Here is a 72,089-nt window from a genome sequence, read left to right on the forward strand (position 1 = left end):
GAATCAAATCTCCGTGCACCTAGCATTCATGACACTTGCGCACAAACTGATACAATCTCGCTCCATAGTGAGCCAATAATAACCTGCTCGGAGGATCTTCTTCGCCAGAACATACCCACTCATATGCGGTCCACAGACTCCGGAATGCACTTCGGTCATGATAGTCGTGGCCTGTCTAGCATCTATGCATCTTAACAATCCAAGATCTGGAGTTCTTTTGTACAACACCCCTCCACTAAAGAAAAATCCACTTGCCACCCGTCGAATTGTTCTCTTTTGATCACTTGTGACTTGTACTGGATATACCCCCATCCTGATATACTCTTTGATATCGTGGAACCACGGTCCACCATCAAGTGCTTCTTCTACCACGTTACAGTAAGCATGTTGATCGCGGATCTGAATCTGCAAAGGGTCCACATAAGCATTATCTGGATGATGTAACATTGACGCCAGAGTAGCCAAAGCATTGGCAACCTCATTATGAATCCTCGGAATATGCCAGAACTCTATTGATTGAAATCGTTGACAAAGATCATGCAAACATTGTCGGTACGATATGAGCTTTAAATCCTGTGTCTCCCATTCTCCCTGAATCTGGTGCACTAGAAGGTCCAAGTCCTCCAAGACCAAGACTTCCTGGACACCCATTTCTGTAGCCAACCTCAAACCCAAGATACATGCCTCATACTCAGCCATGTTGTTAGTACAGTAGAAACGAAGCTGAGTCGTAATAGGGTAGTGATGCCCTATTTCAAAAATAAGTACTGCTCCTATCCCAACGCCTTTCATGTTAGCAGCCCCATCGAAGAAAAATTTCCATCCTGGCTTTTCGACATGTTCCACCTCACCAATGTGCATCACCTCTTCATCAGGGAAGTAAGTTTTCAAAGGTTCATATTCTTCATCCACCGGGTTCTTGGCCAAATGGTCAGCCAATGCTTGTGTTTTCATCGCAGTCCGAGTCACATAGACGATGTCAAATTCTGTCAGTAAGATCTGCCATTTTGCGAGCCTCCCTGTGGGCATAGCCTTCTGAAAGATATACTTCAACGGATCCAAGCGAGAGATGAGGTAAGTAGTGTAAGATGACAAATAATATTTCAACTTCTGTGCTACCCAAGTTAGGGTGCAACATGTCCTCTCAAGGTGAGTGTGCTTAACCTCATAAGATGTGAACTTCTTGCTGAGATAATATAGGGCATGCTCCTTCCTACCGGTGATGTCATATTGGCCTAATACGCAACCGAATGAATTGTCCAAAACCGTCAAATACAGAATCAAAGGTCTCCCCGGTTCTGGCGGGACCAACATAGGTGGGTTTGATAAGTACCCTTTTATCTTATCAAATATTTCTTGACACTCATCTGTCCATCTAACCACAGCATCCTTCTTCAACAGCTTGAAGATAAGCTCACAAGTCATCGTAAGCTGAGCAATAAACCTGTTGATGTAATTTAACTTCCCCAACAGACTCATCACCTCGGTCTTGTTCCTTGGGGGTGGCAACTCTTGGATAGCTTTGATCTTTGACGGGTCCAATTCAATACCTCGATGGCTGACTATGAATCTCAACAACTTTCCAGACGGAAAATCTAATGCGCAATTTGTAGGATTGAGCTTAAGATTGTACCTGCGGAGCCTTTGGAAGAACTTCCTCAGATCTCTGACGTGGTCAGACTGCTTTTTGGACTTTATGATCACATCGTCCACATGAACCTCGATCTCCCTATGTATCATGTCGTGAAATATGGTCGTCATCGCCCTTATGTAAGTTGCCCCAGCATTTTTCAAACCGAATGGCATGACCCGATAGCAGTATGTACCCCATGGTGTAATGAATGCCGTCTTTTCTGCATCTTCCTCATCAATTAAGATCTTATGATAGCCCGCATAGCAATCCACAAAAGACCCAATCTCATGTTTGGTGGAATTGTCAATCAGAATGTGGATATTTGGTAGTGGGAAGTTGTCCTTGGGACTCGCCTTGTTGAGATCACGGTAATCAACACACACCCTGGTCTTGTCATCCTTCTTTGGCACAGGTACTACATTGGCTAACCAAGTGGGATACCGAGTGACCCAAATGACTTTTGCATCGAACTGCTTGGTGACCTCTTCTTTGATCTTCACACTCATATCAGTTTTAAATTTCCTCAGTTTCTGCTTGACGGGAGGGAATGCCAGGTCAATGGGCAATTTGTTGACCACCAAGTCAGTGCTTAGACCCGGCATGTTGTCATATGACCATGCAAAAACATCTTCGTATTCAAACAGTGCTTTAACTATCTCCTCCCTGATTTGTGGTTCCAGATAGACACTTATCTTAGTTTCTCTGACATTATATTGGTCCCCTAAATTGATTGCTTCTGTATCATTTAGGTTAGGCTTGGGTTTTTCTTCAAAATGGCTTAATTCTTTACTAATCTTTTCAAAGGCCTCATCATCATCATATTCCAATTCATCATCACACTCTATTTCTTGTATTATTATTTCAGAATTAGATTGGCTTTTAAGACTGAGCCGAAGATTCCTCATGCATGTCATGTCATTGAAACCAGCATAAAAAGAACTGTACAAGGAAGAAAACAAAAATAAAACTATCAAGAATGAAGAAAAGGGAAATTGCATTTCATTGAAATTGAAAGATAACAAGGTTTATACATCCAAATGGACGGAACATAGAATCTGAATTACATCCCTGGAATAATCCGGATAAACAGGAAAGAAAATCAAAGCAAACTACCAAAACTCCTTCCTGGTAGGGAGAGGAGTAGCTTCCCAATTGTTAATCTTTGCGTTGGGCCTAACAAATTGCACATCCGCCTTGCTAGAACCCTCTCCAGCTTCTACCATGTTCACATCATCAAATAACTTCTCGAACCTTTCAATCCACTCTTTATCAAGACCAACCATAGAATCGGGAACTGTTGTTACTAGGCGTTTATTAGTGCCAGACCTGACAAATGATCTGGAGAGACGTGGGACAGGCTTTGGGAGGACCCATGCCCTCTGTTTCAACTTTCTAGCTCTTTTCACGTCTGCAACTATGGGCTTGAATCCCAAACCAGATGTATCCAAGTTTTTGGGGAGGGATACCGGCTGTACGATACCTTGCAGAGATGCACCCAAACCCTTGCCAAGTACAAAACCATTTTTCAACATTTCAACGGCTACCATGACTGATGCAGTAGCTACCCTCGGAGTTGGAACGCACTTCCCTTCTATAATTTTCTCTACCGATACCGTGTCGAAAATCTGATAAACCCATGTCCCTTTATTGTCTTCAACCTCAATGAACGGAACAATGGCATCACTGGGAACACACAAATTATCGTTGCCGTGCACAACAATTTCCTGTTCAAACTTGACCATTTGATGTAGAGTAGACGGGACTGCTTTGGCAGCATGAATCCAGGGTCGACCTAACAGCAGATTGTAAGAAACAGCTACATCGAGTACCTGGATCTCCATGGTAAATTCAACATGTCCTATTGTTAGCTCGATCACTGTGTCCCCGACTAAATCTTTCCCTCTACCGTCGAATCCTCGGACGCAGATACTGTTCTTGTGAATTCTTTCATCATCCACTTTCAACTTGTTTAAAGTAGAGAGAGGACAAATGTTCGCACTAAAACCATTGTCGACCAATACCCGAGTAACCACGGAATCTTCTAATTTCACTGTAAGATAAAGGGCTCTATTGTGCTCAGTACCTTCTACGGGCAATTCATCATCAGAAAAAGTGACTCTGTTTACCTCAAAAATCTTGTTGGCTATCTTTTCCAAATGATTTACTGAGATTTTGTCAAGAACGTGGGCCTCGTTCAGGATTTTCATCAAGGCCCGTCGGTGATCGTCTGAATGGATAACAACAAAATTTGAGCATGCGTCTTCCTCAACTGCTCCACATGGAATAGTCTTGCACTTTCATCTTTCTCAAAAACTCTTCTACCTCTTTCTCGGTCACAGCTTTCTTCACTAGCACTGGGTTATCTTTGGAGGTTTTAGCTTTTCTTAACTCCTCGGGGGCAAAGCATCTCCCTGAGCGAGTCAATCCATGGGTCTCATAGACTTCTTCTTTTACTTCTTTTCCCTTGTAAGTCACGGTCACCCATTCATAATTCCACGGTACAACCTTGCTGTTGACTATCAGTAGCTGGGTTACAGGTTTGATAATGACAGGATCTGTGCGAGCACCTTCCACAATTACGACAGGCTTGTTCGTCGCTCCTGGCACCACCACTTTTACTTTTTTTTGTTTCGCTGCAACATCACTTGAGGACCCCTTCTTAAATACCACAGATGGTTCACTATTTGCCCCGCTCAACCTGATCACTGACTTATCACTCGTTAACTTTTCAACCGGCCCGGCTTCACTAGACCAAATCATCATGATGGTTTGCGAAGGCTTCTTAGGCTCCCCTCCCTTATGCACTATCTCGATCATATTGGTCTTATGATGGGCCGGTAATTGGTTCTGGTTGATATTGGGCGCCTCTAGAGCTTGGACTTCAATCCGATTGGTATCAATAAGATCTTGAATAGCTGTTTTCAATTGCCAACATTTCTCTGTATCGTGCCCCGGGGCACCAGAACAATATTTGCAACTTACAGAATGATCAAGATTTCTCGGGGGAGTATTTGGCAGTTTTGGCTCGATTGGCCTCAACATATCCAATTGTCTTAGCCTGTGGAACAAACTAATATAGGACTCTCCCAATGGAGTGAAGGTTTTCCTCTTCTGCAACCTCTCGTTCTTAAATGCTTGATTGGGCCGGAAACCTGATCCAGGAGGGTTTTGGTAGGCTCGTGGGGGTGGATAGGCATTTTGTGGAGCTGGGTATGTATTTTGTGGGACTGACGCATGCCATTGTGCGTGGGTAAGAGATTGGTTGTATGTTTGGGCATGGTGGACAGAAAAATGGAGGTCTGGTGGTGGGTAGTAGTGTCGGGGTGGATTATATGGGGTGTGGGGGTAGGTTTGGTGGGGGGTCGAGGCTGGTTTTAGTAATGTGATGGGCCCCTGGGTCCAAACCAAGCTCCTGACTCAATCGTTGCGACATCCTCTTTCTTCTTCTTTCCAAGTACACCCCCCAGTACCGTTTTGAATGGCCTGGGTGGTTGCCTTAATAGCTGAGTAGCTCATGATTTTGTTGGACTTGAGCCATTCTTCTACCATGCCCCCCATTTTCACCACTTCATTGAAGGACTTGCCTATAGCTGATACCAGATGACTGAAGTAAGTGGGCTCTAAAGCCTGGAAGAAATAATCCACCATTTCACTTTCTTTCATCGGAGGGTCAACCCTCGCTGCTTGCTCTCTCCAACGGAAACCATACTCTCTAAAGCTTTCTTCGGGCTTTTTCTCAATCTTCGTCAAAGACAGACGATCCGGAACAATTTCAAGGTTATAATGAAAATGGCAAGCGAATGTTTGGGCTAGATCATCCCATGTGTACCACCTACTGTGATCTTGCCGGGTGTACCACTCTAGCGCCGAACCACTCAGACTTTGACTGAAATATGCCATTAGTAGCTCATCTCTTCCGCCCGCTCCTCTCATTTTGCTACAAAAACCTCTCAATTGCATCACCGGATCACCATGCCCATCATATAAATCAAACTTGGGCATCTTAAACCCTGCCGGCAATTGAACCTCTGGGAATAAACATAGATCTTTGTAAGCCATACTTACTTGACCACCCAACCCCTGCATGTTCCTGAATGATTGTTCCAAGCTCTTAACTTTCCTAAATATCTCCTCCTGCTCAGGATTCTTAGGTGGTTTCTCAGCTTCCATAGGGAGGTCAAAATGAGGAGTGTAGGAATATGGTTCTGAAGCTTTGAAAGTGGGCTCCGAGGGGTAATATTGGTTATCATGGGCTTGGAATAAGGGCTCGCTGGAGGATCTGTGGAGTGTAGCAGGAAGGGGTGCCACGAAGACAGGAGTAGTTGGTGGAGGAGGGTATGGAACTGGTTTGGGTGGTGGAGCTGGTGGTGTTTGGGAAGTGGTGCTCTGGTAGTGGTGGTAAATGAGAAAGCTTGAGGATGAATCGGTAGCAGGAGATTCCTAAGACTGAGCCAATGGTGGGATGAAGGCAGGGTTGGCGGGGTAAGCTGGTGGTGGTTGCCTTTTTGCCCATGCCTGGTACATTTCGATCATCTGCTATTTCAGCTTATACATCTCTTCTTTCATCAAATTAACCTCCGACTCTTCTAACTCTTTTGACGGATCGACAATACTTGCCTCAAGTTCCTGGTTGGCCATGTTCAGCTTGTTTTTGGACCGGGTATTGTAGGAGTGAGTTGCCAGAATGCCAATCAAACTAACCACCTGCCTGAACTAGAATTTCATCAATAACAAACGTGTTAGCGATTAGGGCTTAACAGATAGGCAACTGCACATTTGAGAAGTGAATGCACCTAAGCAGTTAACCGTTTCTATTATGCATTTGATCGGTTGCTTGCGTCATCCCGACTTTTCCTTATTTCCATTTGCAACTTCTCTTTTTCTCTCTTTTTTTTTCTCTTTTTCATTCTTGCCTTTCTTTGCTTGATCTCTCTTTGTTTTTATTCTCTCATGTCTCTTTCTTGTTTTGCCATTGTTTCCTTCTCACAGTTTCTTATTTTCTTTCTCTTTTCCTTTTCTTTTCTCTCTTATTTTTCCTCTCTTTTTCTTTTCCTTTTTTTTCATTTGGTTACGGTCAAATCCTATGGAGATTGCCTACATATCATGACCCCGCATGAATCAGACCAAGCGTAGTTCTAGGAGATAAATGTAAAAATAAACAAAAATATTTTGGGATTTTTAAATTTTTCCATAAAATAAAACAGTTTTGATTACAACGACTCATCCTACCAGATTATAAAACTAACAAACTCGAAAAGGGAAATTAACAAATTCCGACGGACTCAAAAAAGACTAATAGACCCTAGCAGAAAGATGAAAACCCAGACTGGAAAATAAACTAACAGACTCTAATAAAAGAAAATACAGACTCACAAACAGACTAACAGACTCCAATGAAAATCATGAATACATTAATGCCTCAAATGCTCCTGGGCCCGCGAGACATCATTTGGTCTCGCCACGGGCCTATATGCAAGATCCCTTTGAAGCCTCTCCAAGTCACTCATTATCTATCGGACAAACGTCATCACTGCCGTGAAGAAAGTGGTGCGAGTCATATCCTCACATGCTTGGCGTTTCACAACAATGTAGTCGGCAATAGCTATGAACCGGTCTCGGATTCTACCCTTTTCCTGAAGCAAACGCCCGACCTGCTGATTCCAGGCTTCTAACACCTGAGTGTCGTGAAGGTGTTGATTTTGCAACTGTTGTATTCCTTCCTCCATCTAAGCCATCAAATCATAACAGTGTTCCCTATCAGCTTTGAAATCTTTAGCCTACTTGGCTGCCTCATTCTTAAGAGTAGTTACTTTTCTTTTCAGGCTGGTGATTGTCCCTTCATACTTTCTCTTCATTTGTTACACAAACTGTGTCCGACCTTTTGCATTTTTCGCCAATTGAGCCCGGACTTTCGCCAGACTGGCCTTAGATTTTTCTAGGTCCTCTTGACACTCAAGGGCTTTCTTTTTCAGACTGCTTATAAGCCTTTCATCCGCTCGGCTTCTTTCCGGGTTTCTAGCAGTTATTTTCATCTTCCGGATTTGAGCTTTGAGGGCTTCATTTTCCTGAGTTAGTTTTTTCTTTTCCCCCTCATCTGCGGTGGCTTGCAAACTATTTTCAAACAGAAGATCCATGACTTGCCTTTCCAACTTGCTTATGGTAGCCCTGTACTCGTTTTCTTTGGTCAACCAGTCCCATTGCACCTGTGCTCCGTCAGTAAATTATTGGACATGGGGTCTCTTTGCGGGCCTTTCGGGCTCCTGATGAACTTGGGATCTTTTACCATACCACGCAGTGTAACTAGGCTGCACCTCGCCTCTGGATAGGTCTCGTACTTGAGTTCTAGGCTCTAAGAATCTGCTGATGCCAAATCCGATGTACTTTTTCTTCTAGAAAAGTGGATTTTGGTTCCAACTCAATAACTGACATAGAACTCGGTGCGGGCATAAGGCTGGATACTCTGAAGACCCATCAACAGCAGAAAACATACCACAGCCGACATATAAATTACTTCACTGATCGAGAGCCAACCAAACGTCCATTCGGTCTTGTTTGCAGTCAAGGATCTCAAGTGGGCATTCCATGCTTCTGTACCATCCGATAACTCATAACCTTCTACCCATTTTACATGTTTTTCAATGCACTCGAGGCCAGTCATACCACAATTCAAGTATCCGGTACGGTGGCAAGGTGTTCCTCCATCTATAATTGTAACAGCATATTGCACCCTTCAAAGAACTTTCCTCCTTCTCGGCAGAGGGTCAGAGGTTGGTAAATTTCTGCCAAGATCAGTGGCACTATGATCCCATTTGCCTTTTTCATCATAAAATCAACTATCCCCATGAGTCCCAACTCTATATTCCCGTCTTTTCTAGGCAAATCAAAATACCCAGGAACGCCACTATAAAAGCTAATCCTCTCCGAGATTCCCACTTATTTTGGTTTCTCGAGTGAGTAAGACCAATATCTGGCGTCTCGAAGCCACGGGGATTCCCGTAACATTGGTACAAAAAGTAGAAGGTACAGAATCCTTTGGCCAAATTTCCGTCTCGGATGTCCCAAGTGATGCTTAACAAATCCAAAAATTAGTGAGGGGTTACTGTTCTAGGTGCCACCGAGTATTGATTTCTATGATTCCCGTCGAAACCGGTGTAGCCTGCTATCTCTTCCAGTGTAAGAGTTAACTCGAAATCAACAAAGTGGAATACATTATGTGTTGGGTCCCAAAATGGTATCAAGGCCTCAATCACGTCCTTTCTTGGCTTAACCTTCAAGAGCCCGATAAGACCACCCCAACGCTTTTGTCACAAATTTCCTGCTATCGTCCCCCAAATCATGCCACCACATATGTAGCTCCAAAGGGATCTCTTCACGGATTGAGAAAGGTTCATTTTAAGTTGTGCTCATCCTGCACATTTATTAGGGTGATTTTCATTAAAAGAAAATTATGACTCATTTTGACTCAAGAAAATTATGACTCATTTTGACTCAAGAAAAATGACCATTTTTTTTCAAAATTTTCACAAAAATATCCGGCTTTGCCAATTGGCCTTTCAGCACTTCGAAAACGAAGATTTTAAGGTTGTGTCGGCTAACCAGCCAAAACCTTTAAAAATGACTAAAGGTGGTTGTTCTTGCAAAAATAGCCTTCTGGCTCCCTTTTGAGGGACATTCGGCTATTTTTTGACAAGAATGGCATCACCTTACTTATTTGCAATAAACATAAAAAAATTTATTCTTTTTGGGCTATTTTTGCAAAAAAGGAAGTTGGACCCGATGGGGGTTGCCTACGTATCTCACATCCAGTGAGAATCAAACTGGCGTAATTCAGGCAAATGAAACAAAACCAACTATTTTTGAAAACAAGACTCTTTTTTTTCATCTTTCTCAAAAATTCGGCAAAGTTTCAGTACCATTTGGATATTGATCTTTTAAAAACAGGTAATTAGCTCCCTTAACCCTCACACTGCTATTTTCTTTTCCCAACTTTCTTCTATTATTCAGAAGCCGGTCAACATGCAAATCTGAAACAAATAAATGCACAAGTAGCAAGTAAGATGCATCAGGATGGTCTTTTTCATTTTTGGTACACCTGTCCTAGACAGACCCAACCCCTGTGTTGAGTCTCCAAAGTCAAATGCACGTGATACAAACAAACGTTCCTACTAGGGATCGGCATGAGGTCTTGTTATACTAGGTTTGAAAACCTGGGTTTGTTGTTCTAGACCCAGCTTACCCGAGCGGACAGCTCGAGCCGAGGGGGGCAGCGTACCGAGAATACAAAATCTTCACCGGCTTTGCAGTTTGTCCGAACCTCGTTCTAAATTTGGGATATAACTCTAATAGAAGAGAAGTCACATGAAGTGCACACTTCTCCATGATTTAGAAGACACAGAGAGAGGAGGGGTTTCGTAGCAGTTTATATATAGTTCACATAATATCAAAGCGGTAAAAGCAACAATTAGCACATTAGGCCCAAACATGTAACAAAATCAGATAATGGATAAATCCAACTATAACAATTCATCTAAGCTCGAATTCTTGAACCCTGAACCAGAGATTCTGGGTAAAAGTCCCTAGCAGAGCTGTCACACCTCCTTTTTCCTACACCCCGAAAGGGTATAAAGGAGTTTTTCCAATTAAAGGACAATCGAAACGGGGTTATATTATTAAAAGATTCAGAGTCTCCACTTGGGAAATTTATAGTGTCCCAAGTCACCAGTTCAAATCCCGAATCGAGGAAAAGATTGACTCTGTATTACAGTCCGCGAACCAGAAATTCGGGTAAGGAATTCTGTTAACCCGGGAGAAGGTGTTAGGCATTCCCGAGTTCTGTGTAACTAGCACGGTTGCTCAACTGTTATTATTGGCCTATTATCTGATTTTAGAACATTTTGAACCTATGTGCATTTTAACTTTATAACTGCTTTTATTCATTTTTAAGAAAGATTTCAACGTCAGCCAAAACACATCTTTTGACCGTGCCACATGAAATGCACCTGCAGTCTAAGACATATTCTATTTGACATTGTTAAGATTTGGATTTGGGTCACATGAAATGTGCACCCGAGTTTAGGAAGGTGATATTATTAAAATAATGCACCTAAAGCAACTACGCGTTTTTAACTTTGCGAGAGCCATGGAAAATTTGCTAAATGGCACGCTTCAAATTCTAAGGATTTTAAAAGAAATAATTAAATGAGGGCCACGCATTTGAGATTTTATTTGGCGCGGCGCACCTCAATTCCGATTCTTAAAAGGGAATTCAAACTAAAGTTCGGAGGGCCATAAATTATTTGTCTTGAATGGCACACCTCAATTAACTACAAGGACCTGCTAATTAGAAAAATGAAAGGAGCCATAGTTTTAATTAAAAGGGAGTCTAGAATTAAGACTAAGTGAGGTCCATTCTATACCAATTCCAGAATTTGACTTGACCTGAAACGAGGCCCAATGGCTCAATGGAATCACCATGGCGCAGAGTGCTGGGCTCCGCAACAAATTTCATTTGAGCCCAAGCGGAGAGCCCAGCTCTCATGAGGCAAGCTCAAGTCGAATATCAAATGGGTCGCGTATCGAACCCATAGAATAACAAAAAGCAAACAGAATTCAAAATCTGATGACAACAGGATAACATTACTGATTAGAAGAATACAACGAAGAGGAAAACATTAACCGAAGAAGCAAACAAAATTGATGTAGGCATAAAACTGAGAATGCAAACAAAAGAGGAGGGGATTTCATATTTGCAAACCAAAAACTAATGCTGCCATATGGTTGATTAAAACCTCACAAACAAGATAGAAGGTTGAAGAAATTCATGAACCCCTCTTAACACTGACAGTATGCCCTACATAATTAGAATGACACTCCAGTCAAACCGTTTTAAGTAAAGCACATCCAAATGATAACCATTGCAACACTATAAATTTGTAGTCACCGAAACTCTAATCAAATAATCATGCTTGCTTTCAAACATTCATACTTAAATCAATTCTCTAAACATCCTACTTTCTGCACCACTTCCCAAATCGCACCAAACAATATCATTTTAGCATCGTTAAGAGCAATTTATACATGAAGCTATTGTCAAACACGGCTATATCATGCCATCAGACCCTCACTACAAAGTTGGAAATTCATTCCAATATACATAAAGCTACTAAAAAGATGAAAGTACAAACTTTATAGTTACAAGCTACTACTTGAGAATACCAAATTCAATTAAAATTGCAGACATCTAACAAGAATTCTAAGATCAGACTTTGGAAAGGGAGCTGAAATTGGACATTGAAACACCATCTTTCATTCAACATTTACATTTCCATTGCAAGGATTCGAGAATGTACCTGTTACAGCAAAGAGGAATAAATGACCTTGAGAATGATTTTAAAACCAAACCAATCTAGTAGATACAGCAGCAACAATCAGCAGTAAGACTCAATCAAGCAGCCTCCAAAAATTCAACCAACTTCACTCTTTAAACCATTTTTTCACCCAGGTAAAAGAGGAGTTCTTCAGAGATTGAAAATCTTCAAAATTGTAGAAGATAATAGAATAGTATTTTTCTTAGCCATTTGATTTCCAGAATTTTTATCTTCCCCAAACTCGAATTGAAACAAGACTCCAAACACCAAATTCAGCTCAAAATCAGTATTTGAAAAACCAAACTAAGCCATCTTTTACCCCAGGTGAATCATAGACAACTTCAGAAAAAGAAAAATTTCCAGAATGAGATCAAAGACCAATGGAACAGTAGATTTTATGAATTTTTTTTAGCCGTTTTTGGATTTTATGAATTTTTATCTCTTAACCTCCCCTTGAATAGCAAGAAAATGTGTCTTTATACGAATAGGGCAGCACTAGAGAAATTAGTTTTGCCCTTCTACCCTCCTCCAATTTTCATTTTATCTTAACTACCCTTAGTCCAATTTTCAGTTTTGCAAGACAGTCCCTTCCCCAACTTCCTAGAAGCTTCCCAAGCAGTTACAAATAGATTTCTCTACCTAATTACCCCAAATTACCCCCTCTCCATACCCCTGTTTATTACCCTTCAAAACCTAGTGGGTTAACTAGGAGAACGGGCTACCCTTCTCTTCTAAACGGGTCAGAGATCCTAAAACCCAAACAAACAATTGGCCCAATTAAAGTCTGGAGTACCAGAAGCATGCAAACATGGCAGCCATTAAAATCTAAGATAAATAGTTTATTAACTAGAACTAACTAAATTAGTAAACTCAACTAATTAACAGGCTAATGATACTAGAAAATGTAGGACTAATCATGCATGAACAAAAAACAAATACAAAAATTCTGGAAAACTAAAAAATGAAAAAGAAATCCAGGAGAAGAAACAGATGCAGAGAAATAGAAAAAGAAAAATGAAAGCTAGATTAAACCGAAAAGAAGAAAAGAAAATACCTACTGAGACTCAAGCAAAATGAGGAAAGGAGTCTGAATCTTCAAATTCTCGGATTTTTTGGCCAACTATGATATTAATCGTGTGTTCTTAATAAGAACACACGAATAACATCAAAATAGTCCCAAATCTTTAAACAAACTCGAATCAGGAATTATTTGGGAATTAGGGTTCATCCCTTCGATCTAAAATTCGAGGGATTCTAGAGTGATTCGAGGGAAGTGGAGTTGGTATTCGGAATGAGGGGAGGGAAGGGGTCCTAGGGTGTTAATTTGGTGGTGAACGGGGGTGGCGCCGCCACCGGATGGTGGTGGGATTTCAGGGCGGCTAGCTATTAGGGTTTGAAGTCTCTGAGGGGTGAAGGAGACGAGTTTGATAGGGGGAGTCACATTTCAGACACTTATATATTAAAACTCTCCCAGTTCTCGTCCGTTAGATCAGATAACATAGACGGCTGAGATCTGATTAGGCTATCTAAATGGGGTCATTTTGTTTAGTGGGGGAACAGACCGGGTCAGGGTGGAATACGGGTTGGGTTGGCCGGGTTTTGGAGGGGAAGTCATTGGGCCTGGGTAAATTAACTTAAAGCAGCCCAAATTTCTATCTCTTCATTTCCTTTTCCTTATTTCAAATCAATTTTTCAAAAATTCTTTTCTTCTTCTTTTTTCCAAAATTAAATTAAATTCTAAATTAAATCCTAAAACCTAATTAACCTATCAAAAACACAAATTAAACCTAAATACTAATTAACACAATTAATTAAACAAGCAAATTAAGAGAAAACTACTCGAAATCAAAATTAAAATTAAAAAGCGCAAATTAAACTCTTTTTTGTGATTTTCCTTTTATAAAACAACTTAATTACTAATTAATTCCTAAAAATGTAAAGTTAAATCCTAAATGCAAATGCGACATATTTTTTTGTATTTTTCATTAATTAAATAAGACAAACATACACAGACAATATGCAAACAATAACAGAAAATGCCATAAAAATCCACAAAATTGCAAACAATGGAAAATTTATTTTTGTTTTGAATTTGTGGCAGTAATTCATATAGGTCAAAAATCACGTGCTCACAATGGGATCGATGAAGTTCTTATCTGGATATTGTATAATTGATGACAAAGTGGCTAGTGCGTCTGCGGACACATTTTGAATTCTAGACACATGTTTGAATTCTATCTTTGTGAATCTCTTCATTAACTCCTGCACATGATACAAGTATGGTAGTATCTTGGTGTCCTTCGTAGCCTATTCTCCTTGAACCTGATGTACCAGAAGATCCGAATCACTGATTACCAACAGTTCTTGTATATTCATATCAATGGCCAGATTGATCCCCATAATGCAAGCCTCATATTCTACCATGTTGTTGGTGCATGGAAACCTAAGCTTCGCGGATACAGGATATTGTTGACCTGTTTCTGATACCAAAATCGCTCCAATGCCCACTCGTTTAAAGTTTTTAGCTCTATCGAAGAACATCCTCCAACCGTCGTAAGCTTCAGTAATGTCCTCTCCTACAAATGATACTTCCTCATCAGGAAAATACGTTTTAAGGGTTCGTATTCCCCTTCCACAGGATTTTCAGCAAGATGATCCGCCAACTCTTGTCCTTTGACCGCCTTCTGAGTTACATAGACGATATCGAACTCACTTAACAGTATTTGCCACTTGGCTAGCTTCTCGATCGGCATGGGCTTCTGAAAGATGTACTTCAGAGGGTCCAGCCTGGATATGAGGTATGTGGTATAGGCACAGAAGTAATGCCTTAATTTCTGAGTCGTCCGGGTCAAAGCATAGCAAGTGTGTTCCAACAGAGAGTATCGTGCTTCGTAAGGTGTGTGAACTTCTTACTCCAATAGTATATGGCTTGCTCCTTTCTCCCTATCTCGTCATGTTCTACCAAAACACATCTGAAAGCTCCATCTAATACGGATAGATAGAGTAGCAAAGGTCTCCCAGGTTCTGGTGGGACCAGGACTAGTAGTGTGGACAGGTATTCCTTGATTTTGTCGAAAGCTTTTTGACAATCTTCGGTCCAACTCGTTTCAGCATCTTTCCTCAACATCTTAAAGATGGGTTCACATATAGATGTAGAATGTGCTATGAAATGGCTTATGTAGTTGAGATGCCCTAGGAAACTCATCATAGCCTTAACTTTGGACGGGTCCAACTCAATGCCCCGGCGGCTGACAATGAATCCCAACAGCTTTCCTGCGGGAACCCCGAATGCATATTTTGCGGGGTTCAATTTTAGGTTGTACCTCCTTAGCCTGTCAAAGAACTTTCTCAAATCCGCTATATGATCTGCGGCCCTCTTGGATTTAATGATGACGTCGTCAACATACACCTCTATCTCCTTATGTATCATATCAGGGAAGATGGTTGTCATGGCTCTTATGTAAGTAGCCACAGCGTTCTTTAGACCAAATGGCATCATCTTGTAGCAGTATACTCCCCATGTTGTAATGAAAGCTGTTTTCTTTGCATCTTCTTCATCCATCCAGATCTAGTGATAACCCGCGAAGCAATCTACAAAGGATTGGAGTTCATGCTTGTAATTGTCGATCAGGATATGTATATTTGGTAGTGGAAAGTCGTCCTTGTGGCTTGCTCTGTTTAAGTCTCGATAGTCAACACATACTCTAACTTTCCTATCTTTCTTCGGAACTGGTACAATGTTGGATGGCCAGGTTGGGTACTCAACTACCCTTAGGACTTTGGCTTTGATCTGCTTAGTGACCTCTTCCTTGATTTTTAGGCTCATGTCTGAATTGAACTTTCTAAGTTTCTGCTCTACTGGTGGACACACTGGATTGGTAGGCAACTTATGAGCCACTATAGATGTGCTCAGACCGGTCATGTCATCATATGGCCATGCAAAGATATCCACATATACCTTCAAGAAACAAATGTACTCCTCTTTCTCTAACGGTGATAAGTGAATGCTTACGTGAGTCTCCTTGACGGTTTCGGCGTCTCCCATATTTACTGCTTTGGTTTTGTCCAGGTTGGACTTAGGTTTATTCTCAAAGTTCTCAACCTCTCTGTCAACTTCCTCAGGTATCTCATTATCTTTTTCTGAATTATTATCCTTATGTTGTGTTGTCTCATTACATGTCACAATCATTGGTTCATCAAAAAAAGTAATAATAACGTTGTAGAAAGAAAAGTGTGAAAGATAATAATGAATAATAATAGTCATGCATTGATAAAAATTGAAAATATCCAAAACCAGTATGGCTCTATGAATCGAGCAATTATTTTGAAACAAAACGCGTCTTAAAAACAAAATTACTGAAAACATCTAAAATTCCTAGCATGGCTATAGAAATAAATATAATTTAAGTGCCAAGCTAGACAGGGACTCGGCGGGCCCCGGATGGAGTGGCAGTCTAATTCCTAAGAACGGCTCCTTTATCCACAGTCTGAATGGTGAGGCTTTCTTCCTCCTCCTCCTCAATTATCGCACTGCAATCCATATCCTCATTCTCTAGGAATAAATTCCTCAGCGCAGCTAAAGTTTCTTCTTCTATAGTTCCCTATATTGTATCAGCCTAGTGAAAAGTTAGACCCAGATGTGGTACTGGTTGCTTGAGAGGGTAATAAGGACCACGCCATGGGGCGACCAATCATCATATTCTTGCCATATATACTGATATCCGAGCCCAAAAGTTGTACCGTGACGTTTCAGCTGTATTGGTTTAGTAATGCCCTAGAGATTCTTCCCAAGCCCTTTACCGGGTTCATACCCTAACCATGCCAGTATGCTTTCTATTTGTTACTCCACCATTTGTCTTTCTCAACTGCATTAACATGATCGATGTGATGATAAGTTTCCCCTCCTAGCCTTGTTCTGTTCTCGATAACCGGGATGGTTTGACTGGTATAAATAGGATTACTTCCATCTTCATGAATGATCACCTCCTGATGGTTCCATTCAAACTTCACGGCCTGGTGTAGTGTGGAAGCCATAGCCCCAGTGGCATGTATCCAAGGTCGACCCAGCAGAAGATTGTATGTAGTTGATACATCAAGCACTTGGAATTCAATGCTGAACCAAGTTGGTCACATCTGCAGACAAAGATTAATCTCCCCAATCGTCGCCCTTTGAGACCCATCAAAAGCTTTCATGTTCATACTTCCTACTCGTATCTCATGAAAACCTTTGCCCAATCTTTTCTGAGTAGTCAATGGACAAATCTTGAGGCTTGAACCTCCATCTATTAGGACCCTGGCAATAAATTTGTCTTCAAACTGCACCGTGATGTGCAATGCCCGATTGTGTCTTAACCCTTCGAGCGGTAGTTTGTCCTCGTGGAAAGTGATCTTATGTCTCTCTAGCACTTGCCCTACCATGTTGGCCATTTCTCTGCAGGTGTTATTGTTGGGCACATAAGCTTTATTTAACACCTTTATCAAAGCATTCTTGTGCGCTTTTGAATTTTGCAATAGTTATAAGATTGATATCTGAGCGGGGGTTTTGTTCAAATGATCGAAAACGGAGTATTCCCTCGCCTTTACTTTCCTCCAAAGATCATTTGGTCCAGTTTCAATAACAGGCTGCTTAGTAACAGCCTCCTTATTTGATCCTCCCAAGTGTTCAGGTGTATAGATCCTTCCCGTTTTGGTTATTCCTTATGCAGCATCAGATTCTTCCATTTTTTCTTTTCCCTTTCGCCTAGCTTCGGCAACGTAATCACATGGTATGGCTTTGGAATTGAAAGGAGGTATGGTTGATACTGTCACTGTGAAAGGTGCGGTCACTTCTACCTCAAATGGAGCAGGTCTGGCTGTAGGCAGAGCTACCTCTACCTCAAATGGAACCGATGCGGTTACCTCAACCTCGACAGATAACTGCGTCTGCACTACAATAGGAGTGAGTGTGACTGCAAGTTTAAAGTCATCGCCTTCCCGAATTAGCCCAATCGACCCCTCAGGATCCCATTCTTCATCCGTTTCTATCACATGTGCCCCATCACTTCTATGATCTATGAGAGGATTGTTGCGGACTTTGGGTGTATCTTCCTTTGCCTGTATGATCTTGCTATCAATCAATGTTTGGAACTTATCTTTCAATGTTCGGCACTCGTCAATGGTATGCCCCTTTATACCGGAATGATATGCACAGGTTTTGTTTGGGTTGACCCATTAAGATGAGTTCTCCATTGCCATAGCAGGAATAGGGGTGACATAACCGACGGCCTTCAAACTTTCGTATAGCTGGTCGATGGGTTCAGCAATAGTGGTGTATTGTCTAGGTGGTTTGAGATCAAAGTTAGGTCGGGGTTTCTAGTAATTTGGACGAGTTGGAGGTGAATGATGGTAGGTTGGTTGGGTATTATAAGTATGATAAGCGGTGGCGAATTGAGAATATCCGGGAGATGAGGGTTGGTGTGCGGGTGGTGTTTGGTATGTGGGAGGAGGTGTTTGATATGTGAGTGGAGGTGTTTGATATGTGAGTAAAGATTTTGGGACTTGGGCCACCATTACTGCCCTTACGTCCTTCTTCTTTGATATGCCGCCAGATTGCAATGCTTTGTTCGTGGCCTATAGTGCCTTGAAATTTGTCACCATCCCACTTTTGATACCCTCTTCAATCCTTTCTCTGAGTTTGATGATATTGGAGAACTTGTGATTTCAATGACCATTAGCCTTTCATAATACTGTGGGTCCTGTGCCCTGACAAAGAACTTATTCATTTGTTCTTCTTCTAGTGCTGGTCTAACCTTGGCTGCTTCTGACCTCCACCGGGTAGCATACTCGCAGAAGGTCTCAGTTGGTTTCTTCTTTAAATTCTGGATGTAGAAGACATTCGGTGCATTCTCCGTATTGAACCTGAATCGGTCCATAAATTCTGATGCCATGCTTACCCAATTGGCCCACTTCTTATGGTTCTAGCTTATGTACCAGGATAGGGCATCTCCGGTAAGACTTCTCATGAAGAGATTCATTCGAATCTTTTCATCTTTTCCGACCCCCACGAGCTTGTCACAGTAAGTTCTCAAATGAACCTAGGGATCACCTGTTCCGTCAAACATTTCAAACTTGGGAGGTTTGTAACCCTCCGGCAGTTCTACGTCCGGTTGTATGCACAAATCCTCATAATTCAGACCTTCTACCCCGTTGCCTCCTTCGACACCCTAAACTCGACTTGTCAATTTCTTGAGTTCTTTGGCCATGTTTTTGATGCGCAAGTCCTTCTCAGCGAATTCTGGTATATAAGAGATTGGTTGAGTAGAGTGAGGTACGGTTTCCACATATATAGCGTGTCGCGCCCCCTTTTTTTACCTCCGCAGAGAGAGTCCGAGTTTCGACATTCATGGGGCTAATAACTCATTTTCTTTTGGGAATTGGGTATTTGAAGAGTCGCCACCTAATGGATTATGGTGCGTTAGGGCACCTATAATGATTAACTCTTGGATTGGTTTGCATTACTAGAGATTTAGAGTAAGGGCTCGAAATAACCTTAAGGGGAAGATGTTAGGCACCCCTCGCGGTCCAGGTCGAACTTATACTTATGAATTAGTCCATTAACAAATAAATAGTTGAATCAAAAAATTTGCAAGTAAAGCACATTGGACGTTGTATAACTCAAATAATAAGATAAAGATTTTGAACAAGTTGTATACGTATAAAACAAAGTCTTAAAAAGAAGGGATTTGGGAAAGAAGGGGTCCTAGGTTGGTTAGCCTACAGGATCACCCCACACAATGTCTGGTAAACACTCCTCAATTAGGGGCTACATGTGACATTAGCGCGTAGTCATCATATCCTATATCTACCCTTACAACCCCTTAGTGGTTACTAAAGTGAGTATTGTTTAACGATCCCTATGCACGCTGTTACCCGTCCCTTCTTAATGGTCCTGGAGGAAATTAGAACCTCTACCTATAGGCAGTTCTAGACAGGCCCCTAAGGTTTAAAGGAGAAAATACTAAGGCGACAAGCAAGAATACATAGGACTCTTAGCAAATAAGAATAGGAAGGAGCAACTAAAGGCTTAGTTTTACCTCTACAGATAAGGCATGTAAACAGCACGACTCAAACACAAATAAGGGCAATATAATTAAACAGGATCCTAAGGCATGATGTCTAAGTGAATATCAAGACATAAAAGATAGGCAGTTTATTTTATAAACTCAGAAGTAATGGCCCCATCAGTTTGCCTACTGATTTTAAACTCGTTAATCAGAACAACATGAAGTAGTAGAAATAGTTTCAGAGTTTCAAGATTTGAAGACGCCCTATAGGCTTGCCTACACGCTGAATAGTGGTGTCCTAAGAGCATGATAACTATGTTTGATATAGTAAAATAGTGGGCAAATTTTAAAACAGACTCTTGAGTTCCTATAGGCATGCTTTCTAACAGTAAATTAGAGCAGTACTCGAAAGAATTCGTTTCAGGGAAAATAAACCACTAATTAGACCAGTTTCGAAGTAAACTAATCATGAACTTGATTGACTTATTTAAACTAAACTGATTTTAGACCTATAGGCAGAATTTCTAATGTTGTTCCTTATAGGCATGATATCTAATTGTTAAGAACTGATGTTAGAAACCTTTAGGCACGATAACAAATGAAAACACATGTAAATACCCGTTATAACAGAAGTTGAACTGAATCATATTCTATAGGTATGGTATCTATGGGTGAAGTTGATTTAAGACCTATAAACACGATTTCTATTATTAGAACCACTTGAGATCTATAGGCATGATTTCTAACATGGTAAGGCAAACATAGCAAATATAAAACCCTATAGGCATGGTTTATACCCATATTACCCCATAGATATGTAACTACCCACCCCTTTTCACTAGTCACCCCAATATTTGTTTACAAATTATTACAAACTAGATGAATAAATTACATAAATAGATAATAAAAAAAGTTACACTATAGGGAGCCTGAAGCAGGCCCAAGAGATTTCCCAAACCTCCAATAGCCTCAAATGCCAATTTCATAGACAATATCATTGTCTAGGTGTGTCAGAGTTCCCTAAGGATCTCAAGGATCTCGGGCAGTGCTCACACCTAGACTTTACAAACAAATTGAGTAAGTACAGTGTGGAAGGGACAACCTCAATGTGCCAGAGTTCAGAGGTTTCTCAAGAGGATCCCAAGGCAGTACATACATTGGAGGGGGCAGAACCTAGTGACTTAGGAGTAGAGTGAGAGTGCTTGACATAGTTTGAAAAAGGTTTCAGTAGGAAAACAGTGTTAAAAGAGATTTGCTTGAAATAGTTTTGTAAAAACACATAGGGAGTTATTAAGTAAGACAATTTGAAAAGGGTAAGGTGACTAACAATCAATGCAGAACCAGAAGAGGTTCATCAGCACTTCAATACATGGAGTTAAACAGGTACACACATCCACTCAGGGGTAATGGGGATTTGGGGTAAGCATAGGGCACATAATAAGCACAGATGCACATAGGTTTAGAATCATAAGAGCCTTGAAAGGGGTCAAGGGCTTTTAACGTACAGCATGGACTTTACAAAATCAAATAGGCTTAGGATATCCAATTACTTCATACAGGAAGGTGCATGCCAGGAATCAAAGAAACATAATCACATTGGGGGATACTAGAAAGGGATTCATGAGCAGGCTAATCCTAAGGGGGTATATAGTGAGCATAAAGAAGACAGTGAAGTATACATGTTAATTGCAGGTTGAACAACAAAACCATAGATAGAAGCATATTAGAAACATGACAAATTGAAGTAATAAGAGAAGTATATTGTTTTGGGGCTTGAATTAAAATCAGAACATACTAGTAGAGAGATGGTAAACACAAAGTGAGGAACAGGAAAGCACAATAGTTAGCCTTGGCTTGCAGCCAGCTAACTCAGAATAATAGCAAGTAACCAAAGAGATAGCAGAAAGTTTTTGAGTGGGAGAGCTTTTTGAACCAAAAATGTTCGTGTCTTTGTGTTAATGAGAGAGTATGTATTTATAGTAGTTCGAAACTAGGTAAAATAAGGCAAGAATCACAATAGTATAGTAATTATGGAACTCAGAACCAGTTAGAGCAAAATCAGGACAAGTACTCCCTTAAGTTAAGGGAATCAGTTCAAATGGTAAGAACAAGTAACAAATAAGGAAAGAAATCAATGTACGACCAATAAGGAAAGATTTCAAATTCAGTAAGTATAGGGTAAATAATTAGGGCTAAGTTCAGAAAACTCTAATTAAGGAGATAGTCAGTAAGAATAAAGTACCAATGCAGACAAGGTAGGCGAATTAATCAATTTGAATAGAAAGGGTAGGAATCGAAGGTTTAAAGGAAGGTCTTCCAATCAAACCATGAAACAGGTAATCCAGAATCAATCAAAGAGAAAGTCACGAGTAAGTGTTTAGCATATAAATAGAGTAAGATAATAATAACCAGACATAGCAAGCAAAGAGGCAAGTCTTGAACAGTCAAGATGAACACAAGCACATAGAGCTGGTGTAAGTTAGGCTAAGAAATTCAGTAGAAACATATTCGAGGCAAGATAGTCACAGAAACTCAAACGAGAACAGGCCATTCCCAAAAATCAAACGAAGAAACCTAGAAAAGTAGGGCTTTCAACATAGACGAGTCAAAGATGTGATAAACTCGTAGAATCAATTAAAATAATGCAAGAAATAGAAGTTTAAACACAAAGAATCAGTTAAACAAGGTTTTAAAAAAGAAGTTCTGAAACCCTAGTTTTTAGAAGCAGGTGAAAAACCCTTAAAATCAACGATTCTTATAAAAAGGACAGTGTAAAACATTAAAGGAACAAACTCAAATCATCTTAGATCTGTATAGATCTAAGAGATATAGGAAGAAATTAGGGTTTCAGAAGAAATCCATATAGAGATGAAGGAACATGTCTAGAATTCCCAGGATCGTAACAAATACAGCATGATTTTGCTCGAAATCATATGGGAGTAGCCAAGAACAGACAAGTGACCTAGATGCAAGTCGGCATGGCCCTGGGCCCTTGAAAACCTTAGAGAAGGCATTGGCATGAGAGAAGCCATTGGAGGCTTAAGAGACGATGAGAGGTCACTAGAGATGACTGGAGAAGAGAGGTCGACGGTTGAAGGGCTAGGGTTAGGTTGAGAGTGTACCGAGAGTAGAGAGAATTTTAGGGCGGCAATATATGGAAAATGATTAGGGTTGGGGTGGTTTAGGATTAAAAAAGGCAAGAATCAATACGGGTCGTTGATCTTTCAGATCAACGGCCATGATTTAATTGGTTTTGGGTCGGGTAGGTGTGTTTAAGGTTTGGGTTGGGTAATTTGTCCTGAAATTGGACTGGGATATTGGGTTTAATTTAGGCTAAAATTAAAATACAATTTGGCTAGATTTTAAATAGCCAATTTATTCCCATATAATTTATAATAAATAATAAATAATTTCTATAAAAAAAAAATCGTGTACTAAAATGATTTAAAAATAGATATTTAACATTTTAAAAATATAAGAGATCATTTTATGCATATAAAATGTAATTGTATATTTTTTTTGTAATTAATTTTATTATTACCAGGGAAATATTTACAAGTATAACACAAACTCTCTCAAAATTCACTTAGATTTGGACATGTAACCCCATATCTAGTGCCCTCATTCCTACATGACTACTCAGCTGCAATCTATGGATAAAAATTGAACTCTTGCAGTTTCCTAGCTACCTTAGAATTCAAATTTCCTCGACAATGCACCTCTTGAACTATCACTCTAATCAACTCCTCGCAACTCGTTTGTGTTCCTCGAAATGTTCTCCAATTTCTTTCCTGCCAAATGTAATACACAGCACAAGCTAGAAGCATTTATAGATTACATATATTTGTTTCTTCCCTATTGCATGCCTTATAGCCCATTGAATTTCAGCATTCCACCCTTGCACATCTCTTGTTATTCCCCGCCATTGTAGTAGTTTCCTCCATATTATTGTTGAATAGTTGCACTTGAAGAAAAGATGATCATGGCTTTCTGTTACTCTTCCACATAACGAGCAGTCTGAACAAATTGCTATACCCCAGCCCAGTAATCTGTCTCTCGTGTATAATCTTCCAAGGATTGCCAAGTACAAGTTGAAAATCCATTTTGCGTTGCTAATGCTGTTGCAAATTAGTTTCTTCCATTCCACTTTAGGTAGTTCACCTCTGATTTTATCATATACGGGCCTGATGGAGTATTCCTGCATGTTTATCACTTCTTCTATTCCTATACTTGCCTCACTCAAGTATTTAACAACACCTAAGATTTTCTGAGTGAGCCAAGCAGCCTGTTTAACCTTCACATTCCATACTACCTGTTACTTGATATAGTACGTGTGAATCCATTGTATCCACAAGCGTTCCTTCTTCTTGTTTATATTCTATAGATGTTTGATCAAAGCAGCTCTATTCCATATTAAGATATCTGTTATGTTCAAACCCCCTGCAGATTTTGGCCAACACAATTGCTTCCAAGCTACTAGAGCTTTAGCCCTGCTATCAGTTTCTCCTGTCCATAGGAACCTTTTGCAAATTGTCTCAATTCCTTGAATGATCTTCTTAGGCAGATGGAAGATTTGGGACCAAAAAGATTGAATAGCAAATAGTACACTTTTGATCAATTATAATCTTCCTGCGTATGATAGGAATTTGGCTGTCCAATGCTTGATTCTGCCTAGCATCTTATCCAGCAGAGGTTGACATTGAGTTATGGATAACCTCTTAGTGCTCAATGGGACTCCTAAATACCTGAAAGGTAGGGAGCCTGTAGAAAAACCTAAGCATTGGATAATTTTTTGTTGAATATCCTCTGTAACCCCTCCAAAATATATGAAACTTTTGTCTTGGTTTACAATCAGACCTTAGGCTCTTGAAAACTGATCAAAACACTCATATAGTAGCTTAATGGATACCACATCACCCCTACAAAACAGCAACAAGTCATCTGCAAAGCTGAGTTGAACTATATTCAACTTCTCACACCTGGGATGGTAGTTGAAATTAGGCTTTTTCTTCAGAGTCTTTAAAATTCTAGTGAGATATTCCATGGCTAGAACAAAGAGAAATGGTGACAATGAGTCTCCTTGTTTAACTCCTCTTCTTGCATCAAAAGGACTTGTTGGCTTTCCATTTACAACTATAGTATAGGACATTGTAGTAACACATGCCATGATCCATGAGAGAAACTTTCCTAGGATATTCATTTCAGTGAGAACTTGTTCAAGGAAATTCCATTCTATAGAATCATACGCCTTTTGCATATCAATTTTTACTATACACCTTAGTGATACACCTTTTCTCCCATGGCCTTTAACAAGTTCATGCCCCAATAGAACATTAACACTCAATATCCTACCTGGTACAAATGCCGCTTGATTCATATCTACTAGGGACCTCATTACTGTTTGTAATATGATTATGAGCATCTTGGAAATGATCTTATATATGATATTACAACAAGATATTGGTCTGAACTGTTTTACAGAAGATAGATTTTTCACTTTTGGGATCAGAGTAAATGTTGTGCTATTTACTGGTTTATTCATTAGCCCTTCATTAAAGAACTCTAAAACAGCTTTTGTAATATCCTTATCAACTATGTGTCAAGTCTTCTTGTAGAAGTATGCATTAAATCCATCCCCACCTGGTGCCTTTGAGTCTCCTATACCCTGCAGTACCTTCATCACATCTTCATTCGTGAAAGGAGCTATAAGTTGTAGTTGCTGAGACCTTGTAAGCCCTGGTCCTTTCCTCATTATACTAGGATTAATAGCAGGTATGCTACTAGTGGATCTCCCTAGCAATCCTCTGTAGAACCCCACTATTTCTTACTTAATACCTTTGGGTTTGTTGATCAGTCTTCCCTTGTCATCATTTAGGAATTTGATCTGATTCTGTGTTGTTCTCCCTTTCATGCTTGCAAAGAAAAAGGCTGTGTTGGAATTACCCAATTGGAGCCATTTGATTCTAGATCTTTGTCTATAGATGCTCTCCTCTATTGTACTCCATTTCCCTAGTTGCTTCTTTATGTCTCTCTGATTCAAACATGTCAGCTGTTGTTGTAATGGTTCTCATCTGTGCTTGAATGTTGGCTAACTCCTCCCTTAATTGTTGAACCTTGTTTGTTGTACTGGTAAACTCCCTCTTGTTCAGACTATTAAGGGCTACTTTGACACTTTTCAAATTGTACCAGACATCTTTCATATTTCTGTTATCCTTGTTCCATCTGTCTCTAATTATACTTTCAAAATCTGGATGTTCAGTAAGACAGTTAAAAACTTGAAAGGTCTCTCTTTATGTTCTATTTTTGCTTCCAACTCTATACACAATGGAGAGTGATCAGAAAACTGAGGATCTATCACATGTACTTGCATTGGAGGCATGTTTATCATCCAGTGCGCATTGACTATGGCTCTGTCAATTCTACTATAAATATGGTTGTTTGTCCATGTATAAGATCTACCCACAGTTCCAAGTTTATTCAATCTGCAGTCCTCCATTAGAGATCTAAAGTCTTTGATCTCATTTTCATGTACTACTGTAACATTTACCCTATCTTCAATGTCCATTATTGCATTAAAGTCTCCCATGATTAGCCAGGAGTTAGTCATCTGAGAGTTTATCCTCCTTAGTGCTTCCCACATGTCACACCTATGAGCAATGGTATGCAATCCATAAATGGCTGTAAAAGCAAATTGTTTGCTAGAACAGCTATTTTCAACTATGCCATGGATGTATTGAGCATGAGTTTGAATTAGAGTGAACTGAATACTATCAGTATCCCATAGGATCCATATTCTCCCTTTCTCATTAGCTGATATATTGGAACACCAGCTCTATCTAGGTGCACATTTATTGATGATCTCTTTTCTTTATTATTCTGTACCCTATGTTCTACTATTGCTATAAGACTATTTTTTTATTTTTTCAAGAAAGTTTTCATCTTCTTCTGCTTATGTACCTTATTGAAGCCCCTCGCATTCCAAGTGGCTATCTTCATATAGATTTTGGATTAGGTGGTGCTTTCTCTTTTTCTTCTCCCATTCTATTTTTAGCTTTATCATCATCTGCCCAACTTGAACTGCCTTCCATTGTTTCCTCTCTTAGTGGAGAAAAGACATTATTAGTAATGAGTACTTGTTGTATTGGACTTGTCATTCCTCCTCTGCCTTTAGCTTTTGTCTACACTTGCTGATCTTCATTGGGCTTTTGTGGTTCATTTTGTTGCTCTTGAGCTATCTGCTTGCCTGTGTCCTTCTCTATTTGTTTTGCTGGCCCTACTGCCACCCATTGAATTACTGGTTTCTTTGGCTGCTGCATAGTACCATTTACATTAACATTCCTTCCTTGTTGCTTAGGCATTACTCGTCTTTACTGTTGTTGTTCACCTTGCATATTCCTTTTGGCTACTCCAACTCTTTCTTGTTCTCCATTACAGTCATGTCCCGCCATCAAACACTTTTTACAATATTTTGGCACCCAATCATACTCCACCAGTTGTTCAAACTTTTTTCCTGCAGGATCTTGTATTTTAATACTTTTAGGTAACTCCTTGCTGATGTCCATTTCAATAAGTACTCGGGCATAAGAGATTCTAGATGTATTACTTGTGCATTCATCAGCATATAAAGGAGATCTCAATCCGCTAGCAATTCTACTTAGAGTCATCCTTCCCCAGCAATTCAAAGGAAAACTAAGGAAGCTCACCCATAGTGGAATAGTCTTCAAAACTTTATTATACAAATTGAAATCTTCTGACCATGACTTTAAGATCAATGGCTTTGCTCCCATGGTATACTACATTCTTATCATCCATGCTATTGAATAGAATAACAAGTAACCCTCATTATGATAGAAAATTGCAGGTTTCGCAGCAAAATTCCACTGTGTAGCTATGAATCTCTCCATTGCTCCTATTGAAGGTGATTCTCTAATCACATACACTACTATATCGCCTTTTGCCATTTCGCATTTTCCACTTCCATCTCCTCCTGTTACAATTGAACCTTTTTGACTCTATCATGAATGGTAGGTGGTATGAAAAGTAGATCCATTCCTCTTGCAGCCATTTTGTTCCCAGTGAATAGATTTGTCCATTTTTTCTCATTTTGCCCAATCTCTATTTTTGGCACCTCTGTATCTATTGTCTTTGTTGAATTCTGATTCTGTGTTTGTTGTTCCTTCGAAAGCTTTGTTCTGCTCGTTTCCTCTATGGTTCTCTTCTCCTTCATACTACTCGTTGTTTCCATTGATAAAATAGTAACCAATAGAACAGTGCTCACTTCTAGATTTCCCATACCTATATTCCCAGCAGCTGGTTGAGGTGTAGAATTCCTCATGTTAGGGCTCAAAAATCTCAAATCCTGTGTTAATTTCATCTGCATGTTGCTCGATCCTACAGACTTTGTCGAGTTCACTAGTGTTCTTTTATCGCAACTTAGGGCTACTGTTTGTGAATCAATTTCACAATTCCTCCCTAGATTTCCACTCCTGCTTCCTGATGCTATGAATTCAGCTAGCTGAACCTTTGTTACCATCTTCTTTGGTCGTCCCCTCCCCATTTTCGGTTAGCGTAGGATAGCATGCATGTAATCGTGCGCCGAGAGAGAAAGTCTAGAGAGAGAAACTTTTAATAAGGCTAATATTGTAATTATATGCAAATTAGCTTTAACAATGCAAAAATGCAATTATAAAAATGCACTAAAAATATTTTAATAATATTTTGGCATAAATATAGAAGTCAGATGACTAAATTATCACAACAATAATTGTTGGGATAATTATTGGGGATTTTATGAGTAAAAAGGGGAGGAAATAAATCAAGTTAAAAACTTTAAAATTATAGAAAAAATTATAAAAACCTTGTGCATGCTTATATATGCATATATATGCTATTTTGAAAGTATTTATGCATATTAAAATATATAGGAAAAAATTGGGTATCAACAACTACCCCTCTTTACCCGGGAAGGATGAAAGAGTTTTCGGGTAAAGCAATGATGACCAATTTTGACCGGACGGGATGCTTTGAACGACAGAGGCCAGACTCCGGTCAAGCCATATGTAGTTCTAGATTCATCTGCGGAATATGCCGATGAAATAATTGCAAGAACGGACACGCGATGCCGAAGCGGCTATGGTGAACGGTTAAAGCTCGAGACAGTTGAAGGAACTGGAGCGAGATTGCTCCTACTAGGATAGTGGTTGCTTACTGGTTACCTATAGATAAAAGATACTACAAACATGTATCTGCGAAAATTTAAACATGATGCAAATTCCCCTTGGACCATGAAGGTTGTCTTCGGACGGTTAAAGATGACGTCCTCAGACCATGACGTCCTGGGCCATGAATTGTTCAGTGAGGGATTCGCAGGCCATGAAATGTTGTTCTCGGGCCATGAAGATGGTGCCTCCGAACCATGATGCCTTTGAATAATGATATACAAGTTTGAGGGATCCTCATGCCATGGCATGGTGTCTTCCGGCTATGATGATGATGCCTTTTGATAGGTTGGCGATATTTCAGCCCATGATATGCAATAGTATGATGTTAACAAGACAAGGCTTAGTCTTGTGAAATGGAGGGCAGAGCTTAGCCCGATGCAAAAGCAAATAAAGAGTACTTGAAATAGAGCAATATTCATGCCAAGAGGGACGTTGCTTGGTCCCATACAGATGGGGAGGCACAGATTATCCTCATGCGAGTGTGGAGGCATGGATTAGCCTCATGTAAATAGGGAGGCAAGGATTAGCCTCATACAAGTATGGAGTCAAGGATTAGACTCATGCAAGTAGGGAGGCAAGGATTAACCCCATACAAGTATGGAGTCAAGGATTAGACTCATGCAAATACGGAGGTATGGATTAGCCTCATGCAAGTATGAAGTCAGGGATTAGACTCATGAAAGCAAGGAGGCAGGGATTAGTCTCATGCAATTATGGAGTCAAGGATTAGACTCATGCAAATTGGGAGGCAGGGACTAGCCTCGTGTAAATGTGGAGGCAAGGATTAGCCTCATGCAAGTATGGAGGCAGGGATTAGCCTCGTGCAAATATGGAGGAAATGATTAGCCTCATGAAAATATGGAGGAAATGATTAGCCTCATGCAGTTATGAAAGCAAGGATTAGCCTCATGCAAATAGGGAGGCAAGGATTAGCCTCATGCAAGTATGGAGTCAGGGATTAAACTCAGGCAGTTGTGGAGGCAAGGATTAGCCTCATGCAAATATGGAGTCAGGGATTAGACTCATGCAAATATGGAGTCAGGGATTAGACTCATGCAAATATGGAGGCAGGGATTAGCCTCATGAAAATATGGAGTCAGGGGTTAGACTCATGCAAATATGGAGGCAAGGATTAACCTCATACAAATAGGGAGGCAAGGATTAGCCTCATGCAGATACGGAGGCAGGGATTAGCCTCATGCAAATATGGAGTCAAGGATTAGACTCGTGCAATATGGAGGCAAGGATTAGCCTCATGTAGAGAGCAAGTAGCAAATAAGAGTAGTATATATCTTAGCTGGAGATATATTAGGTATTTGATGTCCTGATTGATAGTGATCTTGCTACGTGGATGTTATCGTTACGTTGGATGTGCCTGCGTTCAAAGAAAAATTGTAAGTTTTGTGGGGGGAAGGTTGGTTCATGCTTCTGCTATTGGCCTTGCTTTGCTCCGTTCTGAAAGCCTTTTGAGTTTGCCCTCGGTGACACCTGACTGCTATGAAAATAGAGTTTTCGAAAAATATGCAATTATTGATAAAAATAGAGTTATTTTAGAAACATATTGATATATCAAGTAATTTTAAATGAACTAGTGGCTATAACACATCTCAAAGGCATCGCAACTCTCTTATATTGGAATTTTGAGGGTCCTTCTCAAAATTCTGCCCCAGTTTGGTGGATGATCTTTTGACTGTTTACGGATAATAAGCCTTGCTGAGTCTTCTTCAGAATTTTGAGAATCCTTCTCAAAATTCTGCCCCAGTTCCTTAACTGATTACTGACTTTCTAGCATGCGATGGCGTTGGCTGGATCTGCCCCAGTTTCTTGGGGGGAATGAAAATTTTATTATGATATGACCGAACCCATAAGGCTTCCTACGTATCCCCTCCTAAATGGGAATCAGGTCAAGCATAGTTCAATTACATCAAATGAAGAAATGTAAAATATCTAAGCATAGTATCTCTTGAGAGCGTCTGAATTGATTGGCTTTGGCCAGATTTTTCCTTCCATTTCTGCAAGTATGAGTGCTCTTCCTATTAACATCCTATAAACCATGTACATACCCTGCCAGTTGGGAGAGAATTTCCCTTTGTCTTCATCTTGATACGGGAAGATTTTTTTCAATACCAGCTGCCCTGGTGCGAACAGTCTTGATTTGACCCTTTTGTTTAAAGCTCTGGACATTCTGTTTTGATAAAGTTGGTCGTGACATACTATGTTCATCCTCTTTCCATCGATAAGGGCCAATTGTTCATAGCGACTCCTTATCCACTCTACATCGCTGAGTTCAGCTTCCTGTGTGATTCTTAAATAAGGAATTTCCACCTCGACTAGGATGACAGCCTCGGTACCATAAACCAATATGTAGGGAGTTGCCCCGTTTGATATACGAACCATGGTGCGGTACCCCAACAGAGCAAAGGATAACTTCTCATGCCATTGTTTGTGGTTCTCTACCATTTTCCTTAGTAACTTCTTGATATTTTTGTTGGCGGCTTCTACGGCTCTGTTCATCTGAGGTCTGTAGGTTATGGAATTTTTGTGCTTGATTTTGAAAGCTTCACATATAGCTTTCATTAGAACACAGTTGATATTGGCGGCGTTGTCAGTAATAATGGACTCGGTAACTCCGAATCGGCAGACAATATGATCCTTGACAAAATCTGCGATGACTTTCTTGGTTACAACTTTGTAAGATGTAGCTTCTACCCATTTTGTGAAGTAATCAATGGCTAATAGAATAAACCTGTGTCCGTTTGAAGCAGTGGGCTCAATCAGACCAATAAAATCCATTCCCCGGGTGGCGAATAGCCAAGGTGAGCTTGTTGCATTGAGCACATTTGGCGGCACTTTTATCATGTTGGCATGCACTTGACATTGAAAGCATTTGCGGACATACTGAATGCAATCCGTTTATATGGTCATCCAAAAGTAACCTACCTTGAGTATCTTCTTAGCTAAGACGAAACCATTCATGTGTGGGCTACAGGTCCCAGCATGCACGTCCTCAAGTAGCTTAGAAGCTTCCTTTGCGTCGACACATCTTAGTAAACCCAGATCAAAAGTTCTTCTGTAAAAGTTTCCTCCGCTGTGGAAGAAGTGATTTGATAATCTCCGGAGTGTGAGCTTTTGAGTGTGATTTGCATGCTCCGGATATTCTCCTTTTGACAAATACTCCTTGATGTCATGGAACCAAGGCTTTCCATCTGCTTTCTCCTCGATATGAGCACAATATACCTGCTGATTATGGATCCTTACCGGAATGGGATCAATGTAATTCTTATCTGGATGTTGTATCATAGATGGCAAGGTAGTCAATGCATCAGCAAACTCATTTTGAATTCTAGGCATATGTTGGAATTCTATATTCGTAAAGCTCTTTCTCAATTCCTGCACATGGTGCAGATATGGCAATATCTTGGAATTCTTGGTGGCCCACTCTCCTTGTACTTGGTGCACAAGAAAATATGAATCACCGATCACCAGCAACTCCTGAACGTTCACGTCGACTGCCACGTTGAGCCCTAGTATGCAGGCTTCATATTCCGCCATATTATTAGTGCAGGAAAATCTAAGTTTAGCGAATACCGGATAATGCTGACCCATTTCTGATACCAAAACTGCTCCAATGCCCACTCCTTTAAAATTAGCGGCTCCATCAAAGAACATCCTCCAACCGTCATATGCTTTGGTAATATCCTCCCCTATAAATGACATTTCTTCATAAGGAAAATATGTCTTCAAAGGTTCGTATGCTCCTCCCACCGGATTTTCAGCGAGATGATCTACCAATGCTTGTCCTTTGACTGCCTTTTAAGTTACGTAGACGATATCGAATTCACTCAACAATATCTGCCATTTGGCTAACTTTCCAGTTGGCATGGATTTCTGGAATATGTACTTCATAGGGTCCATCCTGGATATGAGGTATGTAGTATAGGCAAAGAAGTAATGCCTCAATTTCTGGGCCGTCCAGGTCAAAACACAGCAAGTGCATTCAAGCAGAGAGTACCATGCTTCATAAGGTATGAACTTCTTACTCAAGTAATATATGGCTTGCTCCTTTCTTCCCGTCTCGTCATGTTATCCCAAAATATATCTGAAGGCTCCATCTAATATAGATAGATAGAGTAGCAAAGGTCGCCCTGGTTCTGGCGGGACTAGAACTGGTGGTGTAGACAGTTACTCCTAGATCTTATCAAAAGCTTTCTGACAATCCTCTGTCCAGCTTGTTTCGACATCCTTCCTCAGTATCTTGAAGATGGGTTCACATATGACTGTGGATTGTGCTATGAAACGACTGATATAGTTGAGACGTCCTAGGAAGCTCATCACATCCTTTTTATCTTAGGTGGTGGTAACTCCTAAAGAGCCTTGACTTTAGACGGATCCAGCTCGATCCCTTGATGACTGACGATGAATCCCAATAACTTTCCGCGGGAACCCCAAATGCAGACTTTGCGGGGTTCAATTTCAAATTTTACCTCCTGAGCCTGTCAAAGAACTTCCTCAGGTCCGCTATATGATCTGCATCCCTCTTGGATTTGATAATGACATCATCCACATACACCTCTATTTCCCTGTGTATCATATCACGAAAAATGGTTATCATGGCTCTCATGTAAGTGGCCCCAGTGTTCTTCAAACCGAACGGCATCATCTTGTAACAGTATACACCCCATGGTGTAATAAAAGTTGTATTCTCTGCATCTTCTTCATCCATCCAAATCTGGTGATAACCGCAAAGAAATCTACAAAGGATTGGAGTTCATGTTTGGCGCAATTGTCGATCAAAATGTGTATGTTTGGCAGTGAAAAGTCATCCTCGGGACTTGCTCTGTTTAAATCCTGGTAGTCAACACATACTCTTACCTTCCCATCCTTTTTCGGAACTGGCATAATGTTAGCTAACCAGGTTGGGTACTCAACCACCCTGAGAACTTTGGCTTTGATCTTCTTGGTAACTTCCTCCTTGATTTTCAGGCTCATGTCTGGTTTGAACTTTCTGAGTTTCTGTTTTACTGGCGGACACATGGGATTAGTAGGCAACTTGTGAGCCACTATGGAAGTGCTCAAACCGGTCATGTCATCATATGACCATGCTAAAATGTCCTCATATTCTTTTAGAAAATGAATGTACTCTTCCTTCTCTGTTGGTGACGAGTGAATGCTGATGCGGGTCTCCCTGATGGTCTCTGCGTCTCCCAAATTTATTGCTTCAGTCTCGTCCAGATTGGACTTAAGCTTATTCTCAAAATTTTCAACCTCCCTAACAATTTCCTCGGGTATCACATCTTCTTCCTCTAAATCACTATTCTCATATTGCGTTGCCTCATTACATGTCACAGTCACTGGTTTATCAGGAAAAGTAATAATAATGTTGTAGAAAGGAAAAATGTAAAGATACTAGTGACTAATAAAGAGCAAATGCATTTGATTAAAACTTGAAAAATTGTCCAGACAAAGTACAGCTCGATGAATCGAGCATTCATATTAAAATAAGTAAAACAAAATTACGGGAAATTTTAAATGCCTAGAATGGCTTATAGAAGTAAATTCCGCCAGGCAACCAGGGACTCGACGGGCCCGGGATGGTGTGGCGGTCCAATTTCTAAGAATAGCTCCCTTATCCACAGTCTGAATAGTGAGGCCTTCTTCCTCCTCTTCCTCAATTATGGCACCGCAGTCCATGTCCTCATCTTCCAAGAACAAATTATTCAACCCAGCTAGTGCTTCTTCTTCTGCAGTCCCCCATCTTGTATCAGCCTAGTGAAAAGCTTGTTCCAAACGTGGCATTGGCTGCTCAAGAGGGTAATATGGTCCACGACATGGAAGCGACAAATCATTGTACTCTTGCCATATATACTGGTATCCGAGCCCAAAGGTGGTACCATGATTTTCAGCTGTATTGGTTTGGTGATACCTTGGAGGTTCTTTCCCAACCCTTTACTGGGTTCATATCCTGACCATGCTAGTATGCTTTCTATTTTGTTAGTCCACCACTTATCTTTCTCGATGTCATTGACCCGTTCAATATGATGATAGGTTTCCCCACCTAGCCTTCTTCTATGTCCAATGGCCGGGATGGTTTGACTAGTGTAGATGGGGTTACTTCCATCTCCGTGAATGATTACCTCATGGTGATTCCATTCAAACTTTACGGCTTGATGTAGTGTGGAAGGCACGCTCCAGCAACATGGATCCATGGCCGGCCCAACAGAAGATTATATGAGGTTGGTATGTCAAGCACTTGAAATTCAATGTCGAACCAAGTTGGCCCCATCTGCAAGCAAAGGTTGATTTCCCTGATCGTGGACCTCTATGACCCATCGAAAGCCTTCACATTCATGCTTCCTATCCGTATCTCATGGAAACCTTTGTCCAATCTTTTCAGAGTGTCAAATGGATAAATATTTAGGCTCGAACCTCCATCAACCAAGACCCTGGCAATGAACTTGTCTTCAAATTGCACAGTAATATGCAATGCTCGATTGTGATTCAGTCCCTCAGGTGGTAGCTCATCTTCGTGGAAGATGATCTTATGACTTTCTAGTACTTGCCCAACTATGTTGGCCATTTCTTCGCCGGTGATGTTATTGGGTACATAAGTCTCGCTCAACACTTTCATTAAGGCGTTCTTGTGTGCCTCTGAATTCTGCAATAGTGATAGGATAGTTATCTGAGCAGGGACTTTGTTCAGATGGTCAACAACAGAGTACTCCTTTGCATTTACTTTCCTCCACAAGTCATATGGCTCGGTCTCAATGATAGGCTGCCTAGTAGTGGCCTCCTTACTTGAGCCTCCCAAGTGTTCAGGTGTGTAGACTCTTCCGGTTCTAGTCATTCCTTGTGCAGCGTCAGATTCCTCTACCTCGGCCTTCCCTTTTCGCCGAGTCTCGGCAACATCATCCCAGGGTATTGCTTTTGAGTTAAATAGGGGTGTGGTTGATACTATCACAGTGAAAGGTGTAACCACTTGTACTTCAAATGGAGCGGGGGTGGCTACGGGCAGAGCCACTTCCACCTCGAATGGAACTGATGCAGTTGCCTCAACCTCGATTGGTACCTGAGTCTGAACCACAATAGGAGTAAGTGAGACTGCAACCTTAAAGTCATCGCCTTCTCGAATAAGCCCGATCGACCCCTCAGGGTCCCATTCTTCATTTGTCTCTATCACATGTACACCAATACCTCTATATTCAGGGAGGGGATTGTTGCGGACATTAGGTGTGGCTTCCTTTGCTTGTATGACCTTGTTGTCAATTAGTGTCTGGATCTTATCCTTCAATATTCGGCACTCAGCAGTGGTGTGCCCTTTCATACCGGAATGGTACGCAGAAGTTTGTTCGGATTGACCCATTAAGATGGATTTTCTAATGCCACAACGGGAACAAGAGTGACGTAACCTACGGCTTTCAACCTTTCATACAGTTGGTCGATGGGCCAACAATAGCGGTGTATTGTCTGGGTGGCTTGCGGTCGAAGTTGGGCCTTGGTCTTGGATAATTTTAGCGAGCTGGTGGTGATTGGAAGTGGGAAATTGGGAGTTATAGGTGTGATGGATGGTTGGGAATATCTGGGAGACGAAGGTTGATATGTAGGCATTGATGTTTGGTATGTGGGTGGAGGTATTTGATATATGGGCGGAGGTGTTTGATATGTGGGTGGAGGTGTCTGATAGGTAGGTGGAGATTTTGGGCCCTGGGCCACCATTACTACCCCCAACATCTCTCTTCTTCGATAAGCCACCTAATTGTAGTGCCTTATTCGTGGCTTGCAGTACCTCGAAGTTCATTACCATCCCGCTCTTGATTCCTTCTTCGATTCTTTCTCCGAGTTTGATGATGTTAGAGAATTTGTGATTTTTGATAACCATCAACCTTTCATAATATTGTGAATCTTGTGCCCTGATGAAGAATTTATTCATCTGTTCTTCGTCTAGAGAGGGCCAGACTTTGGCCGCTTCCGACCTCCAACGAGTAGCGTATTCATGGAAAGACTCAGTAGGTTTCTTCTTAAGATTCTGAATGTAGGAAACATCTGGTGCATTTTTTGTGTTGAACCTGAACCGATCCATGAAATCTGACGCCATGCTTACCCAATTGGACCATTTCTTGGGATTCTAGCTGATATACCAAGACAAAGCATCCCCGGTAAAACTCCTCATAAAGAGCTTCATCCGGATCTTTTCATCTTTCCCGACCCCGACAAGCTTGTCACAATAGGTCCTTAGATGAACCCTGGGGTCACCTGTGCTATCGAATATTTTAAACTTAGGAGGTCTGTACCCTTCTGGCAGTTCGACATCTGGCTGTATGCACAGTCTTCATAGTTCAAACCTTTTATTCCTCTGTCGCCCTCAACACCTTGAACTCGGCTTGTTAACTTCTTGAGTTCTTCAGCCATGTTTTTAATGAGCAGGTCCTTCTTGGAATATTTCGGTGTATATGAGTGAGGTGCAGTTTCCACATATATAGGGTTGCTCTGATGGGTTCCAGGGACTTGGGTGTAATGATGGTCATTGGTCGAGTTTTGGGGATCGAGAACGGGTTGTGGTATGTTTTGGAGAGTGTGGTAAGTGGTGGTTAGTGGGTACTGAATTGGTTGATGATGATGTTGAGGTGGAGTTGGTATTGGCAGCGGATTGATATTTTGGGGTGGAATTGCGTATTGATTTGGTGCGGTGAGATTTTGTGGCTGTTGGTTTTGTGTGTTTTGAGGAGGTGTTGGGTTCTTTGTGTTTTGTTGGTGGATATCGGGGACATTTAGGGTGAGTGACAAGTTTGCCAAGTTGCGAATCTACTCAAATTCTCCTTGCAATTTCAGTATCTTTTGTTCCAGTCTCAAAACTAGATCATTTGGGGTCGGAGTTCTACGGCCATCTGAAGTCTCTGTGTTCTCAATATTCTCCTTTCGGATACCACTTAAGTCGTTCATTTTTGCCTTTCCTTTGCCCTTTGTGTTGCTTGGAGGAGGCGGTGGAGGGCCTCTAGATCTGGTGTGGTATGCTAATGAGGCCAATAAGAGTAAACCAACCTAAGGGAATGGGAATAACATAAATAAGGAAAAACAAAAAGGTAACAAGTCAGTGAGGATCCTGAAACATTTGCAGTATTTAAACACATATTGCGGAAATGTAAATTCGCGTCTTAATTTGGGAACCTCGTTGTGCCCAAGGTAGGCCTAGCGACAAATAGATTTGGAGAACTTTAAATTCCAATAAATGCTTCATTTCATAATATAAAAATAGACGAATCCCAAAATGACACTAAGATAATAATAAAATAAATCACTACTGGCACTTGTCCTTATTACATTTTTAGGAAAAAACAAATAAATCTAGCCTATTTGGTCCTAGAAGGACCTTCCCCAGATTCAATCTTCCGAACTCCATCATATAGATCTCCCAGCTCGCGCAGCCCCAGCAGCAAGTAGGCTCTGGCCAGATGTCCTCCTTCAGCTCCTTCAGCGTTCTGGTAATTTTCAATCCTCTTTATGACTTTACCTTCCAGCTCCACTATTCCTTGCTCCAAATATTTCAGTTTCCAGTTGGAAGTGACTACCATCTCTTTCCACTCCTCGATCAACCTCACATTCCTCTCATGTATTTCCCGGTGCTCATTCTCAGAGTCGTGGACCCTCTTACACAGCCTGTTGTATTTGACTTGAGCTTCAGCTTCCTCATCTATGATCTTGTTCCCTCGACTGTCCCCTAGTGTCACCATTCCTTTCAGATTGTCCTCCAACAATTCCGGGTAGAGAGGCTCACACCCTGCATGATATTTGTCTGGCTCAACGGTGTTCTTCTCCACAATGATTTTGTAGTGCCACATGTGCTGAGCTTGCCACTTGTAAGGGATGTCGTCATCTGGAAAGTCTGCCCTGAAATGACTCCTCTTGACAACCCTTGGTACAATCTATTTTCTGCATGCTTGCCTCATAACTTGCATAGGGACATATGGGTATATCCCTCTCAACCCGATCAGCACCAAGTGCGGAGCGTCCCTGGATCTGATAATAAATTCGTTTGTTGGGAACCATTCAAACATCCATTGCACATGTTCCTCGGTCAAATTGTCGAAGAACTCTACTTATTCTTTGGCGCTTTCTGGCTGAGCAAATCTGTTTGGAATGTAAGTCATCTTCTTGGGGGTGATGGAAGGCAATATGGTCATTCCAAGCCCTTCGCGGAAATTCTTGGTGATAGCGACCCTTTTGGAAATGCTCCAACAACCATAACTGAAGCAATGAGTTACAACCCTCGAAATGCTTGACCCTTCTTTGACAGCGCACCAGAGCCCTGTAGATGTCGGCTATGATCATGGGGACTATGGTATATGTCTATCTATTAATCCCTTCTATCAAAGTCTTGGCGACCATGGCCAACCTAGTGTGGTTCTTCCCTTTTTCATTGGGAACACTATCAGGCCTAAGAAGCATACAATGAATACAAACACTCTGCAGTGGATGTGACCCAGAGAAGTGAGAGAGATCTCATCATGGTAGGTACGGAAAGACTTGCTATGGCCATACCTCTCGTATAGGTATTCTAAAGGCATGTAAGATTTCTTCAAGCACACTAGGTCGACATTCTTCTTTAGCCCTATCATCTTTAAAAATCCCCTGCCAGTACGGTTTTCTGGTACCAATAACCCGAGACTATCCCAAGTCAACCCCGCAAGCCCTCCAATTTCTTCTAGGAGTGGTGTCATTTCTATGTCGCCGAAACGAAACACAACCCTTTCACTATCCCAGAATAAAATGGCAGCCTTGATCAATTTGTTGTTTGGCTCAATATCTAGCAAGGAAGGCAGGTTACCTAGGTATTTTCTCATATGTTTCTTGTCACTTAAGGAAAGGTCCTCCCACCAATCTGGAAGCAATGGTGGGATGTTGCTAACCATACCGAATCTGGGGACCTCGTGCCTCATTTTCTGCAAAAACAAAAGGGTTAGGCCTTAACCCCCACCAGACTCGACTATTTATACATTTATGCTCAACATATCAACATTTATTTCTCCAAATTATGCAGAACGTGGTTGTGTCCATTGGGATTATGGAAAACCCGATGGACTTTTGGATAAGTCTTATCTTAAAGGATCATTATGTGGACAACATATTGATCCGACTAGGTTTGACCATGATGCATGCACGATTTTAACCAGAGTAAGGTTTCTATGAGGTTTTAGACTAGTACCCTCAAGCGGACAACTAGAGGGGGAAGGCACTGAACCGTCGACTGCACCGTTGATCGACTGGTTTTACTGCAAATAAGCCTTTCCGAATTTAAGGGTAATAAATAGGAAGAACGCAAACACTCATTAAAGCGTTGCTATAGGATTTGATACGCACGAGTGTATGATGTGGAGCATGATTTATGCAACAATTAATAATATGTATTCAAGTATTTGCATGTAGGAAAAAAATAAATACATTATTTAAATAATTGAAGGATAGTTACAGGAAAAGGAAAACAAATAGACAAGTCAGTTTCAAGGATAAAGAACCATAAATGCTTAAAAGAAAATGGACAGTTAAATTCAAATAAGGGAGAAGGGTACGGGATAAAGCATGCATGGACTAAAAAGGATAAGTTCGTTATGGTTAGAGCCTAAAAGGTATCCCCAGCAGAGTTGCCATGCTGTCGCGCCCCCTTTTTTCCCTCTATAGAGAGAGTCCGAATTTTGACATTCATGAGGGTAATAACTCATTTCCTTTTCGGAATTGGGTATTTGAAGAGTCGACACCTAACGGATTATGGTGCGTTAGGGCACCTAGAGCAATTAACTCTTGGATTGGTTTGCATTACCAGAGATTTAGGGTAAGTGCTCGAAATAACCTTGAGGAGAAGGTGTTAGGCACCCCTCGCGGTTCATAACGGTGGGTCCCGGCCGAACTTATACTTATGAATTAGTCCATTAATAAATAAATAGCTTAATCAAATAATTTTCAAGTAAAGCACATGGGACGTTGTATAACTCAAATAATAAGACAAAGATTTTGAACAAGTTTTATACATATAAAACAAAGTCTTAAACAGAAGAGATTTGGGAAAGAAGGGGTCTTAGGTTGGTTAGCCTACAGGATCACCCCACACAATGTCTGGTAAACACTCCTCAATGAGGGGCTACACGTGACATTAGCGCGTAGTCATCATATCACATATCTACCCTTCCCACCCCTTAGTGGTTACTAAAGTGAGTATTGTTTAACGATCCCTATGCACGCTGTTACACGTCCCTTCTTAATGGTCCTGGAGGAAATTAGGACTTTTACCTATATGCAGTTCTAGACAGACCCCTAAGGTTTAAAGGAGAAAATACTAAGGCGACAAGCAAGAACACATAGGACTCTTAGCAAATAAGAACAGGAAGGAGCAACTAAAGGCTTAGTTTTACCTCTACAGATAAGGCATGTAAACAGCACGACTCAAACACAAATAAGGGCAGTATTGTTAAACAGGATCCTAAGGCATGATGTCTAAATGAATATCAAGACATAGAAGATAGGCAGTTTATTTTCTAAACTCAGAAGTAATGGCCCTATCAGTTTGCCTACTGATTTTAAACCCGTTAATCAGAACAACATGAAGTAGCAGAAACAGTTTCAGAGTTGCAGGATTTGAAGACGCCCTATAGGCTTACCTACATGCTGAATAGTGGTGTCCTAAGAGCATGATAACTACGTTTGATATTGTAAAATAGTGGGCAGATTTTAAAATAGACTCTTGAGTTCCTATAGGCATGCTTTCTAATAGTAAATTAGAGCAGTACTCGAAAGAATTCGTTTCAGGGAAAATAAACCACTAATTAGACCAGTTTCGAAGTAAACTAATCATGAACTTGATTGACTTATTTAAAGTAAACTGATTTTAGATCTATAGGCAGAATTTCTGATGTTGTTCCTTATAGGCATGATATCTAATTGTTAAGAACTGATGTTAGAAACCTTTAGGCATGATAACAAATGAAAACACATGTAAATACCCGTTATAACAGAAGTTGAACTGAATCATATTCTATAGGTATGGTATCTACGGGTGAAGTTGATTTTAGACCTATAAACATGGTTTCTATTATTGGAACCACTTGAGACCTATAGGCATGATTTCTAACATGTAAGGCAAACGTAGCAAATATAAAACCCTATAGGCATGGTTTCTACCCATATTACTCCATAGATATGTAACTACCTACCCCTTTTAACTAGTCACCCCAATATTTGTTTCAAATTATTATAAACCAGATGGAATCAAACAGGTACACACATCTACTCAGGGGTAATGGGGATTTGGGGTAAACATAGGGCATATAATAAGCACAGATGCATATAGGTTCAGAATCAAAGGAGCCTTGAAAGGGGTCAAGGGCTTTTAAAGTACAACATGGACTTTACAAAATCAAACAGGCTTAGGATAGCCAATTACTTCATACAGGAAGGTGCATGCCAGGAATCAAAGAAATATAGTCACATTTGGGCATACTAGAAAGGGATTCATGAGCAGGCTAATCCTAAGGGGGTATATAGCGTGCAGTAAAGTAGACATGCTAATTGCAGGTTGAACAATAAAACCATAGATAGAATCATATTAGAAACATGACAAATTGAAGTAATAAGGAAGCATATTATTTTGGGGCTTGAATTAAAATCAGAACATACTAGTAGAGAGATGGTAAACACAAAGTGAGGAACAGGAAAGCACAATAGTTAGCCTTGGCTTGCAGCCAGCTAACTCATAGCAAGTAACCAAAGAGATAGCAAAAAGTTTTTGAGTGTGAGAGAGCTTTTTGAACCAAAAATGTTCGTGTCTTTGTGTTAATGAGAGAGTATGTATATATAGTAGTTCAAAACTAGGTAAAATAAGGCAAGAATCACAATAGTATAGTAATTATGGAACTCAGAACCAATTAGAGAAAAATCGGAACAAGTACTCCCTTAAGTTAAGGGAATCAGTTCAAATAGTAAGAACAAGTAACAAATAAGGAAAGAAATCAATGTACGACCAATAAGGAAAGATTTCAAATTCAGTAAGAATAGGGTAAACAATTAGGGCTAAGTTCAGAAAACTCTATTTAAGGAAATTAAAGTACCAATGCAGACAAGGTAGGCGAATTAATCAATTTGAATAGAAAGGGTAGGAATCGAAGGTTTAAAGGAAGGTCTTCCAATCAAACCATGAAACAGGGAATCCAGAATCAATGAAAGAGAAGTCACGAGTAAGTGTTTATCATATAAATAGAATAAGATAATAATAACCAGTTATAGCAAGCAAAGAGGCAAGTCTTGAACAGTCAAGATGAACACAAGCACATAGAGCTGATGTAAGTTAGGCTAAGAAACTCAATAGAAACATATTCGAGGCAAGATAGTCATAGAAACTCAAACGAGAACAGTCCAGTCCCAAAAATCAAACGAAGAAACCTAGAAAATTAGGGTTTTCACCATAGACGAGTCAAAGATGTGATAAATTCATAGAATCAATTAAAATAATGCAAGAAATAGAAATTTAAACACAAAGAATCAGTTAAACAAGGTTTTAAAAAAGAAGTTCTGAAACCCTAGTTTTTAGAAGCAGGTGAAAAACACATAAAATTAATGATTCTTGTAAAGAATCTCAAGGACAGTGTAAAATATTAAAGGAACAAACTCAAATCGTCTTAGATCTGTACAGATCTAAGAGATATAAGAAGAAATTAGGGTTTCAGAAGAAATCCATATAGGGATGAAGGAACTTGTCTAGAATTCCCAGGATCGCAACAAATACAGCATGATTTTGCTCGAAACCACACTGGAGTAGCCAAGAACAGACAAGTGACAAACCCTAGATGCAAGTCGGCATGACCCTGGGCCCTTGAAGACCTTAGAGAAGGCAGGCATGGCATGAGAGAAGCCATTGGAGGCTTAGGAGACGATGAGAGGTCACCGGAGATGACCGGAGAAGAGAGGTCGACGGTTGAAGGTCTAGGGTTACGTTGAGAGTGTACTGAGAGTAGAGAGAATTTTAGGGCGGTGATATATGGAAAATGATTAGGGTTTGGGGTGGTTTAGGATTAAAAAAAGGCAAGAATCAATACGGGCCGTTGATCTTTCAGATCAACGGTCATGATTTAATTGGTTCTGGGTCGGGTAGGTGTGTTTAGGGTTTGGGTCGGGTAATTTGGCCTGAAATTGGGTTGGGGTATTGGGTTTAATAGAGGCTAAAATTAAAATACAATTTGGCTAGATTTTAAATAGCCAATTTATTACCATATAATTTATAATAAATAATAAATAATTTTTAAAAATATAATTTCGTGTACTAAAATGATTTAAAAATAGATATTTAATATTTTAAAAATATACGAGATCATTTATGCATATAAAACGTAATTGTACATTAATAAGGCTAATATTGTAATTATATGCAAATTAGTTTTAAAAATATAAATGTAATTATAAAAATGCACTAAAAAATATTTTAACAATATTTTGGCATAAATATAGAATTTTTATGACTAAATTACCACAACAATAATTTGAGGGATAATTATTGGGGATTTTATGAGTAAAAAGGGGAGGAAATAAATCAATTTAAAATCTTTAAAATTATAGAAAAATTATTAAAACTTTGTGCATGCTTATATATGCATATATATACTATTTTAAAAGTATTTATGCATATTAAAATATAGAAAAAAAATTGGGTATCAATATAGGGTTGTTTTGGTGAGTGTGAGGGACTTGGGTGTAGTGGTGGTCGTTGGTTGAGTTTTGAGGGTCGGGAATGGGTTGTGATGTGTTCTGGGAAGTGTGATAGGTAGTGGTTTGTGGGTTTTGGATTGGTTAATGATGGCTTTGTGGTGGAGTTGGTATTGGTAAAGGATTGGGATTTTGAGGTGGAGTTGCATATTGATGTGGTGCAGGAGGATTTTGTAGATGCTGGTTTGGTGTATTTTGGGGAGGTGCTGTGTTTTTGATATTTTGTTGGTTGATGTAAGGGACATTCAGGGTGAGGGATAGGTTTTCTAAGTTGCGGACCTGCTCAAGTTCTCCTTGTAACTCCAGTATCTTTTGTTCCAACTGCAAAACCAAGTCATTTGGTGCTGGAGTACTCCATCTGTCTGATGTTTCCTCGTTCTCCGCATTTTCCTTTCGAATACCATTTAAGTCATCCATCTTAGCTTTCCCTTTGCTTTTCGTATTACTTGGAGGAGGAGGAGGTGGAGGGCCTCTAGATCTAGTGTGATATGCTAATGATGCCAGTATATGCGAACCAACCCTGGGGGATGGGAATAATAAAGAATAAAGAAAAACAAAGGTAAACAAGTCAGTAAGGATTCTGAAATATTTGCGGTATTTAAACACATATTGCATGAATGTAAATTCGCGTCCTAATTTGGGAGCCTCGTTGTACCCGAGGTAAGCCTAGCGACAATTAGATTTGGAGAAATTCAGTGCCAATAATTGCCTCATTTCATTAATGTAAAAATAGACGACCCAAAATGACACTAAATAAGATAATGTTACTAATGGCACTTGGCCTTATTACATTTGAAAAGCAAGTAAACCTAATCTACTTGGTCCCAGAAGGACCCTCCCCAGACTGGATGTTTTTGTTGATCAGTTCGCGCAGGTTCAGCAGTAAGAATGCCCTTGCCAAATGTCCTCCTTCATTTCCCTTAGTGTTTTGGAAATCGGTGACTCTCTTTCTCATTTTCCCTTCCAATTCCATCAGACTGTACTCCAGATATTCCAACCTTTCGCTAGATTTAACAGCCCTCTCTTTCCACTCATTGATCATTTCCATGTCGGCCTTATGCTGCTCCATATGCTCAACTTCAGACTCACGAATTCTTTTGCGCAGTTTGTTATAGTTCACCTGTGCTTTGACAATTTCGTCTATGAACCTATTTCCTGGACCAACCCTTGGCTCGAAGATTCCTATTATGTTATCATCCAACCATGAGGGGTAGAAGTATGTATGACCCTCATGATATCGATCTGGCTCGATGGTATCCTTTTCCATGATAATCTTCAAGTGCCACATGTGTTGTGCTTCATTTTTATATGGGATGGCGTCACCCTGAAATTTGGCTATGAAGTGACTCATTTTAGCGACTCGTGGTATAACCTGTCTCCTGCCTGCCTGTCTCATAACCCTGAGGGGAGCATAAGGGTATATGCTCCTTAACCCAATCAATACCAAGTGTAAAGGAATATCCCTGGATCTGATGATGAACTCGTCAGTAGGGAACTACTCGAACATCCATTGAACCTGGTCCTCGGTCAGATTGTTGAAAAACTGCACCCATCCTACAACGTCCTTTGGCTGAGCAAACATGTCTGGGATATAGGTCATTCTTTTGGGATGGTGGAAGGCTATATGATTATTCCACGGCCTTTGCGAAAATTTCTGACGGTATTGACCCTTTTGGAGATGTTCTAACAGTCAAAATTGCAGCAGCAAATTGCAACCCTCGAAGTATCTAAACCACTTCTGATAGCACTCCAAGGCTCAGTGCATATCTACGATGATCATAGGAACAATGGTATATGTCTGCCCCTCGATCCCGTCCATCAAAGTTTTGGCCACCATGGCCAGCCTGGTGTGGATTCTGTCCCCTTGGATCGGGAACACTAACATGCCCAAGAAACACATGATGAACACAAACACCCTGCGGTGAATCCAACCTACTGAGGTGATGGAGAATTCATCATCGAAAATACGGTAAGACCTGATGTGACCGTATCATTCATAGAGGAAGTCGAAAGGTATGTAGGAGTCTTTCAGGCACTTCAAGTCATCATTCTTCCTTAACCCCATCATCTTAAGAAATCCCCTAGTGGTGCGATTTTCAGGTACCAATAGACCAAGGCTATCCCAAGGCAACCCAGTGAATCCCCCTATTTCTTCTAAGAGATGGGTCATTTTTATGTTTTCGAAGCGGAACACAGCCCTTTCTTTGTCCTAGAACATGGTGGCAGCCTCGATCAACATTTTATTTGGTTGCAGGTCCAACAAAGAAGACAGATTTCCTAAGACCCTTTTCACATGATTTTGGTCACTTGAAGGAAGATCCCTCCCCCAATCTAGCAAAAGTGAAGGTATGCTACCGACCATGCCAAACCTGGGGACTTTGTGCCTCATTTTCTACAAAACAAAATACAGTTAGGCCCTTTCCCTCTCCAGGTTCGTCTACTTATACAACAATGATTAGCACATTGGCACTTATTTCTCCAAATTAATGCATACAATCGTGGTTGCGTCCGTTGGGATTATGGAAAACCCGATGGACTTTTGGGTGAGGCTTGTCTTAACGGGTTATTATGTTGATAACATATTAACCCGGCTAGGTTTGATCATGATGCATGCACAATTAATTAGAGTAAGGTTACTATAGAGGTCTAGACTGGGACCCTTAATCGGACAACTTGAGGGGAAAGGCACGGAACCATCGATTGCACCGCTGATCGACTAGTTTTATCGCAAATATGCCTTTCCGAATTTAAAGGGTGATATATAGGAAGAGCGCAAACACTCATCAAGCATTCTATAGGATTGATTACGCATGAGTGGAATATGATGTTGAGCATGATTTATGCAGCAATAATAACATGTTGTCAAGTATTTGCACGTTTAAAAATGATAAATGCGGCATTTAAATAATTGAAAGACAGTTACAAAAAAGAAAATAAGGAGACAAGTCAATTTCAGGAAATAAAAGAAATCGTAAATGCTTGAGAAATAAGCAATTAAATTCAAATAAAGGGGAAAGGGAAAGGGTAAACATGCATTAACAAAATAAAGCATGCTTAAGACTAATTCACAAAAACAAGTTCGTTATGTAAGAGCCTAAAATATCCCCAGCAGAGTCGTCATGCTGTCGCACCCCCTTTTTCCTCGCGGAGTCCGGGTTTCAACATTCATTGGGAACAACTCATTTCCTTTTGGGAATTGGGTATGGAATTTGAAGATTCGCCACCTAACGGATTTAAGATGCGTTACACCTAAAGCAAATAACTCATAAAACCGATTTGCATTACCAGAGAATGGGTAAGGTCTCAAAATAACCTTGAGGGGAAGGTGTTAGGCACCCTTCGCGGTCCACAATGGTGGGTCCCGGCCCAACTCAAATTATGTAAATTAGTCTTATAAACAGATAAAGCAAATTAGACAAATTGATATTACATTTAAAACAAGGGGTAAAAGGGGTCCTAGGTTTTTTAGCCTACAGGATCACATCTGTATAATACCCGGTAAACCTTCCTCAACTAAAGGGATTACACGTGAAATTAGCGCACAGGTCATCATATCCTTTAACTACCCAATTACCCTCCCCTTAGCGGTTGTATAAGCGATTTTGATTAAATGAACTCTATGCGTGCATTACCCGACCCTTCCTTATGGCACTAGAGGTGTTTAGGACCTCTAATTTAGGCAGTTCTAGACTTTCATAAGGTACTTAAAGGAGAAAAATCTAGGCGACAAGAAAGAACAAATAGGACTGTCAAGTAAAGAACAATTAAGGGGGCTCACATTTACCTCCACAATTAAGCAGATAATGGCACGCCTCAAACAGCAGGATTTCAGATATTTCAAAGGATCCTAGGGTAGAATATCTAGGTGAGCATGACAAACAGAATATACAGCATTGTGTTAAAGCGAGACAATAGAGACCTAATAGTTTGTCTACTAATTTTAAGGCTTGCGGAATTTGGATAATTCACAAATAACAAAAAGGCGTTGTTTTACAGTTTGCAGAATTTCAATCGCCCTACAGGCTTGCCTAGGCGTGTATCAATGATGCCCTATGAACATGGTATCTAGTCACTAATCAGGAGTGTAGTAAACCAGTAAACAGTTTTAAGCAGGCAGTTTGGATCCTATAGGCATGTTGTCTAAGTGTAATGACTGATTTTAGACTTATAGATACTGGTAGCAAAATGCAGAAATTGGTTTTAGAAAACCTATAGGCATGACATCTAAATGCAGCAATTAGTTTTTAAAACCTTATTGACATGCAGAAAACTGATCTAGACTTTGTCGGCATATAGAGACTGATTTACAGGCATGGTGCCAAAAATGCAAGATTGATTTTAAACCCTATAGGCATGGTATCTAAATAAACAAACATTGTAACAAACCTATAGGCATGGTATCTCAATAACAGATATTGCAATAACCTATAGGCAAGGTTTCTAAGTAAACAAATATTGTAATACCTATGGATATGATATCTAATGCAAGTAAATAGTCATAATAGACCTAAGGACATGATTTCTACCCAGTTTCCCTACAAAAATTATATAAGAATCCCTCCCTTTTTACTAATTTTCCCAATATCTATTTACAAGAATCATTATTACAGACCATATAAATTATAGAAGAACAAACTATGCTATAGGGAGCTTGAATAGAGTTCCAAAGTGAACCTAGAAATTCCAGGCCTTCAAACAGTCCAAAATGACATAATCTCATAGTGCACCCAATAGTATCCTAGTGTGTCAAAGTTCCCAAGGGCCTTAGGGACCCCAGGCAATGCTCACACCAGAAAACTTTCAAAGTAACCCTTTGTGAGCAAGTTTGGAAATCCAACTCCAATGTATCAAAGTTTAGAGGAATCTCATGGACTCCTAAGCAATGCTCACACTAGAGGGCAAGACCCTAGGTGTTCTAAGAATAGGAGTTGAAAACAGGGGATAATATTTAAGAAAATAGTTTAGGATTCTCAGGAAGTAAGAGCAAACAGGGTCATTCAATCATTGTAACTCAAACAAAGATCCCAACAGTCAAATAGTATATAGAAACAAGATAACTTAGAGTTTCAACTTACTTTATTAACTGTCACTAGGTGAGCACATAGTCACACACAGAGGGGTAGAAAGGCTTAGGAGCAATGTTGATCAGAAGCCTGTGAAAGGTGAACATAAGGTAGAAAGAACATGCTAGTGGAGAAGTAGATAGACATAGGTCTAGTTTATATATATACAAGTATGCAGACTTGCTGAGAGTAGGAGTACATGAGTAAATAGGTTGAAAAGCAGGATACACATAAGTTCAATCAAACAGAAGTAGACATGTTATTGCAGTGAGCACATAAATTGAACAGAAGTATACATGCTTATTATAGTAAACACATAGGTTTGCTTAAGCAAAAGAAAGGCATGTTGACTATTAAGGAGACACACAGATCAAATTGAACAGTAGTAAGCATAGAGTCTAGTGAACATGTTGATTGGAACAATAATAATAAAGCACAGGATCTAATGAGATAAGTAGACATGCTGGTAACAGGGCACATAGCTGAATTAAATGGCAGTAGACATGTTGAATAGGGAACACATACAGGCTCAGAAGAAAGACATACTGATTGTAAGAAAAACACATAGTTTAATTGAATGGCAATAGTGAGAGCATACCAGTTAAGGAAGCAGAAACAGAAGGTAAAGTAGGCGGGATTCAACAGTCTAGCCTTGGCTTTCAGCCTGCTAGACAAGCAATGAACACAAGTAGCAGAGAGATGAGAGAAAGTTTATGTGTAGTGTGTGTTTGAACTATTGTTTGTTGTTTAAAGAAGTCAGAATGAGAGTTTATATATCACTTAGTAAGGTAGGACAAATAAGGTAAAGAATAAATCAGAGTTCATAAAACAGGGTAATCAAATAAATCAATCAGTTAATTGGGGACTTAACTCGATCAATTCCAACAGAAGAATCCGGAAAGGACCCCCATAAATTGGGGAGAATACCTTAACGATTCAGATTGGGATTCAAATAAGGTAAACAAATCAACCACATATGCGCCAATTAATCAATCAATTAGAGTCAAACACAAATCAATTAATAGGACAGGATCACGGAAGTATCATTTAAATTAAGGAGAATCTCATACAGAATCAATTAACAGTCAGGACTAAAGTTTAATAAGGTAAGCAATTCGGTTATAATGATCAAGGCCTAGAAATTAGGCCAGTAACATAAGTAAGGAAAGTATTACTAACTATGAATCATATATATAAGGAAAGAACGAGCAAAAATCTTTCAGAGAGATACTAGTTTAAAAAGAATACGATTCCAAACCCTAATTAGGAAAATAATTCAATTAACCACTTCAGTTGACAGAGCTAAAGCAAACGGTGAAGAACGGTAAGATAAATAGTCGAGTATTTGAGAACTCTAAGCATATCGAAATACAGAGATGACACTCAAGCAAAGAAATCAGTCTTACAGTAAAGAAGAAAGCCAAAATTCCTTCAAAATCTTTTTGCAAAAAATCCTTATTAGGAATCAAAACCCTAGCTTTAAGGAAAAGTGAAATCGGTAGATAATAATAGTAAAAAACGGAAGAAACTTAAAGGGAGAGTATTAAACAAACTCAAAACACTTCAAATCTAAAAAGATCTGAACTAATTTAGCCAAAATAACTAGGTTTGTACAAAAATAAACATAGGTGAGAAAAGGTCTGGTTTTAAACCGGAGATTTGAAGCCATGAAAACACAAAAAATGATAATATTCACAGATATGAGGTGAATACAGATGGATTAATTGAGAACATGAGGGGTTTGAACCAAATCTGGCTCAAGCCTCTTGAGATTATTCCCAAGCAATACAAGAAACGGAACACCAGTAGAGATAGGAGGCCAAATAAGGCCGGAAATCGACGAAGAAACCTATGGATCGAAGGGGTTTCGATGACGGCGGGGCTAGGGTTTGAGAGGCTTCAGAGAGAACGGAGAAGAAGAGGAATTTAGGGGCGGTGGGTTGTAGCAAATGACTAGGGTTTATGGGTTAGGGATAATTAAAAAAGGAAGTATCATCCTGGACCGTTGATCTCTGAGATCAACGGCCAGGATTTGGTCTGGGTCGGGTGAGTTTTAAAGAAACAGGTATGGGCTAGTTAATTGGGTTGGGGGTTTATTTGAACTTAATGAAAGGGCTATTTATTAAATACCCAATTAGTTAATAAAATAATTTATAAAAATAGCTAATTAAATGATAAAAATGATTTTTATGCATGTAGATGATTTAAAATAATTACTTAACATTTTAAAGATATAAAAAAGTCATTTTTTGTGTAGATAAAGTAGATATGTATGGACCATTATTGCAAAATTTGCACCTATAGTCTTAAAAATACAAATATAATTGTAAAAACGCAATTAAAATATTTGAACACTCATATGAGCGTAAATGATGAATTTAGATGACTAAATCATTGTAAAGTAATATGAGGGATAGTTTTGAACATTTATGTAATTAAAAAATGCAGAAATAGATGGATTTAGGGCCCTTAAAAATTGTAGAAAAATTATAAAAACACTTGTGCATGTTTGTAAATGCATGTACAATATTTTGAAAGTGTGTGTGCACATTTAAAAATATAGAAAAAAATTGGGTATCAACAAGCATCAATTAACACATTAGCTAATGACATGAGTTTTTTAGGAGAGCAAGACTTCAGATTTCTCTGAACATCCCGAAAATTTACCTCATCATTGTCATCGTCTTCATCATCGTCTGATTGAGCCATCAAAGCAAATATTGAGTCATACTCATTTATTTCACTTTCAACTGCCATCATTGAGTTGTTACCTGCATCATCTTCTTCTTCAGACTCGCTAGAAGAATCTACCCATGCTGCAAGAGCTTGCTTTACAACATTGTCAGCGACGTTCTTTCTTTTGAAGCGTTTATCAAGAACTGGGTTCCTCTTGGCTGCTTTGTCAAAGTTGTATTTGAATTGTTCTTGCTTCAGGAGAGGGCAATCTTTGATGAAATGCTCTGGCTTTCCACACTTATGACAGAGGTCATAATTCTTTGGCTTGCTAGAACTGCCCCTCTTTGGTATACCTCCATTTCTTCGAACCATTTTCTGAAACCTTCTGGTTAAGTAAGCCATGTCATTATCCTCACCACTTGAGTCATTGCTTTCCGCCTTGAGTACCAGGTTCTTTTCCTTCTTTGGTTCTCTTCTTTCACTGTCCTTCTTCTTCTTCTTCTTCTTCATCATCTTCTTCTTCATGTCATAGGTTTTCAGATTCCTAACCAGCTCATCTATAGTCAGCGATTGCAAATCCTTTGCTTCAGTAATGTCATTCACTTTACTCTCCTAGGAACTGGGCAAAACACTGACAATTTTCCTCACGAGCTTGTTCTTAGAAATGATTTCGCCAAGCGAGTGTAGCTCATTTATGATGAAAGTGAATCGAGTGTGCATGTCTTGAATAGATTCATCGTCCTTCATTCTGAAGAGCTCATATTCAGTAGTGAGCATGTCAAACTTAGATTGCTTTACTTGAGTGGTTCCTTCGTGTGCAGTTTGTAGAGCTTCCCATATCTCTTTGGCAGATTGGCAAGCTGAAATCCTGTTATATTCATCAGGACCTATACCACACACCAAAATTTTCTTAGCGCGAAATTTTTTCTCCACAGCTTTCCTGTCAGCATTGTTGTATTCTTTCCTCATCTTAGGCACTGTCATAGCAAGATCTCCAACCTTCTTTGTAGGGACATAAGGACCATCACATATAACATCCCACAGCTCGGAGTCTTCAGCTATAATGAAGTCATGCATCCTTGTCTTCCACCACCTATAGTATTGGCCATTGAACCTGGGTGGTATATAGGTAGATTGACCCTCTTCGAAGTTTGGTGGAGCAACCATAAGGATCCTTTCTAGGTGTTAACCTGATAGAAAGAACCTATTTTGATACCAATTAATAGGATATATGAATCCACCAAACTATATAGAGACTAGGTCCTATATAGGTTTCCACATATAACGCTAATGCAACAGTAAGTAAATGGAATAGGGAACTTTTACGTGGAAAAATCCTTACTCAAGGGAATAAAAAATCACGACCTACACTAGTAGGATTTAACTTCACTATGAGCAATCTTTAGATTACAACCTATGCAATCTAGGAATTAAACTCTTAATCCTTCCCTAACTTGTAATACACCTATTACAAGCCACTTTGCAATACACATATTACAAAGACTTCAACTCATGACTAACTCCAGTCACGACACAAGCACTAAAGATTTATGGTTTACAAGGAGTTCCTAAATAAAGCTTCTAGATAAGCAAAGCAGGAATTACAATGAAGAACAATTACAAAGTTACAACTCAACTAAGGACATACAAAAGACTTGTTGTAGGAACTGGTCCGTAGTAGTGTTGTACTTTGTTCTTGATACACTTGAGAATTGAATGCTTGATTGTCAGATGCTTGAATGCTTGAATGAATTCTCAAGTATTCAAGTGATGTTTTGTTGTAATGTTTATTGTTAATAATGACATCACTTGAATGATGTAATCACTTGGTTGGTCAATGAGAAGTGACTGTTATACTGTGCTACACTATTTGCGTGTACAGTGCAGGCAGTCACTTTCCAACTGTAGATAGTTGACTTCGTACTACTGTCAGGGGAACCCAAGGGGATCAGGTCCCTGTGTTGATTCTTTATCTTCTGAAATCATACCAACTCACATTAGCTTGAGTCTGTTGACAACAGTGTACCAAGTGTATCAGGTTCCTTATCTGGTTCTTTGAAAGTAAGTTTGTTAGATCATCAAAACATAAAGCTAAGGTACTGTAAACCCATCAATCCTGGAATAATTTATCCCATAATTAGTAACCAAACAAGGGATAATGCGGTATTAAATTTTTATTCCAGGATTATTTTTGCTTTTCCATCATACCAAATGACCCCTTATTATTTGTATGAATGATCAAATAAATGGACTAAAGCTTAAGACTAAAGGGCCGTTTGGTATGGTGCATAGGAATAGAACTGAATATGGTGTGTTAATAATGCTGAGATTAATAAGTTGAGGATTAATTATGATGAATTAATTATGTTGGAATTATTTCTTATCGACCGTTTTGTTTAGTGTATTAAAGGTTTTGAAATGACAGTTCTGTCTTTATATATAATGTCATATTTTGCTATATATAAGAATAATACTACTGAATAGGATATATAACTTATACATACTATATTATTTTCCCTAGTACATTGTACGAAACTACCCTATTAGTTATCCATCTCATTTCCTTCTATGTAAACTAAAAGAAAAATAATCAAGCAGCACAACAAAATCAAACTGGTCGAATTATTTACAATCCCTATAACATGTAGCAAGAAATACATATAATAATAGTAGATAAAAAGTTCCCCTAATTCCTAAGATGTCTTGTTACTCCGTGTTGTTGCATTGATTTGTGATGCCAATTGAACTAAAATAATTTCTGGACTTAATTAAGTTAGCTCAGCCTTTTATGCTCTTTTTGACTTCCTAAGAACATTTCGGTTTCTGGGTTTCTTATTCTAATTTTGTTCTTAGTTTTTTGTGGTATTTTTCAGAAACCGTTTACGCTTTTTAGTTATTTGACTTGAGTAATGTAGTTACTCAAAAACTAAGACAAAACCAAGTTAATTTTTTTAGAAAGCGTAAGATTAAAATTAAGAACAAACTATTTATTCACTTTTCTTTTTTTCTTGACTGTTGATTTAGCAATTGATACCAATCCCTCGGGGAATAGATAATACTCCTACTAATTAACAGCAAAGAAATGAGAAAAAAGATTCTTAAATCGCACGAACTTTTTTACTTTCCCTATTCTATTCTATTTATTTTTTCCTCTACATTGATTAGTTGTTAGTAGTAAATTTTATTTTAAAAGGGTCGTTAGGGTTTCATTCTTTACTCTATTCGTGGGGTGGATTTTGGAGCTAATGTCCGGAGGTCCTCGATATTTTTTCTAATTTCTCTATCTGGTGAGTGCTTCTTTGCTTATACCTAGTTCGAATTTTCTCTTTCTTTTTTGGTTTTTTTTGCCCTGCTCGTTTGATTATTCGTTGATTTTGGGGATTAGGGTTATTTTTTTACATCAAAATCTTGATTTTTTTTGAAGTGGGTATGTGTAATTTTCTGGATTGAGGTTATTTTTGAGATCAAAATCTTATTTTCTTCAAGTGGAGTATGGGTAATTTTTATGAATTAGGTTGTTATTCAGATCAAAAGCTTGAATTTTGAAGTGGGTTATGGTTATTTTTGAGATTAGAATGTTACAGTTTCTTGCTAGCTTGTTTTGATCTATGCATGTATTACAAGTTTGGTGCTTTTGCTCTTCTATGTTTTTTGAAAATTGTTTTCTACATGTATAATAAGGCTTTAGTTTTTTGGTTTCTGGGCAGGGTTTGCTAAAGGGTTTAGATTGAGGGTAAAGATTATGGTGGAGTGGGTTTTGGCTGCTGTAGTGTGATACTCTTTGAAGGTGTGAATCTATAGTTTTAGAAAAGGAGAGCCAGGTTAAAGTGATGTTTCATAATCAAGGAGCTTCTAGACAAAGTTGCAGTCTTCTTGCAGTAGTATGTGGAAAAGCTGCTGAATATGATCAGAAGTCAGATGTAAAAGATGGTACGCCGAGATATTGCTTCCCGGAGATTGTATCATCAGGGCGTTTGGAGGTAAGTATCGTTCTTAAATTGTTTGTATATAATTTATCATGTTTTTGGTTGATACCTCTCATTAGGAGGTTCGTCATCGTCCTGGCTAGTGAGCTGGTTTCTTACGTCACTTATAATTTGCTAAATGTAGGTGCAACTTTTGAAAAACCCCAGTACGGATGAATTTCGTAAAGTTTTAGATTCGTGGCAGCCAAATATTGTGTATTTGCAAGGAGAACGTCTTTCGGATGATGAAGTTGGTTCGCCTGTTTGGGGAGGTGTTGATTTGTCTTCTGTGGAAGCCATTTCTGGACTTTTTAGTGCCACGCTTCCAACCGCTGTATGTGACTTTCCTTCCTTAGTTCTGTTCAGGAGAGTTTGTGCTAGTAGTGTATCTTCTTGTGTCTCCCTTGGTCAGATGTTCTCTGGAATTTTATGAATTGCATTGAACAGTTCATGTACTTCTGCTTTGGTATGTATTTCCTGTCATTTTGTCAGTCATTACCAAGTTGTTGGATTTTAATATGTCTTGGATAATTTTGTCAAGAAAATAATTCACAAATGGACACCTCCACATGCATGGTTTTGTAAAGCCGGTCCCTAACTTGGCGATTTCCCTGCTAAACACCTTAAGTTGATCAGAACACATGTATTAAACACCGTTCACCCGCGTTTCCTCAATTACGCTGATGTAGATATAACACATCAGTAGCCAATGAAGGTTGGATAATGATAATTTAGCATTACTTCAATGAAGGTTGTTTTTGCGGTGATGTTCTCAGTCTAGCAGTTGATCATGCGATTATGGTTGTTTGTGCATTAATATGTTGGTTTGTGTCTTGTGCTCACATTGGTGTTTGTTCCTCTAACCGGTGATGTAAATGATACAGCTGCTATCGTCGTAGAAAGATGGAATTTAAGGTAATTATCCACCAACAAAAAAGAAAAAGAATTCAAGGTGAATATGGCTTATTGAAATATCTAATAATTAGTAGTACACTTAATTCAAAAATGGCTTAGAAATAAAAGCCAACCAAGTCACCTTTTAGTGGTTAAGTTAATGTGTTTTCTGCTGAAGAGTCAATTATTTTGAAATGTTCCAATGGTTGAATTACACTTGTAGTATTTGGACAGGAAATCATGTTAATATGAGTTCTTCTGTTGTTTACTTGATGATCCAATTGCAGGTCTACTTGGAGCTCCCAAATGGAGAAAAACTGGCTGAAGCTCTTCATGCTAAGGTGAGACATTACCTTGATTCGTTCAATCAGCTGATGATCTGGTCGATTCTCCTGATTTAAACTTTATGGATGGTTCTTTTGGTTCCACCAATATGTTCATATTTGTAGGGTGTTCCGTATGTGTTGTACTGGAAGAGCGCATTTTCCTGCTATGCAGCATCCCATTTTCGGCAGGCATTCTTATGTGTGGCACAGAGGTATTCTTACCGTTGACTCAAGCTGTACAGTTATTTGATTCATTATTCTGGACTGCTCATATATTCATAGTTCTTGGTGCCTAGTTCTCTGTGCTAGAGAATAAAGATAATAACACGGCCATGCGACCCTTTTACAGAACTATCTAGATTTGTACATTCCCATTAAGCTATTTCTTGCTGCTGCTCTTATCATTGTCAAATTTTCCATTTTAATCCTTTCCAAGTCTGCTACATTTGTCCAAGATCTACACTGCACTCATGTCTAGGTTGATGGTGGCTTAGTGTCAGACTTCACAGAGCTTTTCATATTGATTCTTCTGACATTCTTGACCTTCTATTTTACTTGAATGTCGCAAGGTCTCTTTTGCCTTCTTTGGAGTCTTACATCATTCAAATAAATTCTACTCTGTCTGTCCCATTTTATGTTTTTTATTAAGTAATAAGACTTTCTTTGGCAAGCTTCAACTGGTGCACCCCATGTTTATTTTCCTCTGTCCCATTTTATGTGGCACACTTTCCTTTTTTTAGAAATATTTTAACTTTAATTTTCAATTTTACCCTTAATAAGATGAATTAAAGTCACACAAATGTTTATGACTTGTTTTGTACCATAAGTTTCAAAAGACTTTCGTTCTTTCTTAGATTCTGTGGCCCGTTAAACACCGTCACATAAAATGGGGTGGAGGGAGTAGCTACTTTTGGGTCCGCTGACCATGCAATTGAATTCTTTTCCACATTGCATTGCTCAGAGAGCTAACTGTGATGAATTTATTCATGATTTAATTTTGCATCTGTATGGCTTGAGGGTTAAGGATTTGATTCAAGAGGTCTTCTGGTTGTGTCCTGCAGTTCAACTTGTCATGTTTGGGATGCTTTCCAACTTGCACATGCATCCTTCAGGCTTTACTGTGTCCGAAACAACCTCCTTTTCCCTGAGATGAGCCAGATGGCCAGTGGTAAGCTGGGTCCTCACCTGCTTGGTGATCCTCCCAAAATCAATGTCCCTCCGCCTGAGGCAGGTCCTGAAGATGATGAAGAAAGCAACTCCGATACTCTTCCTGCCATAAAGATCTATGATGATGATGTGAACATGAGGTTTCTCATCTGTGGAACGCCATGCTCACTGGTATGGGATTGATTTCATGTACTCTTCCTATCACTTCTTTGAGCGATAATGTTCTAATCATTATGTGAACAACTTCCAAGAATTTAAATCCATTAATTAATTCAAGTTGAAACAACAATGTGATCCTTTCTTTACAAAATCCTCTGTCTGAACAAACTCTAAAAAGTTGGATAGTCTATTACAACTGCAAGTTAACAACATTGTGATAATTTCTTCATGAATCGAACTCTCTGAACTTGATCTAAACCGTCAAATTAACTCTCTGGACAACTCAAAGAACTTAGATTAATTAATTATTGCTATGAATGCGATTTATTTGTCAAACTTACTCCTTTTTCCTTAAGCGCTTTATGTATTGCTGAAGATATACAGCTTCCGCGCATGCGACCACACTTATAATATATTCTTCATAGGTTTTCTTCTAAGTCGTATCATGTTATATTTGGAACTAATTCTACACATTGCTTATGTCATGAATGGCTTCTTGTGCTCAGGATGAATGCTTGTTGGGATCTATAGCAGATGGTCTGAATGCCCTCTTAAACATTGAAGTAAGTAACACCAACATTGCCCCTTTTTATTTCCTCGTGCAACATATTTTTCATTTCTTGAAGAAACAGCAGCAGTGCTTCCTTATGATATTATAACTACTTCAGATGATGGTCATTTGACACCAATTTCTTTGTTTGAGCCGTCAGACTTGTCCTCTTTTTGGCTTCCTGCCATCTGGATAAGTGTGTCTGATCACCTTTCTCGTAGAAACTGAATTTTGTGTAACTTGAGCAATGGCACACTTCCACTTTCTGAGGCAGGCTGCTGATATTCTCTTTCTTGAGCTTAAAGAAATGTTAATGGATGCACCCAAGGGTGTGGTCTAGTGTCAATGAAGTGGGTGAAAACCATGATAGACCAGGGTTGAAATCCTAGTAGAGACAAAAACGCTAGGTGATTTTTTTCGATCTGTCTAAGCCTTGGTGGACAGACTTACCTGCTACCTGTTTTAGTGGGAGGTAGCAGGAATTCAACAACAACAACAACGACCCAGTATAATCCCACAAGTGGGGTCTGGGGAGGGTAATATGTACGCAGACCTTACCCCTACCCCGAAGGGTGGAGAGCCTGTTTCCAGGAGACCCTCGGCTCAAAAAAAGCAACAGGAGACGATATATTAGTACCATAAAAATGCATAATAAAATAACAGCAATATAAGAGATATGAAATACAGAATACGAAATACGAAATAGATGGCTGGTATAGTAAAAACTAGCAGGTAAAGACCTGCATCAATAGACGACCAATGACATTCTTAGTCTAACTCCTAACTGACTAGTCTCACTCTATTGTGCTGTAGAAATATTCACAACTTTCCCCTAACCTACAACCTTAATGCTCGACCTCCATAATTCCCTGTCAAGGGCCATGTCCTCAGTAATCCTAAGTCGCGACATGTCCTGTCTGATCACCTCTCCCCAATACTTCTTAGGTCGCCCTCTACCTCTCCGCGTGCCCACTACAGCCAGTCGCTCACACTTCCTCACCGGTGCATCAGTGCTCCTCCTCTGAATGTGCCCGAACCATCTGAGTCTCACACCGAACCGCCTCTTGTCCTCCATGGGGTCCACACCCACCTTCTCTCGAATATCTTCATTCCTAATCTTATCCATCCTTGTATGTCCGCACATCCACCTCAACATCCTCATCTCTGCTACTTTCATCTTCTGGATGTGTGAGTTCTTTACCGGCCAACATTCAGTTCCATATAACATGGCAGGCCTAACCACTGCTCTATAAAACTTACCTTTTAGTAACGGTGGCACTTTCTTGTCACACAAGACTCCCGACGCTAACCTCCACTTCATCCACCCCACCCCTATACGGTGTGTGACATCCTCGTCAATCTCCCCGATCCCCTGAATAACCGATCCAAGGTACTTGAAACTACCCCTTTTGGGAATGACTTGAGAGTCAAGCCTCACTTCAACTCCTGCTTCCGTCGGCTCAACCCCAAATTTGCACTCGAGGTATTCCGTCTTCGTCCTGCTCAACTTGAAACCTTTAGACTCAAGAGCATGTCTCCAAACCTCTAGCCTCTCGTTGACGCTGCCTCGTGTCTCGTCAATTAGAATAATGTCATCAGCAAATAGCATGCACCATGGCACCTCCCCTTGAATATGATGAGTCAGTGCATCCATCACCAGGGCAAATAGGAATGGGCTGAGAGCAGACCCTTGGTGCAACCCCGTAATAACTGGAAAGTGTTTAGAGTCGCCTCCTACTGTCCTAACCCGAGTCTTAGCTCCAGCATACATGTCTTTAATCACCCTAATATAGTCAACCGGGACCCCTTTATCCTCTAAGCAGCTCCATAAGACCTTCCTAGGAACCCTATCGTACGCTTTCTCCAGATCAATAAACATCATGTGGAGATCCTTCTTCCTATCCCTGTACTGTTCCACCATCCTCCTAATAAGGTGGATAGCTTCTGTGGTAGATCACCCCGGCATGAACCCGAACTGGTTGTCTGAAATAGACACCGTCCTTCGCACTCTCATTTCTACCACTCTCTCCCAAACTTTCATGGTATGACTTAGTAATTTGATGCCCCTATAGTTGTTACAACTCTGGACATCACCTTTGTTCTTATACAACGGAACCATTGTACTCCACCTCCACTCTTCAGGCATCCTATTAATCTTGAATATAACACTAAACAATCGAGTAAGCCATTCCAAGCCTGCTCTACCCACACACCTCCAAAGTTCAACCGGAATTTCGTCTAGCCCGGTAGCTCTGCCCCTTCTCATCTTACGCATTGCCTCCATGACTTCATCGATCTCAATGTCCCTACAATTACTTAATTCATGGGGACTGTCGGCATTCCTCAATTCCCCAAGTATAATATCCTGATCCCCTTCTTCACTTAGAAGTTTATGAAAGTAGGTCTGTCACCTCCTCTTAATCTGGTCATCTCCCATCAAAACTTTGCCGTCATCATCTTTTATGCACCTCACTTGGTCCAGATCCCGAGTTGTCCTCTCTCTCGCCTTAGCGAGTCGGAATAACTTCTTCTCCCCACCTTTGTTCCTTAGTTCCTCATACAGACGAGCAAAAGCTGTCGCCGTAGCAGGAATTCAGTGTAATAATTAAGAAATGTTGAAGAACAGAAGAAGATTTCTTCACTTGAAATGATAGATTGATAGATCTCTTTGATGTGGTGTGAGGATGGAGAGAAGGAATAATAAATTTATATCTTCTGTTTGTCTATTGAATAATGAGAGAGTAGGATGTTCTTGAAATCACTAAACTTTTTCTAGGTAAAACATGATTGAGTACTGAAAAAACTTCTCTTTCTTTTTTTGTTCCAGATGCGAGGGAGTAAGCTGCATAACCGGGTCAGGTATTTCTCAGAATGGGTCTTGTGGTGTTGTAACATTTTATTTTCCAGACCTGCTTCATGGTGCTGTTGTTTTCCTTTTCTGAAGTTTGATGTTGTTGAATGGCATCTTAGAGATTAATCCGCCTGTTGATTGCATCTTTAAGACAAGGAAAATTACATGTTTCATAGCTAATTACTTTATTTCTTGTGTGGAATCTCTGCTTGGTTTGCTTATTTTTCTTGTGGTTGTCGGTCGCCAAGACGGCAACAATATGACACTCCCTGATTAAATTGCTTCAGTTCATGTGTATTCTCTTGTTAAACTTTTGTGGCCTAATATTGCTGCTCTGTGATACAGTGCCCTTCCACCACCACTTCAGGCTGGTGCATTTTCCCGTGGTGTCGTGACCATGCGATGTGATCTGTCGACCAGTAGTTCGGCTCATATCTCACTTCTAGTTTCAGGCAGTGCTCAAACATGTTTTGATGATCTGGTAAATTTAGCAGTATGTTTATGTACAGTTTAATGATCTTTAATAGCCTACCGATGACTGATTGGGTGATGTATATTTCCTTGTTAATTCTCAGCTATTAGAGAATCACATAAAAAGTGAAATCATTGGAAACAGTGAACTGGTTCATGCACTGCCAAGTGATGAGGAAAATAGACCACCTACATCTGAGCCTCGGAGATCAATGTCAGTAGCTTGTGGGTCAGAAGTATTTGAAGTTTGCATGAAGGTTCCTACATGGGCTTCACAGGTTCTTAATTTACACTGCTTTTTTGTTTCTCTTTTTTTGTCCCTTGCTAAATTTTCTTGAGAGATACCCCCTTGAGAAGATGCGGGAATCCAATCAATTTGTCTCCAGGTTTTCCTTGAACATATTGGTTAATTTAACCAGTATACATGATTTTACTAAGTTCCCTATCTCTCCTCTTCATCTTTGTTCTTATAAAAGTTCCCTCTGCTTAGTATGTTAGAGGATAAGTCTATAATTTGATGGTGGATAGTCTAAATTACTTGGCTCCACACCACGTTTTAATGTATTGGCTTATCTAGCCATTGTTGTTCTTCTAAGTTTCCTTAGTCAGCTCTTCATAGTTGTACCAGCAAAGGATTGTGTGCTGAAAATAATAACGTACAAGACGGGCGTATACTTGGATACTGGATTGGAGGCTCTGTTATTTCTTTGATTTGTAAATGTTGTATGCTATTTGTTGCACTATTGGAAAAGCTTCTCTCTTTCTTTTAATCAGGGATCACTATTAGTTCTCATATTTTCATTATGATGGTGTTTACTACCTGCTTAAGTTTTTAGTTATCCTTTATAACTTGCTTCTTCATGCTCTGTTCTTTCAGATCTTAAGGCAATTGGCTCCTGATGTTTCATATCGTAGTTTAGTTGCACTTGGCATAGCTAGCATTCAGGGATTAGCTGTAGCTTCATTTGAGAAAGATGATGCTGAACGGCTTCTTTTCTTCTGCACAAAGCAAGGGAAGGAGGATGGGTTTTCCTACAACTTTAAGATTGGCAATCCTCCATCATGGTTAAGACCGCCTGCTCCTAGCAGAAAAAGGCCTAATGTATATCAAGAAACAAGTGCTATTTGGCGAAATGGTTTAGCATCTGGAAATCATGTGGCTGTGAAAGAAGAGATTGAAAGTAGATTAGGGAATGGTTTTGCAACCCCTCTGGTGACTGCTAGACAAAAACTCAAAGTTGCTGCTATGAGGCCCATTCCTCATGTTCGTCATCAAAAGATGCTACCCTTTTCAGGGATTTCAGCGGTGGAGAGCCTTGACGGGAACCAGGTGAAAACTAATCTGCCCATCATTCCTTCCTCTGCTAAGGGCAGCAGTGTTGGAGTAATTCCTGTTGCCCATCGGAAGTCAGCATCAAGCTCACATCAGGCTAAGCAAATTATATCCTTGAATCCTCTTCCACTGAAGAAACATGGTTGTGAGCGAAGTCCAATACACGTGTGTTCTGAGGTAAGATAAGGTTTTCCGTTCACATAAATTTTCATGCATAACTTTGCTTAAGGAATCTGATTCCTGTGTTGGATGATGTCATTTATCTGATCTTACCTATTTAACCTGAATTCTTGAAAATAGACTGAACCGTGTGTAAATAATTGATTTCAGAACTCTTTTATCTGTTTTTACAGCCTCAATGAAAAATAAGTTGTGGATTTCAAACATTAGATTTGCGAAGCTTGTCATCTTTCGATGATAATTTGCTACATCCATTTTAGAATATGTGATGTATCCGCCTTACAGGAATTTTTTTCAATCTGTCAGAAGTACTGCTTTTTTGGGAACTTTTTGTAGTCCTTTAAGATGAGAATCCATTGACACAAGCTTATGGAATCAAGTTATTTTGTTTGCATTACCTGATAGAGGTTTTCCTTTAACACCAAGTGCTTTAAAAATATATACTACATCCCGAATGCCTCTTTTTCACTTCATTCTACTGATTGTATTATCACCGTATGGATAATTGTATCAGTTTTTCATGTTCTCTTTCTCTCCCCGGCCTATTTACAGGAGGAATTTCTGAAAGATGTAATGCAGTTTTTAATTCTTCGTGGACACACTCGTCTCATTCCTCAAGGTGGCCTTGCTGAGTTTCCAGATGCGATTCTCAATGCCAAACGCCTTGACCTCTTTAACTTGTATAGGGAGGTGAGATTTCTTGTTTTTCCTTTTTTGCTTATTATGGGGAACTGTCAGAAATCTGCAAGCATGCATAGCAATATATTTCGTACTGCCTTGCAGAAAAAATGACAAGAATATCAAACATCATCGTCGTAATTTGTAAATTTCTTCAGGTGGTTTCGAGGGGTGGTTTTCATGTTGGCAATGGCATCAATTGGAAAGGACAAGTTTTCTCAAAAATGCGAAATCACACAGTAACCAATAGGATGACGGTAAGCCCTCTTACTCAATATGACATATCGTAACCTGTTCTATTCCAAGAACAACTTCTTGACTAAGCATGTTTCTCTCTCTGAACCAAAGGGTGTATTAGTGGTAGCTACTTGTAAACCTTAAAATTGTCTGGGATGTGACCCTACTTCTTTCATAAACTCGGACCTGGTTGAGAGAAATGTATGTTTGCTTATGTTCAAGTTTTGTGGATGCCTTGTACTTCCGCATATGAACTATGTTACTGGAGGATCTTTACCTTCTCATTTTCAATTTGGTATTTTTTGTATTCCTGTGGAAACTTGAACAGCTCTTTTAACACAATAACTTCTTGAACCCAGGGTGTTGGGAATACACTTAAAAGACATTACGAGACTTATCTTTTGGAGTACGAATTGGCCCATGATGATGTGGATGGAGAGTGCTGCTTGTTATGTCACAGGTCAATTCCCTTTCGTTTTGCTTTTCTATGATGCAAGTTGTCAAATGTCTCTTTGCTGGCTGTTAATGGTTATCTGACATGATGTTTCTTGCGTTCCTCCAGTAGTGCTGCTGGAGATTGGGTTAACTGTGGGATTTGTGGTGAGTGGGCGCATTTTGGCTGTGACAGAAGACCAGGTCTTGGTGCCTTCAAGGTACTGTATTTACCTCCGTCACCTCTTTTGTCTAAACCTTTTTAAGAGGAGTTCTGATGTGAAGTATGGTTTCTTTCGTCTTGTTTTTTTTTGGCAGGACTATGCAAAGACAGATGGACTGGAATACATATGTCCGCAATGCAGCGTTACAAATTTTAAGAAGAAGATGCAGAAAACTACGAATGGATATTCCTGAGCCTAAGCCTAATGGCTTCATTACCACAATTATTGGGTTCTGCTGATCCCAACTCATTTTATACATCTTAGAACATCATCTGTTTTTTGCTGTGAAATTAGTTGAGCTTGTATTACATAGGCATTAGCTGTGTTCTGGATGGACAGAGAGACACATATACTGAAGAGAAGTGAAAAGGCCAAAAGAAATTGGAAGGCGGAGACGGGGAAGTGCTGCTGTTATTAGGAAGAGTTATAGAGATATAGGGAAAGAGATGAAGTCTGGAGGGGGATGTGGGTTAAGACTGCAGGCTAATGAGGCTGCATCTCATGGCAAGTCTTTGTAATATATAATCCTCCTTTGAGAGGGAGGATATGACATGTAGCTTTCTTGGTGGAATTAATTTTTCTAAAGTTCCACAAGTCTCTGCACAGCATCTACATTTTCAAGTCTCTGTTTGTTTATTTATTTTGATCATTTGAAATTCTCATAGGATGCAAGTGAGAATACAAGTAGTAAGTTTAGTTTTGAAGTAGCATAGTAACAGCGCAGACTAGTCATTTTTTGGCTATGTAATTGAAAAATAGTCGATGTTACGGAAGTTTTAACATTTACAAGTGAAATTCCATGAATACTATTCTGGAGTTTCACATGTAGAAATTTGCATCTCCATGACAATGTCTATTCGTTAATTTCAGGGGCTGAAACTCATTATTCATTCATCATTTGAGGGGTTGGTATTAATGTAATCCTTTGAGCGTACTGTCTAACATAAGAAAAATTATTTGACTACTAGCTAAATATTATTTTTTTTTTCCAAAAATTCCTCCCAATTTAGGAGGATCTATAGTGTTTCCACACTTCTCCTTCAGTGTGACCCGAATCTAGGACCTAACGATCGTGAGTGGGGGTGCTTTACCAACTGAGCAAGTGTCACTTGTGTTGGTTGAGCTAATTGACTTTACGGTGATTTAGCAAGAAAGTTTGGCTCTCAAATTTTTGGGACAGTATTTTGACTCTACAAATAATGATAAAGATCTCTTAGTTGATAGAGATCTTAGAGAGCTAGTGGTAGAGGCTAGGAGAGTGAAGGACAAACTGGTGGCTATTAAGATAGTTGTGGGAGGATCTACTTTGAACGTAATTAGTGCCTACGCACCTCACCTGGGTTTGGACGAGGAGGTCAAAAGGTATTGCTGGGAGGACTTAGATGGGGTGGTGGTGGTGGTGGTGGTGGTGGTGGTGGGGGGGGGGGATTTCACGCACCGAGAAGCTTATCATAGGAGGAGATTTTAATGGTCGCATTGGGGCGTCGTCTGGGGTATGACTGTGTACATGGCGGTTTCGATTTTGGAGACAGGAACGGAGGAGGAATTTCGCTGTTCGATTGTGCTAAAGCCTTTGATTTGGTGGTTGTTAATTCGTGTTTCTCCAAGAAGGAGGATGTCACGACCCAAAATCCGTTAAAGGTCGTGATGGCGTCGGACACCACTGTCAGACAAGCCAACACTAAATAGTTAATTAATTTCTCATTTTAATACTTTTTGAAATTATAAATTTCCTTCAATTTAACTAGTAAAATATGAACTTTACAAAATAAATAATAATGTTTTCCACTTTCGATACTGCACACCCTATAATCATCCCAGAACCAGGTGTCACAAGTGCATGGGCATTTACTAGGAAATAAAATAAAATACAATAACTGTCTGGAATACAAATTTGGACAGAAAAGATAATACAAGTACTCTAAAAGAAACTCTGCTGGCTGCAGATCGTCTCATAAGATACAGCTCACCTAGTCCTCGTATCAACCACGCCGCTGCGCCCACAGGGCCACTAGACTTACGTGTGCCTATACAACAAAATGTATAACAGGTGTAGTATGAGTACGAAAATAACGCGTACCCAGTTATCCAATCTAATCTCGAAGAAGTAGTAATGAGAGGTCGACTCCTAAGTCCTCTGTACTGGCGGGGACCTCAGACTGGTCTCCGGCCTGCTGTTGCTGTGCTGCTGGGATAGATGCCTGCTCAAGAACTGACTCATCAACTAATGGGGCAGTAGAGGGACTCTCCTGAACTGGTGCTACCTCAATCACAACTCCCTTAGTGCTAGGGAGTTTCCTCTTCTTCCTCGGCCTCTACTCCTCCTCTTGTACCTGTGCAGCTGCTGGCTCTACAGCCGGGTCCCCAAATAGTAAATCAAGTGGCAACTGATCCGCCATGAGCTTGTCCACATCCACTCTCAGCTGTGTCACTGACTCCTTGGAAGCCTTCTGCTTCCTCAGCTTCTTGTGCTCTCGAGCCAATTTCTCCAATGCTTTGCCATGTGCCCCAACCGCCTTAGTCAAGGCATCCTGCGTCGCCATTATCTTTTCCTGGTTGGCCAGGATCTTCTTCAATGCATCCTCAATGGAGGAAGGAATCTCAACAGTAGCTGGCGCTTCCTGTGCCTGTACAACAGTGGTCAATGTACACAACTTGGATGTCGCAACTAACATCCAGTTGTTCAAACTGGCAAGGGAATAGGTGAGCTGGTTTGCGGTGAACTGGTGAGTCTTTGATGAAGGAACTACCGGGTCAGCTGCAATAGAAGAACCAGCTGCTGACGATGGACCTGGAGGCAATGCCTTATCCGTGGCAGGAATGGTGGAAGGCTCACTGGGCTGCTCAATGACCGTTGGCTTCTCAGACTGGCCAGGTGCGGTGGAAGTGGATGCCACATTTTTCTTGCCCCTCTTCGGGTTGTCCCGACCCAACTGACTATACCATGAGTACGGGACCACCGGAGGTACCTTGACATCATATTTCTTTTTCTTCACCTTCAATTCTCTGAAGTACAATGAGAGTGTATTCGGGAAGGGGTAGTTTGTTTGGGTCTCATTACCCACTGTAGAAATCACTCTCGACATAATATTATCCACATTCAGAGGGAAGCCCGCCATGATAGATGCTACCAAGACAGCACGAGGGAGGGGAATGGAGTGATCATGTGTAGACGGGTCAAGTCGACTACACACGAAAGTCAACCACCCTTTGGCTTCAAAGTTCAGGGTGTTCCGAAAGATCTTTTCTTGTGCTTTCAACCAGACTGGGACTGTACCTGGGGCTGCCAAGTGCTTGGCCAACCAAGGACGAACCTCCTCTTTCATTGCTAGCTTTTCTAAATATTGCGATTCATCCTCTTCTCCGAACCCCAGGAATTCATTCAACGATTTGCCATCAAACACCACTATCTTGTCCCTCACTTTAGTTAATTTTGAGTCCCGAACTATATGGTGAACATTGCTGTAGAACTCTTTCACCATATGCTCATTCGCCATTTCAACACGTTCTTTGAAGAAGCCCCAAACCTCCCTAGTGCGGAATTGTGCTTGCACGTGAGGGTTGAGAGGGACAAGATCGGCATCTATGAACTTCCTCTCCAGAATAAGTTTCCTTCTGGGCCACCACTCTCGGAATCTGTGGAAAGCAACCTCACTAACAAACCTATCTGCCCATGCCTCCGGTTTTCTAGTACGCTCAATCCCCCCGACCTGTGGCTCACCTCCCTCAGCATATCCTCCACTCTCCCCTGATAATGAAGCTATGGGAGATGTGGAGTATTGCTCTTCCTCTCTTGCTACGGACTCATCAGACTAGTCCGAGATGACATTAACCAGCTTCTTGGAGGAGGCTACATTATCATGATCCGGGGAAGGGGAATCACGGAGCTGAAATGAAGTGGACATGTGGGTGGGGGCAGATTCTGAGGTAATGCTCCGTGAAGGTGCATACTCACTCCCTGTGGAATGAGATGCAGCTCTATCAGCTACCCGGATTATCTTTCGGGTTTTCTTTATCAATTCCCTGGTTTGAGGAGTGAGTTTCACAATCCACCTGCTTTTCCCTCCTCGGGAGGAACCCCCTCTCCCGGGTTGTATTTCTTTGCCCGCTCGTTTTTTAGCCACTCGTTTTTGAACCATTGTCTGCAAGGAATACATGTCTAACATTGTTAGTAGAAGCACATAAGGTGAAGTAGACAGTTCATTTAAATGAAAAGAGTGCAGACACAGTTACACAGGCAGAGGGGCGCGGACCGCACCAAAAGGCACGCGGTCCGTGCAGTGTACTAACACCAACACATACCTCTCTGAATAAACCGACGCGGTCCGCACAGAAATGGTACGCGGTCGCGTTGGTTCAGCGCGGACTGCACAAAAATGGTACGCGGTCCGCGCAGGTGAAATACCAAAACGTTGACCTCTCTGAACTCTACACACGTGGACCGCACTATTTTGGTACGCGGTTCGCGCAGGTGAAGTACCCAAATGTTGACCTCTCTGAACTCTTCACACGCGGTCCGCACTGTTTTGGACCGCGGCCGTGCTAGGCTCACGCGGACCGCACAAAAATGGTCCGCGGTCTACGCAGAGAGGTTCATCATCTCTTTACCAGAGTCACGCGGACCGCGCACAAATGCTGCGCGGCAGCGTAGGGATAATTTAACTGAGCCGGGTATTTGTTCAAATAAATCCAATTTTTGTTCACCTTCTTGGGTCCTAAGTGTCCCTACTCAGTTATTTAACAAGATTTCATGCCCATGATTAAACAAAAACACACAAAAATCTAATCTAACAGTTAAACTAAGAGGAAAAAGATGAAAGTAAGAAGTTACACTAGTGGAGAGCAATTAAACAAGACAAAAATTAGACTATGATTAAAATGAATGAGAGTTGTTACCAGGGATTAATGAGATTTCAACGATGTGCACACTTAATGTTGATGAACAGTGGAAATTATATCTCAAGTGTAAAATTGGCGAAAAGGTTAAAATGAGGTCCAAGGCCTCTATTTATAGAAAAACACTGGGACCCAGTACCCACCTACCAGCGCGGCCGCACAGAAATGGACGCGGACCGCGCTGGATTTTGCATCTTTCACTTTAGCTGTTCAATCCACACGGACCGCACTGTTTTGGTGCACGCCGCGTGGGACTTTGTCAGAGACTTGGTACTTCTTGGTCCTCCAGCGCGGACCGCATAGAAATGTCATGCGGCCGCGCTGGGTCTTCTGGGTCTTAGCCTTTCAGCTGCTCACACCTACGCGGACTGCACTGTTTTGCTGCGTGGCCGCGTAGGCCATATTCAGAGACTGACCATTTTTTCCCTGCACTGGTTCAACATTATCCCTGCAACACTTCACAAATTATCAGCTCAAAAATCCTACTCTACAACAGAAAAACAAAGAAAAAGAAAAAGACATGAGTTGCCTCCCAAGAAGCGCCTGATTTAACATTGCGACACGACGCATGTTACCATCACAGTCATTTCAAATGAATGAGTTCCACCACGTGGCTGTCATCAATCTTTCCTAAATAGTGCTTGACACGATGCCCATTGACCCGAAAAACTTCACCATTCTTATTTTTGAGATCAATGGCACCAAAGGGAGTTACACCAACCACTTCAAATGGGCCGCTCCACTTAGACTTCAGCTTGCCCGGAAATAACCTCAACCGGGAGTTGAAAAGAAGAAACATGTCACCAACTTTGAATTCCTTCCCTCGGGCATACTTGTCGTGAAGGTACTTCATCTTGTCCTTATACAAGGACGAGCTGTAGTAAGCATGAAACTTAAATTCATCAAGTTCATTCAATTGCTCAACCCGGAGATTTGCCGCGACATCCCATTCTAAGTTCAACTTTTTCAGGGCCCACATAGCTTTA

The 72,089-nt window shown here is 40.2% G+C and overlaps 3 protein-coding genes across 3 annotated transcripts; 1 reads left to right on the forward strand and 2 right to left on the reverse strand.

Moving 5' to 3' along the window:
- Positions 1–27,409: 27,409 nt before the first annotated feature.
- LOC142174553 (uncharacterized) lies at positions 27,410–27,829 on the reverse strand. Its single transcript, XM_075240371.1, has one exon. It carries the CDS (start codon positions 27,827–27,829, stop codon positions 27,410–27,412), a length of 420 nt encoding a protein of 139 aa, XP_075096472.1.
- A 25,523-nt stretch (positions 27,830–53,352) lies between these two features.
- Positions 53,353–53,907, reverse strand: LOC142174554 (uncharacterized). Its single transcript, XM_075240372.1, has one exon. It carries the CDS (start codon positions 53,905–53,907, stop codon positions 53,353–53,355), a length of 555 nt encoding a protein of 184 aa, XP_075096473.1.
- Positions 53,908–55,429: 1,522 nt separating this feature from the next.
- LOC107799264 (AT-rich interactive domain-containing protein 4-like) lies at positions 55,430–66,801 on the forward strand. Its single transcript, XM_075241420.1, has 16 exons — positions 55,430–56,027; positions 56,448–56,720; positions 56,851–57,039; positions 57,887–57,940; positions 58,049–58,137; positions 58,987–59,263; positions 59,758–59,814; positions 62,629–62,660; positions 62,998–63,133; positions 63,228–63,401; positions 64,001–64,633; positions 65,189–65,326; positions 65,473–65,571; positions 65,911–66,011; positions 66,114–66,204; positions 66,302–66,801. Exons 2-16 carry the CDS (start codon positions 56,571–56,573, stop codon positions 66,398–66,400), a joined length of 2,319 nt encoding a protein of 772 aa, XP_075097521.1. The 5' UTR covers positions 55,430–56,027; positions 56,448–56,570; the 3' UTR covers positions 66,401–66,801.
- Positions 66,802–72,089: the final 5,288 nt, after the last annotated feature.

This window comes from Nicotiana tabacum, chromosome 20, assembly GCF_000715075.1.
Source record: "Nicotiana tabacum cultivar K326 chromosome 20, ASM71507v2, whole genome shotgun sequence".
NCBI classification, from domain to species: Eukaryota; Viridiplantae; Streptophyta; class Magnoliopsida; order Solanales; family Solanaceae; genus Nicotiana; species Nicotiana tabacum.

Excerpts from the sequence above, each read along its gene's own strand:
- LOC142174554 (XM_075240372.1), bottom strand. The coding sequence starts at position 53,907 with ATGGTTGCTCCACCAAACTTCGAAGAGGGTCAATCTACCTATATACCA.
- LOC107799264 (XM_075241420.1), top strand. The coding sequence starts at position 56,571 with ATGTTTCATAATCAAGGAGCTTCTAGACAAAGTTGCAGTCTTCTTGCA. Across the intron at positions 57,941-58,048 it reads CTGAAGCTCTTCATGCTAAG|GGTGTTCCGTATGTGTTGTA; the intron begins GTGAGACATTAC and ends TCATATTTGTAG. Across the intron at positions 58,138-58,986 it reads TTCTTATGTGTGGCACAGAG|TTCAACTTGTCATGTTTGGG; the intron begins GTATTCTTACCG and ends TGTGTCCTGCAG.
- LOC142174553 (XM_075240371.1), bottom strand. The coding sequence starts at position 27,829 with ATGGGAGCAAAGCCATTGATCTTAAAGTCATGGTCAGAAGATTTCAAT.